Here is a 72,089-nt window from a genome sequence, read left to right as displayed (position 1 = left end):
GCTAGAAGCCCAATATTTTTTCAGAGGTAGATGCAGAAAAAAATATATTCAGTTTGCAACCTGATGGAGGTCAGTATAGGTGGACTAATAGAACAAGTCCCACACACTGCTAGAAGGCCAAATATTTTTTCAGAGCTAGATGCAGAAAAAAATTATATTCAGTTTGCAACCTGATGGAGGTCAGTATAGATGGATTAATAGAACAAGACCCACACACAGCTAGAAGCCCAATATTTTTTCAGAGCTAGATGCAGAAAAAAATTAGATTCAGTTTGCAACCTGATGGAGGTCAGTATAGATGGATTAATAGAACAAGACCCACACACAGCTAGAAGCCCAATATTTTTTCAGAGCTAGATGCAGAAAAAAATTAGATTCAGTTTGCAACCTGATGGAGGTCAGTATAGATGGATTAATAGAACAAGACCCACACACTGCTAGAAGCCCAATATTTTTTCAGAGCTAGATGCAGAAAAAAATTAGATTCAGTTTGCAACCTGATGGAGGTCAGTATAGATGGACTAATAGAATGATGCTATGCCCAAAAGATTTTACTTCACTAGGTGCAGTAAAAAAATTGGTATTCTATACACAGGTGGTATATCTTGCAACACAGATAGGCTACTCCACTGACTAACACACTCTGCAATAGGCCAAAAAGGATTAGCTTTGCTAGATTCAGCCAAATGCTGTGAAAAAAACTTGCACAGCACTGGCACAGACCTGCCTGGCAAAAACTGATAGGAACTGATATAACCTAGTCCTGAAAAGGACTCCAATTACAATTAGTCTTTACTCCCACAACCTATCTATTTAAGAGCACAGACCTGCCTGATAAAAGTCGTAGGAAATGCTGTAACCTAGTCCTTAAAAGGACTGCAATCACAACTATTCCCTACTCCCAAGCTATCTGTAGATTTGTGCGAAAATTGGCTTGAAATTAACAAGGTATAGCGCACACAGCAACAGCGGTGCCGTCTAACACGCAGCTGCAGCAGTGAGAAAATGGTGGCGACGGGGAAAATGGCTTGGTCTTATAGGGCAAGGACATGTGACATACACTGCCAATGACACATGCCCTTGCTTGTGTGAAAAAAAGCACTTCGCTCCGTGTGTGCGCTGCTGATAGGCTGACAGATTGCACCTCCCCACTGTAAATGCGGGAAAGAGAAAAAAAAATGGAGATCTTCATTGTTCCTGCAGAGATCCATCCCCTGCCCCTCCCCCCACCCCGCTGTACACTCAAACTGCGTATTAACATTAATTTTCATCATTACTGAGAAAAAATCCAGTTATGATTTTGGTGCACGAACAGTTATCGAACATAACCTCGAACAGCCGAATTTTTCTCAAATTGTTCGTGTTCGCCGAACGGCTCGAACACCGCCCAAAACAGCTCGAATTTGAGATTGGCGAACAGTTCGAGTAGAACAACGCTCATCTCTATTCATAATGTCCCAGGCGTCAGCAAATAATGTAACAGTTATCCTCAGAAAAAATGACAAAATGTCCATTATGAATATCCCAGCATCCGTAGTTATGCAGCAAATCCTATCAAGGTGGTTGTAAAAATTAAATAAATGGACTTATTCTTAAGTGCATTTCTTCTGAGATGACAGATGATATATTTCAAGCAATACATGTATCCAATTGTAGTAGTCCCTCAGAAAAAATATATCAAAAAAAGAAATGAAGCGACCATTTATACTGTCCTAGCATCAGCAATTATGCATCAGGTATCCTCGGAAAAAATGACAAAATGTCCATAATTGACATCCCAGCATCCGCAGTTATTCAGCGTATCCTATCAAGGTGGTTGCAAAAAATTAAATAAATGGACTTATCTTAAACGCATTTCTTCTGAGATGACAGATGATATATTCCAGGCAATACATGTATCCAATTTTTATAGTCCCTCAGAAAAAATATATCAAGAAAAGGAATGAAGCGACCATTCATACTGTTCTAGCATCAGCAATTATGCAACAGTTATCCTCGCAAAAAATGACAAAATGTCCATTATTGACATCCCAGCATCTGCAGTTATGCAGTAAATCCTATCAAGGTGGTTGCGAAAATAAACAAATGGACTTATCTTAAGCGCATTTCTTCTGAGATGACAGATGATATATTCCAGGCAATGTTCCTAGAGGGACCATGGAGATCATCCAGCCAAAAAGAATAATGGATTCACGATAAGGGGTTGTCAGCAGGTACGCCCATTCAGGTTTATCCAAAGAAAGTCCATCAATGAATGTCCCAAGGTGATATGCCAAACATGAGGTCCCATTGACCTAGTCCCAGTCCCTACGCGTTTCACCCCCTCCTCAGTATGGGGCTCATCAGGGGACAGACAGTATCAGAGGAGAAAGCCCATAGTAGGTGCACAGCAAATGTGTGCTTCCATGATTCAAAAAGCACCTACATACGGTGCTTTTTGAATCATGGAAGCACACATTTGCTGTGCACCTACTATGGGCTTTCTCCTCTGATACTGTCTGTCCCCTGATGAGCCCCATACTGAGGAGGGGGTGAAACGCGTAGGGACTGGGACTAGGTCAATGGGACCTCATGTTTGGCATATCACCTTGGGACATTCATTGATGGACTTTCTTTGGATAAACCTGAATGGGCGTACCTGCTGACAACCCCTTATCGTGAATCCATTATTCTTTTTGGCTGGATGATCTCCATGGTCCCTCTAGGAGCATTGCCTGGAATATATCATCTGTCATCTCAGAAGAAATGCGCTTAAGATAAGTCCATTTGTTTATTTTCGCAACCACCTTGATAGGATTTACTGCATAACTGCAGATGCTGGGATGTCAATAATGGACATTTTGTCATTTTTTGCGAGGATAACTGTTGCATAATTGCTGATGCTAGAACAGTATGAATGGTCGCTTCATTCCTTTTCTTGATATATTTTTTCTGAGGGACTATAAAAATTGGATACATGTATTGCCTGGAATATATCATCTGTCATCTCAGAAGAAATGCGTTTAAGATAAGTCCATTTATTTAATTTTTTGCAACCACCTTGATAGGATACGCTGAATAACTGCGGATGCTGGGATGTCAATTATGGACATTTTGTCATTTTTTCCGAGGATACCTGATGCATAATTGCTGATGCTAGGACAGTATGAATGGTCGCTTCATTTCTTTTTTTGATATATTTTTTCTGAGGGACTACTACAATTGGATACATGTATTGCTTGAAATATATCATCTGTCATCTCAGAAGAAATGCACTTAAGAATAAGTCCATTTATTTCATTTTTACAACCACCTTGATAGGATTTGCTGCATAACTACGGATGCTGGGATATTCATAATGGACATTTTGTCATTTTTTCTGAGGATAACTGTTACATTATTTGCTGACGCCTGGGACATTATGAATGATATTTCGTCTCCTTTTTTGATTTTTTTCTGAGGGATTATTACAATTTGAGACATTCATTGATAACCTTCCATTAGTGATCTTTGTTTGGGGCATTTTATTGTGGCCCTATGGTTTATAATATTGATGAGTATTGATGGACATCTCAGAAGAATCATCCTATATTAAGTTTATTCTTGTATTATGTTTATTTATCTATATTTATCCTCTGACATCTTAATTAGTACTTTAAGTTTTGAATTTTCTAGTATTTGATTATAATTGATCATCTCTTTCATGATCCCAGAATGAGTATTGTTAATAAGCATTAGCTTATACCCCGTGAACGGGCCATTTATGATTGAGTCTATTTTTGATATTGTATGTGATTGGCATCATGCAACTTGAGGTCCCATAAGCTATATTTTTAATAAGTACTAGCTGATATCTCAAAAAACGGACGATAGTTTACTGAGCCCATTTTTGTATATGTGATTGCCACGTGTAACGGGCTATTTTCAATTGAGTCCATTTCTGATACTGTATGTGATTGGTATCTTGCGGGCGATAGTTGATTAAGTCTATTTTGTATAGTTGATTGCCATGTGTAACGGGCTATTTTTCATTTAGTCCATTTTTGATACTGTATGTGACTGCCATCTTGTTACTTGATCTGACGCTTTGCAATTTATTTATATTTTTCTATTTTGATATATTTTTCACTTGTGTGTGCATGGGGATATAGGGAGAGTTTAGCTATACCCACTGATGAGTGGGGACATCATTCGAACCCTTAGGGTGAACTAAATACTCGGCCTTTAGGTGGGCTATTATCTACTACTAGGGTGACCTAGGGCAATTTTGGATCGTTGTCTTACATCCCTCCCTTTGTAGGATAATTGAAGTATATCAAAATATATATTTGCTTTTGTGTGTATACTCTGTTCCATAGGTACCATTGAGTATCTTTTTTATAAAAGAAACTATTAAAGGTATTTTTTAAGGGTCTTCTTTTGGTTTTTGTTGCTCAAGGCCAAAACCAGCAAGGGCCGAGACAACCAGTAGAGCCCGAGACAGGCCAAGACCAAAACTGACCGGGCGCGAGAGCCCAAAACCAGCAGGGCACGAGACAGGCCAAGGCCAAAACTAGTAGGGCCCAAAACAACTAGTAGGAACCGAGACAGGCCAAGTCCAAAACAAGCAGGGCCCGAGACAACCCAAAACCAGCAGGGACTGAGACAACTAGTAGGGTCCGAGACAGGCGAAGGCCAAAACCAGGAGGGCCCGAGACAACCAGTAGAGCCTGAAACAATCAGTAGGTCCCGAGACAGGCTAAGGCCAAAACCAGCAAGGCCTGAGTCCGGGCAGGCTAAAATCAGTAGGGCCCGAGACAACCAGTAGGTACCGAAACAGGCCAAGGTCAAAACCAGCAGGGCCCGAGACAGGCATATGCCAAAACCAGCAGGGGCCGAGACAGGCCAAAACAAAAACCAATAGGGCCAGAGACAGGCCAAGGCCAAAACCAGTAGGGCCCAAGACAACCAGTAGGGCCCAATGCAGGCCAAGGCCAAAACCAGCAGAGCCCAAGGCAGGCCTACGCCAAAACCATCAGGGCCCGAGTCAGGCCAAGACCAAAACCAGTAGGGCAGGAGACATCTAGTAGGGTCCAAGACAGGCTAAGACCAAAATCAGTAGGGCCCGAGACAACCAGTAGGGCCCAAGGCAGGCCAAGGCCAAAGCCAGCAGGGCCCGAGGCAGGCCTATATCAAACCATCAGGGCCTGAGTCAGGCCAAGGCCAAAACCAGTAGGGCCAGAGACATCCAGTAGAGCCAGAGAAAGGCCAAGCCCAAAATCAGTAGGGCCTGAGACAACCAATAGGCCACAAGATAGGCCAATGCCAAAACCAGTAAGGCCCTAGACAACCACTAGGGTCCGAGAGAAGCCAAGGCTTGAACCAGCAGGGCAAGAGACAACCAGTAGGGCCCGAGATAAGCCAAGGCCAAAACCAGTAAGGCTCAAGACAACCAGTAAGGCCGGAGACAGATCAAGGCCAAAATCAGTAGGGCACGAGACAGGCCAAGACCAAAACCGGCAGAGCGCGAGAGGCCAAAACTAGCAGTACCCGAGACAGGCCAAGGCCAAAACCAGAAGGGTCAGAGACAGGCCAAGGCCCAAATTGGCAGGGTTCGAGACATGCCAAGGCCAACACCAGCAGGGCCCGAGACATACAAAGGCCAAAACCAGTAGAGCCCAAGACAGGCCAGGGCCAAAACCAGGAGGGCCCGTGAAAGGCCAAGGCCATAACCGGCAGGACCCGAGAGTCCAAAACCGGCAGGGCCCTAGACAGGCCAAAGCCAAAACTTGCAGGGTCTGAGACAGGCAGGCCCAATTCAGCAGGGCCCGAGACAGGCCAAGGCCAAAACCAGCAGGGCCTGAGACAACCAGCAGGGCCAGAGACAGCCAAGGCTTTACCAGTAGGCCCCAAGACCACTAGTAGGGCCCGACACAGGTCAAAGCAAAGACAAACATGGCGCGCGACAAATATAAGGGCCTGAGACAAGCCAAGGCAAAAGCCAGCAGTCCCGAGACAACCAGTAGGACCTGAAACAACCAGTAGGACCTGAAACAACCAGTAGGTCCCGACACAGGCCAATTCCAAAACCATTAAGGCCCGAGATAACCAGTAGGGCCCAAGACAGGCCAAGGCCAAAACCAGGAGAGCTCGAAACAACCAGTAGGGCCTTAAACAACCAGTAGGGCCTTACACAGGTCAAAGCAAAGACAAGCAGGGCGCGTGACATATAGAAGGACCCGAGACAGACCAAGGCAAAAAACAGCAGTCCCGAGACAACCAGTAGGACCTGAAACAACCAGTAGGGCCAGAGATGAGCCAAGACATAGACCAGTAAGCCCGAGACAAACAGTAGGGCCCGAGATGGGCCAATGCCCAAATCAGTAGAGCCTGAGACTACCGGTAGAGCCTGAGACTGGCCAAGCCCAAACTCAGTAGGGCCTGAGACAACCAGTAGGGCCCGTGACAGGCCAAGGAAAAAACCAGTAGGGCCCGAGCCAACCAGTAGGGCCTGAGATAGGGCAAGGCCAATACCAGCGAGGGCCTGTGATAACCACTAGGGTCCGAGACAGGCTAAGGCCAAATCCAGCAAGGGCTGAGACAACCAGTAGAGCCCGAGACAGGCCAAGACCAATACCAGCAGGGTGCGAGAGCCCAAAACCAGCAGGGCCTGAGACAAGCCAAGGCCAAAACCAGAGGGGTCAGAGACAGGCCAAGGCCCAAATAGGCAGGGCTCGAGGCAGGACAAGGCCAACACCAGCAGGGCCCGAGAAATGCCAAGGCCAACACCAGCAGGGCCCGAGATAGGCCAGGGCCAAAACCAGCAGGGCCTGTGACTTGCCAAGGCCATAACTGGCAGGAACCGACAGTCCAAAACCGGAAGGGACCTGAGATAGGCCGATGCCAAAAACAGCCGGGATCGAGACAATAAGTAGAACCCAACAAAGGTCAAGACAAAAACCAATAGGGTCCGAGACAATAAGTAGGGCTCGGCACAAGCCAAGGTCAATACCAGTAGAGCCTGAGAAATTTCAAGGCCAAAACCAGCCGGACCCGGGAGAGGCCAAGGTCAAATCCAGCCGGGCCCGAGACAGACCAAACCAAAACCAATGGGGCCCGATACAACCAGTATGGCCCGAGACAGGCCAAGGCCAAAACCAGTAGGGCCCAAGACCACCAGAAGGGCCCGATACAGGCTGGGGAAAAACCAGTAGGGCCCGAGAAAACCAGTAAGGCCGAAGACAGGCCAAGGCCAAAACCAGAGGGCACAAAACAAGCCAAGGCCAAATCCAGTTAAGCCAGAGAAACAGAGCCCAAGACAGCCAACAGGGCCGGAGACAGGCCAAGAGCAAAACCAGTAGGGCCAGAGACAGGCCAAGGCCAAAGACAGTAGGACCCGAAACAATCAGTATAGCCTAGACAAACCTAGGCCAAAACCAGTAGAGACTGAGACAAACAGTAGGGCCAGAGATGAGCCAAGCCATAGACCAGTAGGGCCCGAGACAAAGAGTAGGACCCGAGATGGGCCAATGCTCAAATCAGTAGTGCCTAAGACTACCAGTAGGGTCTGAGACAGGCCAAGCCCAAACTCAGTAGGGCCTGAGACAACCAGTAGGGTCCAAGACAGGCCAAGGCCAAAACCAGCAAGGGCCGAGACAACCAGTAGAGCCCGAGACAGGCCAAGACCAAAACTGGCAGGGCGCGAGAGCCCAAAACCAGCAGGGCCTGAGACAGGCCAAGGCCAAAACCAGAGGAATCAGAGACAGGTCAAGGCCCAAATTGGCAGGGCTTGAGACAAGACAAGGCCAACACCAGCAGGGCCCGAGAAATGCCAAGGCCAACACCAGCAGGGCCAGAGACATGCAAAGGCAAAAACCAGTAGAGCCCAAGTGATAGGCCAAGGCCAAAACCGGCAGGGCCCGTGACAGGCCAAGGCCATAACCGGCAGGACACGACAGTCCAAAACTAGCAGGGCCTTAGACAGGCCCAGGCCAAAATCAGTAGGGTCTGAGACAGACCAAGGCCCAATTCGGCAGGGCCCGAGACAAGCCAATGCCTAAACCAGCAGGGCCTGAGACAACCAGCATTGACAAAGACAGCCAAGGCCAAAACTAGTAGGGCCCAAGACAACTAGTAGGAACCGAGACAGGCCAAGTCCAAAACAAGCAGGGCCCGAGACAACCCAAAACTAGCAGGGACTGAGACAACCAGTAGGGTCCGAGATAGGCGAAGGCCAAAACCAGGAGGGCCCTAGACAACCAGCAGAGCCTGAAACAATCAGTAGGTCCCGAGACAGGCTAAGGCCAAAACCAGCAAGGCCTGAGTCAGGGCAGGACGAAATCAGTAGGGCCTGAGACAACCAGGAGGTACCGAAACAGGCCAATGTCAAAACCAGCAGGGCCCGAGACAGGCATATGCCAAAACCAGCATGGCCTGAGACAGGCCAAAGCCAAAACCAATAGGGCCAGAGACACGCCAAGGCCAAAACCAGTAGTGCCCGAGACAACCAGTAGGGCCCAAGACAGGCCAAGGCCAAAAACAGCAGGGCCCAAGGCAGGCCTATGCCAAAACCAATAGGGCCAGAGACAGGCCAAGTCCATAACCAGTAGGGCCCGAGACAACCAGTAGGGCCCAAGACAGGCCAAGGCCAAAGCCAGCAGGGGCCAAGGCAGGCCTACACCAAAACCATCAGGGCCCGAGTCAGGCCAAGGCCAAAATCAGTAGGGCCAGAGACAACCAGTAGAGCCCGAGACAGGCCAAGCCCAAAATCAATAGGGCCCGAGACAACCAATAGGCCACAAGACAGGCCAATGCCAAAACCAGTAATGCCCTAGACAACCACTAGGGTCCGAGAGAAGCCAAGGCTTGAACCAGTAGGGCCCGAGACAACCAGTAGGGCCCGAGAAAGGCCAAGGCCAAAACGAGTAGGGCTCAAGACAACCAGTAGGGCACGAGAAAGATCAAGGCCAAAATCAGTATTTCATGGGACAACCAGTAGAGCCCGAGAAAGGCCAAGACCAAAACCGGCAGGGCGCGAGAGCCCAAAATCGGCAGGGCCCGAGACAGGCCACGGCCAAGGCCAAAGCCAGAGGGGTCAGAGACAGGCCAAGGCCCAAATTGGCAGGGCTCGAAACAGGACAAGGCCAACACCAGCAGGGCCCGAGAAATGCCAAGTCCAACACCAGCAGGGCCCGAGACATGTAAAGGCCAAAACCAGTAGAGCCCAAGATAGGCCAGGGCGAAAACCAGCAGAGCCCGTGACAGCCCAGGGCCATAACCGGCAGGACCCGACAGTCCAAAACCGGTAGGGCCCGAGAGAGAAATGCCAAGTCCAACACCAGCAGGGCCCGAGATATGTAAAGGCCAAAGCCAGTAGAGCCCGAGATAGGCCAGGGCCAAAACCGGCAGGGCCCGTGACAGGCCAAGGCCATAACCGGCAGGACTCGACAGTCCAAAACCGGCAGGGCCCTAGACAGGCCAATGCCAAAACCAGTAGGGTCTGAGATAGGCCAAGGCCCAATTCGGCAGGGCCCGAGACAAGCCAAGGCCAAAACCAGCAGGGCCTGAGACAACCAGCAGGGCCAGAGACAGCCAAGGCCAAAACTAGTAGGACCTAAGACATCCCAAAACCAGCAGGGACTGAGACAACCAGTAGAGCCCGAGACAGGCAAAGGCCAAAACCAGGAGGGCCTCAGACAACCAGTAGGGCCTGAAACAATTAGTAGGTCCAGAGACAGGCTAAGGCCAAAACCAGCAAGGCCTGAGGTACATTATATGGGCAGGAGCGGTGATGTCACAGGTACATTATATGGGCAGGAGCGGTGATGTCACACAGGTACATTATATGGGCAGGAGCGGTGATGTCACACAGGTACATTATATGGGTTCAGAGCGGTGATGTCACACAGGTACATTATATGGGTTCAGAGCGGTGAGTAGGCTAAAATCAGTAGGGCCCGAGACAACCAGTAGGTACCGAAACAGGCCAAGGTCAAAACCAGCAGGGCCCGAGACAGGCATATGCCAAAACCAGCAGGGCCTGAGACAGGCCAAAGCCAAAACCAATAGGGCCAGAGACAGGCTAAGGCCAAAACCAGTAGGGCCTGAGACAACCAGAAGGGCCCAAGACAGGCCAAGGCCAAAACCAGCAGGGCCAAGGCAGGCCTACGCCAAAACCATCAGGGCCCGAGTCAGGCCATGGCCAAAACAAGTAGGTCGGTGACATTCAGTAGGGTTCAAGACAGGCTAAGGCCAAAACCAGTAGGGCCCTAGACAACCAGCAGGGCCCGAGACAGGCCAAGGCCAAAACCAGTTAGGCTCAAGACAACCAGTAAGGCCCGAGACTGATCAAGGCCAAAATCAGTAGGGCACGAGACAACCAGTAGAGCCCGAGACAGGCCAAGACCAAAACCGGCAGAGCGCGAGAGGCCTAAACTAGCAGTACCCGAGACAGGCCAAGGCCAAAACCAGAAGGGTCAGAGACAGGTCAAGGCCCAAATTGGCAGGGCATGAGACAGGACAAGACCAACACCAGCAGGGCCCGAGACATGCCAAGGCCAACACCAGCAGGGCCCGAGACATGCCAAGGCCAACACCAGCAGGGCCCGAGACATGCAAAGGCCAAAACCAGTAGAGCCCAAGATAGGCCAGGGCCCGACAGTCCAAAACCGGCAGGGCCCTAGACAGGCCAAAGCCAAAACTTGCAGGGTCTGAGACAGGCAGGCCCAATTGGGCAGGGCCCGAGACAGGCCAAGGCCAAAACCAGCAGGGCCTGAGACAACCAGCAGGGCCAGAGACAGCCAAGGCCAAAACCAGTAGGCCCCAAGACAACTAGTAGGGCCCGACACAGGTCAAAGCAAAGACAAGCAGGGCGCGTGACAAATAGAAGGGCCTGAGACAAGCCAAGGCGAAAGCCAGCAGTCCCGAGACAACCAGTAGGACCTGAAATAACCAGTAGGACCTGAAACAACCAGTAGGTCCCGACACAGGCCAAGGCTAAAACCAGTAAGGCCCGAGATAACCAGTAGGGCCCGAGACAGGCCAAGGCCAAAACCAGGAGAGCTCGAGATAACCAGAAGGGCCTTAAACAACCAGTAAGGCCCGAGACAGATCAAGGCCAAAATCAGTAGGGACCTGAAACAAACAGTAGGGCCCGAGATGGGCCAATGCCCAAATCAGGCCGCAAGTGTCACCAGGGCAACCACGAGCTCGCGCTGCTCCCAGGACCCGGACTGCGGGCGCTGATCACAAGGCAGCGCTGGTGGGAGAAGCCCTGAGAGGAGGCTTTGTGACGTCACGCACCGAGTCTATATAAGGGAGCTGTCCGCTGAATGACTTGTTATACTAGAGCTAGTAGTGAGGACCGCGGTTTTGCTCCCGAGTAGAGCCTGAGAGTACCGGTAGAGCCTGAGACAGGCCAAGCCCAAACTCAGTAGGGCCTGAGACAACCAGTAGGGCCCGTTACAGGCCAAGGCAAAAACCAGTAGGGCCCGAGACAACCAGTAGGGCCTGAGACAGGGCAAGGCCAAAACCAGTAGGGCCTGTGATAACCAGTAGGGTCCGAGACAGGCCAAAGCCAAAACCAGCAAGGGCCGAGACAACCAGAAGAGCCCAAGTCAGGCCAAGACCAAAACCGGCAGGGCACAAGAGCCCAAAACCAGCAGGGCCCGAGACAGGCCAAGGCCAAAACAAGAGGGGTCAGAGACAGGCCAAGGCCCAAATAGGCAGGGCTCGAGGCAGGACAAGGCCAACACCAGCAGGGCCCGAGAAATGCCAAGGCCAACACATGCAAAGGCTAAAACCAGTAGAGCCCAAGAAAGGTCAGGGCCAAAACTGGCAGTCCCCGTGACAGGCCAAGGCCATAACTGGCAGGACCCCACAGTCCTAAACCAGCAGGGCCCTAGACAGGCCAAGGCCAAAACCAGTAGGGTCTGAGACAACCAGCAGGGCCAGAGACAGCCAAGGCCAAAACTAGTAGGGCCCAAGACAACTAGTAGGAACCGAGACAGGCCAAGTCCAAAATAAGCAGGCACGAGACAACCCAAAACCAGCAGGGACTGAGACAACCAGTATGGGCCGAGACAGGCGAAGGCCAAAACCAGGAGGGCCCAAGACAACCAATAGAGCCTGAAACAATCAGTAGGTCCCGAGACAGGCTAAGGCCAAAACCAGCAAGGCCTGAGTCAGGGTAGGCCAAAATCAGTAGGGCCCGAGACAACCAGTAGGTACCGAAACAGGCCAAGGTCAAAACCAGCAGGGCCCGAGACAGGCATATGCCAAAACCAGCAGGGGCCGAGACAGGCCAAAGCCAAAACCAATAGGGCCAGAGACAGGCCAAGGCCAAAACCAGTTGTGCCCGATACATCCAGTAGGGTCCAAGACAGGCTAAGGCCAAAACCAGTGGGGCCTGAGACAACCAGCAGGGCCAGAGACAGCCAAGGTCAAAACTATTAGGGCCCAAGACAACCCAAAACCAGCAGGGACTGAGACAACCAGTAGGGCCTGAGACGGGTGAAGGCCAAAACTAGGAGGGCCCCAGACAACCAGTAGGGCCTGAAACAATTAGTAGGTCCAGAGACAGGCTAAGGCCAAAACCAGCAAGGCCTGAGTCAAGGCAGGATAAAATCAGTAGGGCCCGAGACAACCAGTAGGGCCCGATACAGGCTGAGGAAAAACCAGTAGGGCCCGAGAAAACCAGTAAGGCCGAAGACAGGCCAAGGCCAAAACCGACAGGACCTGACAGTCCAAAACCGGCAGGGCCCTAGACAGGCCAAGGCCAAAACCAGTAGGGTCTGAAACAGGCCAAGGCCCAATTTGGCAGGGCCCGAGACAAGCCAAGGCCAAAACCAGCAGGGCCTGAGACAACCAGCAGGGCCAGAGACAGCCAAGGCCAAAACTAGTAGGGCACAAGGCAACTAGTAGGGCCCGAGACATGCCAAGTCCAAAACAAGCAGGGCCCGAGACAACCCAAAACCAGCAGAGACTGAGACAACCAGTAGGGTCCGAGACAGGCGAAGGCCAAAACCAGGAGGGCCCGAGACAACCATTAGGACCTGAAATAATCAGTAGGTCCCAAGACAGGCTTAGGCCAAAACCAGCAAGGCCTGAGTCAGGGCAGGCCAAAATCAGTAGGGCCCGAGACAACAAGTAGGGCCCAAGACAGGCCAAGGCCAAAACCAGCAGAGCCCAAGGCACGCCTACGCCAAAACCATCAGGGCCCGAGTCAGGCCGAGACCAAAACCAGTAGGGCCGGAAACATCCAGTAGGGTCCAAAACAGGCTAAGGCCAAAACCAGTAGGGCCCGAGACAACCAGTAGGGCCCAAGACAGGCCAAGGCCAAAGCCAGCAGGGCACGAGGCAGGCCTACGCCAAAACCATCAGGGCCCGAGACAGGCCAAGGACAAAACCAGTAGGGCCAGAGACATCCAGTAGAGCCCGAGACAGGCCAAGCCCAAAATCAGTAGGGCCCGAGACAACCAATAGGCCACAAGACAGGCCAATGCCAAAACCAGTAAGGCCCTAGACAACCACTAGGGTCAGAGAGAATCCAAGGCTTTAACCAGTAGGGCCCGAGACAACCAGTAGAGTGCGAGAAAGGCCAAGGCCAAAACCAGTAGGGCTCAAGACTAACAGTGTGGCCCGAGACAGATCAAGGCCAAAATCAGTAGGGCACGAGACAACCAGTGGAGCCCGAGACAGGCCAAGACCAAAACCGGTAATGCGTGAGAGACCTAAACTAGCAGTACCTGAGACAGGCCAAGGCCAAAACCAGAAGGGTCAGAGACAGGGCAAGGCCCAAATTGGCAGGGCTCGAGACAGGACAAGGCCAACACCAGCAGGGCCCGAGACATGCCAAGGCCAATACCAGCAGGGCTCGAGATATGAAAAGGCCAAAACCAGTAGAGCCCAAGATAGGCCAGGGCCAAAACCGGCAGGGCCCATGAAAGGCCAAGGCCATAACCGGCAGGACCCGACAGTCCAAAACCGGCAGGGCCCTAGACAGGCCAAAGCCAAAAAGTTTAGGGTCTGAGACAGGCAGGCCCAATTTGGCAGGGCCCGAGACAGGCCAAGGCCAAAACCAGCAGGGCCTGAGACAACCAGCAGAGCCAGAGACAGCCAAGGCCAAAACCAGTAGGCCCCAAGACAACTAGTAGCTCCCGACACAGGTAAAAGCAAAGACCAGCAGGGCGCACGACAAATAGAAGGGCCAACCAGCAGTCCCGAGACAACCAGTAGTACCTGAAACAGCCAGTAGGACCTGAAACAACCAGTAGGTCCCGACACAGGCCAATGCCAAAACCAGTAAGGCCCGAGATAACCAGTAGGGCCCGAGACAGGCTGAAGCCAAAACCAGGAGAGCTCGAGACAACCAGTAGGGCCTTAAACAACCAGTAGGGCCTGAGACAGGCCAAGGCCAAAACCAGCAGGGCCAAAGCTAGCAGGGCCCGAGACAACCAGTAATGCCTGAGAATGGCCAAGGCCAAAACCAGTCGGGCCCAAGACAGATCAAGACCAAAACCAGTGGGGCCCAATACAACCAGTAGGGCCCGAGACAGGCCCAAAACCAGTAGGGTCTGAGACAACCAGTAGGGCCCGAGACAGGTCAAGGCCAAAACCAGTAGGGCCTGAGTCAACCAGTAGGGCACGAGACTGGCTAGGGCAAAAACCAATAGGGCCCCAGGTAACCAGTAAGGCCGGAGACAGGCCAAGGCTAAAAACCAGCCAGGCCCGAGACAAGCCAAGGCCAAATCCAGCCGAGCCAGAGTCAGGCCAATGCCAAAACTAGCCGGACTCGAGATAGGCCAACGCAAAAACCAGTGGGCCCGAGATAACCAATAGGGCCCAAAAGAGACCAAATCCAAAACTAACAAGACCCGAGATAGGCCCCGGTCTTATGCTCACACTATGGATCTAGTCTCTCTGCCCTTGTCCATATGTATGTCACTTGACAAATGGTAAGGTTTTTAATATTAGAGTTAGGACTGTCCCACAAGGGTTGCCGTGAAGTGGCGGGATGGCTTTCACATTATTTTGATCAAAATTATGTTAACTAAATACCCTTTATTATTTATCATTATTTTTGCACTGTGCGATTTATACATTTACTTTCAGTTATTTGGGTATTTTTCTTGTCTTTGGTTTCTCTCTGTTTAATGGCCTTGTGTGAACATTCATTTACATTTTGCATGCACATCTACTTACGTTTCAGTTCAGATCTTCAGGTTTTTTTCTTTGCAGTTAGTATGCTTAGTGCATATAAAAGAGTGTGGCCGCCCTTTGTCTGGGCTGAGACGCTCATTCTGCCCCGGTCTTATGCTCACACTAGGGATCTAGTCTCTCTGCCCTTGTCCATATGTATGTCACTTGACAAATGGTGAGGTTTTTATTATTAGAGTTAGGACTGTCCCACAAGGGTTGCCGTGAAGTTGCGGGATGGCTTTCACATTATTTTGATCAAAATTATGTTAACTAAATACCCTTTATTATTTATCATTATTTTTGCACTGTGCGATTTATACATGTACTTTCAGTTATTTGTTTTTTTTTCTTGTCTTTGGTTTCTCTCTGTTTAATGGCCTTGTGTGAACATGCATTTACATTTTGCATGCACATCTACTTACGTTTCAGTTCAGATCTTCAGGTTTTTTCAAGGCCAAAACCAGTAGGGGCCGATACAACCAGTAGGACCCAAGACAAGACTATGCCAAAACCAGTAGAGTCTGAGGCAACCAGTAGGGCCCGAGACATGCCAAGCCCTAAACCAGTAGGGCCCGAGACAACCAGTAAGGCCCGAGACAGGCCAAAGCCAAACCCAGTAGGGCCCGAGATAACCAGTGGAGCTCGAGACAGGCCAAGTCCAAAACCAGTAGAGCCCGAGACAGACCAAGGCCAAAAGCAGTAGGAACCGGGACAACCAGTAGGGCCCGAGACAACCACTAGGGTTTGAGACAGGCCAGGGCCAAAACCGGTAGGGCACTAGGCAGGCCAAGGCCAAAACAAGTAGGACCCGAGACAATCAGTAGGGCCCAAGATAGGCTAAGGCCAAAACCAGTAGGGCCCGATACAACCAGTAGGGCCCAAAACAGGCTAAGGCCAAAACCAGCAGGGCCGAGGCAGGCCAAGGCCAAAACCATCAGGGCCAGAGGCAGGCCAAGGCCAAAACCAGTAGGGCCCGAGACAACCAGCCCGGCCAAAGACAGACTAAGGCCATAACCAGTTGGGCCTGAGACAGGCCAATGCCAAAAACAGACGGGACCGAGACAATAAGTAGAACCTGACAAAGGTCAAGGCCAAAACCAGTAGGGCTCAACACAATAAGTAGGGCCTGGCACAGGCCAAGGCCAAAACCAGTAGAGCCTGAGACAACCAGCCAGGCCATAGACAGGCTAAGGCCAAAACCAGTAGGGCCCGAGACAACCAGTAGGGCCCAAAACAGGCCAAGACCAAAACCAGCAGGGCCCGAGGCAGGCCTAGGCCAAAACCATCAGGGCCCGAGACAGGCCAAGGCCAAATTCAGTAGGGCCCAAGACAACCAGTAGGGCCCGAGAATTGCCAAGTCCAAAACCAGTAGGACTCAAGACAACCAGTATGGCCCGATACAGGCAAAGGCAAAAAACAGTAGGGCCCGAGATAACCAGTAAGGCTGGAGACAGGCCAAGGCCGGGCCCAAGACAAGCCATAGCCAAATCCAGCCAAGCCAGAGACAGGCCAAGGCCAAAACTAGCTGGGTTCGAGACAGGCCAAGGCAAAACCAGTGGGGCCGAAACAGACCAAATCCAAAACTAGCAGGATTCGAGAAAGGCCAAGGCCAATACAAGTAGGGCCCAGGACAACCCGTAGGGCCTGAGACAGGCCAAGGCCAAAACAAGTAGGCCCGAGACAACCAGTAGGGCCCTAGACAGGTCAAGGCCAAAACCAGTATGGTCAGAGACAGGCCAAGGCCAAAACAAGTAGGGCCCAAGACAACCAGTAAGGCCCTAGACAGGTCAAGGCCAAAACTTGTAGAGTCTGAGACAGGCCAAAGCCAAAAACAGTAAGTCCTGAGACAACCAGTAGGATCCAAGTCAGGCTAAGGCCTAAACTAATAGGGTCCAAGACAACCAGTAGGGTCCAAAAAAGGTCAAGGCCAAAACCAGCAGGGCCCGAGGAGGCCTAGGTGAAAACCAGTAGGGCCCGAGACAGGCCAAGGCCAAAGCCAGACAACCAGTAGGACCCGAGACAGGCCAAGGCCCAAATCCGTAAGGCCCGAGACAACCAGTAGGGCCTGAGACAGGCCAAGGCCAAAACCAATAGGGCATGAGACAACCTGTAGGGCCTGAGAGAGGCCAAGGACTAATCCAGTAGGACCCGAGATAACCAGTAGGGCCCAAGACAGGCCAAGGCCCAAACAAGTAAGGCCCTAGACAACAACTAGTGTCCGAGAGAAGCCAAGGTGCGAACCAATAGGGCCCGAGACAACCAGTAGGCCCGATACAGGCTGAGGCCAAAGCCAAAAGGGCCCAAGACAACCAGTAGGGCCCGAGACAGACCAAGGCCAAAATCAGCCGGGCCCAAGACAGATCAAGGCCAAAACCAGTGTGGCCCAAGACAACCAGTAGGGCCCGAGACAGGCCAAGGCCAAAACACGTAGGGCCTGAGACAACCAGTAGGGCCTGAGACAGTCCAAGCCCAAAACCAGTAGGGCCCAAGACAACCAGTAGGGCCCGAGACTGGCTAAGGCAATAAACAGTAGGGCCCGAGATACTCAGTAAGGCCGTAGACAAGCCAAAGCCAAATCCAGCCAAGCCAGAGACAGGACAAGGCCAAAACTAGCCGGGCTCGAGACAGGCCAAGGCAAAACCAATGGGGCCCGAGATAACCAGTAGGGCCCGAGACAGGCCGAAGCCAAAACCAGGAGAGCTCGAGACAACCAGTAGGGCCTTAAACAACCAGTAGGGCCTGAGACAGGCCAAGGCCAAAACCAGCAGGGCCAAAGCTAGCAGGGCCCGAGACAACCAGTAATGCCTGAGAAAGGCAAAGGCCAAAACCAGCAGGGACCGAGACAACCAGTAGGGCCCTTGACAGACCTAGGTCAAAACCAGTATGGTCCAAGACAGGCCAAGGCGAACACTATTAAGGCCCGAGACAACCAGTAGTTACCGAAACCGAAATATTTTTTGTCAGGAGACACTACTGGCTTTTTTAAGGCAAAAAAAGCGAAAAACAGGATAATAGAGATTTTTTACAGTGGAAAAGCAAAACCACAGTTTTAATTTACTGGTGTATATACCAGACTTTTTTAAACATATAGATTTGCGGCTGAACAGTGAGCGACACACTCAAACTGTTTGTTTTTTTTAGATACCAAAGGCCCAAAACTGGATACTACAGAGATTTTACCTGTGGAACTGCAAAACCACACTTCTGTTTCTGTGGACTATACCAGACTCTTTTCAACAGATATATTTGTGTCTGAAAAATGAGAGACACACTTTTTTTTTTGGGGGGGGGGGACACCAATAGGTTAATAAGACGGGTATTTGTACAGTGTGAAGGAGGAAAAAAACAAAGAGGATTTAGATGAAAAAAAAGGATTTTTACTGGCCCCTGAGACCTGGAGCTAAGTCCAGCAATTTCAGAAACAGGAGCACACAGGACTGTAATGCAGCGTTTGCTGGTATAACCACTGCGTCTCCTATACAGCCTGCCTGCCTGATATCTGGGATGGATATTAGTCCTGAGAAGGACTGTTTGTTTGTTCTGGCAGCCTTTACAGACCCTACACTAACTATTTTGCAGGAAAAAAATCTCTCCATAGCTCAGCAGCGCTGTCCCTACACTGTCTAATCCGGAGCGACTGTGTCCAAGATGGCGGCGCCCGGTTTTAAATACTCGAGGTGACGCTGTGCGGCCAGCCAATCACTGTAATGCCCACAAACAACATGGCTGCGGCATTACAGTGACTGGCTGGCAATCCCTGCATGTTCATTGGCTCTGTAAAGAGCGCCAAACATGCAGGGCGGAGACCCGAGCTCCCGCCCGAGTAACCCGGAAATGCTCGGTGCTCGCCGAACATCCCGAGTAGCGTGATGCTCGGGCGAGCGCCGAGCAGTGTCGAGCATGCTCACTCAACACTAGTAATGACTGATCACTTCACCAAGTTCGCAGTAGTGACGCCTACCCGAGACCAGACTGCAGAAGCCGCAGCTAAAGCCATCTGTCAGGATTTCATCCGGATTTATGGGTGCCCAAAGCGAATACATTCTGACCAGGGGGCCTGCTTCCAAGGACAAGTGATGGATGAACTATACCGTATCTATGGGATCGACCAATCCTGAACAACACCCTACCACCCTCAAGGGAACGGCGCATGCGTGTGCTTCAACCGAACCCTGTTGCAAATGTTGCGAATGCTGGAAGCGGACAAAAAGATGAAGTGGCCCAAATTTGTGTCCAAGCAGGTGTGGGTGTATAATAATTGAGTTCATGCGACTACTGGCTACACCCCTTACATGCTGCTGTTTGGAAGGAGTGGACGAGAAATTACTGAACTAGAGCTAGACTCAGAAGACTCCGGCCCGGGCAGTAGCCCGAGTACCAGGATTCGAGAACACAAGCGCCGTCTTTATACAGTGAGAAGATTGGTTGCGCAGAAGTTTCAGGAAGTAGAGCATGCTGATCGGCCCCCGACCTCAGGTGGATCACTCCAGCCAGGAGACTGTGTGCTGGTAAGGGTCAAATGATTTGGGAGTAAACTGGACCATCTTTGGGAGGCGATACCATATCGGGTGATGAAGAAGATTCACCCAGACAACCCAGTCTATGAGGTTAGGCCTGAAGGGGATGGTGCCGCGACACCCAGGGTGTTGCATCGCAATATGCTGCGACCTTTCTCCTCTGAAGCAGAGGCCTGTAACGAAGTTGGGCCTTCAAACCAATTGGCTGAAGTGCCACATACAGGAACCTTGGGGGATGAAGAAGGATGGGCCACAATGCAGTTGAGCCCGTCAGAACCATCGATGCCAACCCCGAGTGGGACCCAGAATGAATCGAGAAGTGACTTGCAGTCCCCAGTGGTTGATTCATCGGATATCCCTGAGTCACCTCCGCAGGAGGAGCCCCGCAGAACTGAGCGAGCTAATGCTGGAATTCCTCCTAACTGGTATGCTCAAGAAGAGTTTATCTGGTCTCAGATCCAACAGAAAACGGAGGAGTGTGCCCAACTCCTGTCTGAACTTGCACTGCCTGGAAAGAGAAATCAATCCCGCAAGAAATCCACTCGCCCGAGGACTGGCGAACAAAAAGGAGGGAGGAATGTAATGGAGGCAAGAGAGCCTTTAAGAGAATTCTTACAGGATGCTTCAAAGATGGAGAGAGATTGCCATCTGCTTGTCAGGCACAGTCAAGCGGAACCAAGATGTACAAGGGAAGTTGAAGAGGGAGCAGATTTAGATGCTGGACCCAGTCAGGTGACTTCCAGGAAGGAGTTCCTGGGTATAAGAGGCCAGCGCGCCAAGCCTGAGGAGTTTTTGGCGCCAAGCAGCAGAGAGGAGCAGACGTGCTGCCTACGTACTGAGAAGCCCCGCGTGGCAGGCCTAAGCCAGAGGACTGCGAGGTGCCACAGCCAGACACCGGTGGATGAGCTCCGGATCCCTCACAGATGTGCCCCGAGTGATGTGACTGCTGAGGAGAGTCGGAGCCTGCTTGCGGTGCTGAGTGAGTTTGCGGAACCCGACGTCGCCCGCCGACAGACGAGGTCTGGACCCTCCTATCCACGGCTTGAGAGACTGCCTCCAACGGGCCAGGAAGAGAGGAGTTGGGAGACGGCTGAGCCAGGAAAGTCACGCCAGTGAAAGCTGAGGAGCTGCATACGTGAACAGGGCCTTCATTTTTACTGTTCACTCACAGTACCGGGGTCAGTTGGGTTTAGGTACTCAGGTTGGGAGGGGAACTGTTGGGGCAGAAGAAGCTAAACGTGATTTAATTGACTTTGTCCGGAAAAGACTTTCGGTCTAGCGGGAATAACCGGTGAACCCCACTAGGGCCATAAACAGAGTTAAAGAACTGACGTCATGACTCCCATGATTGGGTGCACCATACTACCTTGAGAGACTTCGTATTTTGTTAATATTTCAAATTACCGTTCATTACCCTTGTTGCCATTCCCTTGTTTACAACACCTGTTACATATATATATATATAAACTGTTTATATTCATCTCTGACTGTCCTCGCCTTGTGTCTCTGTGTGTTGCATTCGGGCACCTGTATTACACTGGGAAAGAAGTAAGCCAAGTTGTTCCTATTTATTTGCACAGCCACTAAATATTTGATAACGAGAGCTCGGAAACAGCCCCTATCTCCTTTAGATCTATATGGGCGATTGAAGGAAGTCCGCTCACTATAGCGCCTTACAGCCTCAACAACACCCTAGACTTAATCCTTTTTGTCCTAGCCCTCCCCTCGCTATCGTTTCTTACCCCATTTCTTGTGCTATGTACCCTCCCTTCTTCCCCCTTTTCTTCTTTTCTTTTTCTATTCTTATTAAACATTGAATTGTACATATTATTGAGAGTTCAGAACACTGGACATTTACCTGAATTTTTGTATTTGAGTTTGTATTATTCTTGTAAAATTTCAATAAAAAAAAGAAAAGAGCTATGTTGTGAAAACGCCAGCTCTTTGAGAGAAATGCAAGCATAGAAAAAAATATACTGCTCATTCATGCATCCTAGAGAAACGTTTGTGCAGTTAAAAAAATTATATTTTTATGAATCGCACCTTTGTTAACAGCATTACAAAATATGTTCATTTTTTTTTTTTTTTTTATTGGAAAGAAGGGGGAAGATTTTAACTTATTTATTTTTTTACTTATTAAAACTTTCAAAAATATATATTTTTTAACTTACCCTTATAGTACTTGTAAATTCCATTGTATACTGCAGTCCTGAATTACGATAATCTGAGCTTCACCAGGCAGGTGCCGTATGTGTACGGTAGATATCAAGAACAGATTAAAAGAGTTGTCCTGCAAAGCAAACAGTATCACATATCGTTCCTGGATCTTCTAGCCAGTGTAGATAACTTTATGATCCACAAGCAATTTACAAGTGTCTTGTATGACACTCAGGCCAAATTTGTCAAGATCTGCTACTCATGGATAACATATGCTTATCCACATTTACCAAATGTCACTGCACTGTGTGGCGAGGGGAAGCATGGGAAGGGGTAAACAGTGCAGAAATAGTGACAGCGTCAGGAAGGACAGTGTGGAAAGGGGCACTGTGTGAAGAGGGGGCAGTGTGGTGGTTAAAGCTCATCAGAGAAGACATTGTGGCAGTTACAGCTCATCAGAGAAGACATTTTGGCGGTTATAGTTCATTAAAGCAGAAAGGGTGGAGGCAATATTTTATAGGAGAGGTCAGTGTGGAGGCCATGTACCATAAGAGGGACAGGGTGAGGGTCATATTGTATGCAGAAAGCACAGTGATGGGCAATTATTTATTAAGCACACAGTATAGGCAGATATTTTTTTATACAAGGGGCATTATAGTGACACTATTTAAGGGTACCATGTTAGGATGAGCTGCAGAAAACTGAAAAAGAGAGAAGTCTGCAGAGAAGAGCTGTGAATGTGAGAAGTCATCATGGGATTGGACAAGATAGAGAAGAAAAGAAAATGAATGATTCCAGAGAAAACATCACTGACATGTTTATTTGTGATACTGACTACGTCTAAATCAGTACTGTGGCTCTTGAATGGTCGACAGTCTAATGATGGCTGGCAACAACTCCCAGAATCTCCTTGCCATTTAAGGACATACTAGAAGTTCTAAGTTCATGCAATACAAATGTATGGTGAGGGCTGACCTCACATAGTAATTAATCTCTGTATTAACATTGATTCATGTACCGATGGTGGTTTTGGTGCTCTATTCATGTAGTGTTGGTGATTCTGGTGCTGTATTCATGTACTGATCATAATTCTAGTAATGTATTCATGTACTGAAGGTGGTTCTGGTAATGTATTTATGTACTGATGGTGGTTCTGGTGATGTATTCATGTACTGATGGAGGTTCTAGTGATGTATTCTCGTAATAATGTGGTTATAGTTCATAATGGACAACAGTGTAGCAGTTATAGTTCATAAAGGAGTGTGAATGATAGCCCCTTATGAACTATAACCAAGACAGTGATTATATACTATATATATACTGCAGTATTGTTGAACTTAGTATAAGCAATCAGATAATCACAGATTCAAGTTTTCTTAGGCTATGTGCCCACGTAGCAGATTTGATGCAGAGTGTTTTTGCCTCTCTCTGGCAGAAAAAATGCATGCAGATTTACATGCGTTTTTTCTGCCAGAGAGAAGTGTTTTTACATGCGTTTTCGCATGCGTTTTTTCAAGCACTTTTCCAAGCGATTTTGAGCATCACTTGGAAAAGTGCTTGACAAGTTGATCACACAATATAAATCCATGCAACCGGCATGGATTTATAATGTGTGAACAACTTAGATGCTTTAAATGCAGCATCTATAGTAAAAAAAAATAATTAAAATGTTAAAAATAAAAAAAAAACTGTATTCACCTCTCCGGCGGCCCCCGGTCTCCTCCGGTCTGCTCCCGCGACCATCACCTGACCGCCGATGTCAGCGCTCGCGTGACCATCAGCTGACTAAATGACGTCACCGCAGGTCCTGACAGTACACTGCGGGACGCTGAAGAGAGAAGACGCGGCCGGGAGCAGACCGGAGGAGACTGGAGAGCAGACCGGGGGCCGCTGGAGAGGTGAATATACAGGTTTTGTTTATTTTTAACTTTTTTCTTTTTTTCACCGCGTGGTAACCGGGATGAAGAGGAGTTGTAGTAGCGTAATCGCAGTAGAAATGGTCATGCTGCGTTTTGCAAAGCAATGCGAATTCGGCGCGCAAATTAGCGCATCATGTGCACAGCACATCCGAATTCACATTGCTTTGCATAGCAGACTGTTTCACAAGCGTTTTCGCGGCCGTGAAAACGCTGCAAAAACGCTACAAAAACGCTACGTGGGCACATAGCCTTAGGGATTAAACAAAAGTATATCAATACCGTAAATGCAAAACCCAAAAGAGAATAACACTCTGTTTATTCACTACAGGCTTTGGGTATCTGCCTACAGTGTCTTCAAGATGATGGTGTATCTGCCAAGTTTTCCAAAGCAAAGATACTTCAGAAAAATGCCAGAGGTGTTTTTCCTGTAGAGGCTTTGTGGTGGTCTTGCCAACATCTTTTACCTGTACTTTCAACTATAAAGAGCAGGGGGCTTTCAAACGAAGCCACCTGAAGAATGAACATGTTAACTGTTTCACGGTTTCTGAACCTATTAAAAGATGTAAAAAAAACAGACTGAACATATGCAGAGCAACGTCATTTTTAAGGGCGGAATATGCCTGAAAAAGATGTGTGCACATACCCTTATATTGCACTTCGGGGAGGTGCATCATTTCAATTCTCGCCTCAGGCAGCAGGAAAGCAGAATCATTTCTTAACCATAATACATTATATCTGTAACTCCTGGTTCCTTCTTTCTCATTTTCAGTCTGCAACTTCCTTCCCTTATCACCCCTCTTACATACATCCTCCACTTCTTTTATTTATTTGTTCACTTTGTAGTCTTCTTTTTTTTTTACTGCTGTGCTCACAGGAAATGCCATTGCTTTCTTTTATGTTTGCTGTAACATGATTGATTACTACTAAAGTAAAGTACTGAAGTTGTATAACACATTTTACACTTTGTTATATTGATAAAACAAAATACCATTTTTGACAGAGGAAAAAAGTTGTCCCAAATTGGCAAGTTAATAGCTTGACAGCTGGGACTCCCACTGATCCTGAGGAGGAAGAGCATGCACCCTCAGCACTCCATTCATTGTCTATGAGAAGCCAAGTGTGTGTATGACCAGAGTTGTCGGGAACAATAGCTGTCAGCTGAATGAGCTTTTATGCAGTTATCTACAATGTATGGGCTTTTATTACATGTTATACATCTGCATTCACACAACTGTGTGGAATCTCTGAGTGCTGTATGATATCTTAATGGACAATACTTGGACCCATAGAGTCTCACAGATCCATTCACACATCCTTGAAAATGACTGATGTGAGAATGAGATTGGTGAAATGCAGAGCCTGTCCTATACTGATCCTATGTGGAGATTCAGAATAGGACATACTCCGTGAGTTTCTGTGTTGTCTGATAAAAAAAAGAAATGAAGCCCAAGTAAAAGGGATGTACTGAGTGTTGCGTAAACAGGATGTCCCTCCGCACTGGCTGTAGCCAATGATACATTACATTGCGGAATGGGGGCGGAGCTTTTAGAACTCTGACTTGCACAGAGTTTGTACGGTTCGGCTCAGCTCGCCTCAGCTCGGCGAAACCAGGAACATTTGTCGAAGGTAAGAAATGACACTGACACTTCTCTTTATCAAACCTGCACTCTCTGAGAGATACATGTATGCCTTAGTCCACTAAAAATCACCTATTGCCTAAATGCCACCTCGCACCCCTCATCTTATCAACATCATTTTTAGTTTCTCTTCAACCAACCCTGTCCACACTACGTATCAATGGTGATCATTTTTTTTTCATGTTTTTTTCTAATTTTTAATATAAAATTATGAATGTAACTATGTGCCTCTATGGACCATAATGTAGTTAGGCCCTATGGAGCATAATGTAATTAGACCTCCATTGCCACTTCCTGTCCTGCATTTGGTGTGGGGTATAGGCGTCTCTGTTCCTCTCTGTAGGGGGCTTCCCTGATACACAACATTACAGACTGGCCGGAGACTTAGAGATTGGAGATCATCTTCCACGTAGTATTGTCACCCACTTTGGATACCCTCTTGGATAAGAAGAGCTATTTAAAGGACCAGTGTTGCATTTTTCCTTGGCGTCGGATTACCGGGTGGCGCCCCCGGATTTGTTCCTTTTGCTCCGACCGCATTGCAGACTTTAACCCCTTTATGACCTATGACGTATCTTTCAGTAGTGTCCCTGCTTTTGATGCGGTCTCACATGCTGAACCCGTATCTTTCCCCGCACTTCACAGCACTGCTGTGTATAGCACAGGCAATTGGACGATCGCAGCTTCAAGTCACCTAAGGGGACCATTGAAGCCAGTAAAACGCAAAAGAAAAGAAGTTTTAAAAACTATTTAAAAAATAAACACAAAAGTTCAAATCACCTCTCCTCTGCCCCATAAAAAAATAAATAAATAAATACACATATTTAGTATCACAATATATAAGCAGGCACTAAGGAAATCCCAACAACCAGAGTATATTCCACCATAAATGTTTATTAACATATAATAAAATAAACAAAAAAATGTAAAATTGAAACACAATGCTGCCAGGAAATGTGGGGAACTACGCTCAGTATTTAGTTATTGACAGTAATTACCACTTTATAAAATATATGGTAGTGGTATAAACAATTGATGTGGAATTGTAGTAGTAAAATAATTCCATACATCAAAATCACATATATTCATACACTGTACATCAAGAAGGTCATAGTGTATTTCATGTTCTTATATATAAATATATATATATATTTATACATATATATGGACATTGATTGGTCATATATTATATATTAATATATGATTACTATCATATTGATAGCTATGTTTGTTGCACTAGCCACTTTATAATTGACTGTGACCTTCTTCGTGTATAATGTATGAATATATGTGATTTAGATGTATGGAATTATTTTACTACTACAATTCCACATCAATTCTTTAAACCACTACCATATATTTTACAAAGTGGTAAATACTGAGTGTAGTTCCCCACATTTCCTGGCAGCGTTGTGTTTCAATTTTACATTTTGTTTATTTTATTATATGTTAATAAAGATTTATGGTTGAATATACTCGGGTTGTTGGGCTTTCTTTGGTGTCTCCTTATATGTTGTAATACTTATACTGAGTTTTGACCTTTGAATGAAATGATACGTTATAAATGAGTAAATCTTGTGTTTAATACATATTTGGTATCGCTGCTTCAGAAATGTCCGATCTATAAAAATATAAAATAAATTAATGTGATTGGTAAGCGGTGTAACGATAAAAAAATCGAAGCGCCAAAATTACATTTTTTTGGTCGCCATAACATTGTAATAAAATGCAATAAAAGGAAATAAAAACATCGTATCTACCTCAAAATAATATCAATAAAAACATCAGATCAGGGCACAAAAAATAAGCCCTCACCCAGCCCCAGATCCCGAAAAAAAATAAACGTTACGAGTCTTGGAAAATGGCGACAAACACACAGATTTTTCATACAAATTTCTGCATTTTTTTCACCACTTTAATAAAAAATAAACTATAAATGTTTAGTATTTGCGTAATCGCACTGACCTGGGGAATCATATTATCAGGTCAGTTTTATCATATGGTGAACATGGTAAATAATCCAAAACACAATTGTAGAATTGCACTTTTTTTTTCCAACATCACCGCACTTTTTCTTTCTATTTTCCAGTAGACTATATGGTGAAATCAATGGTTTCATTCAAAAGTACAACTCGTCCAGCAAACAAACAAGCCCTCATATGGCTATATTGAAGGAAAAATAAAAAAGTTAAGGTTCTCGGAAGACGGGCAGGGAAAATGAAAAACCGAAAATCGCCCAGTGGTGAAGGGGTTAAGGATCCATATCTATGGTCAGTGGAATATTCCCCCAGTCCCAATAAAGGTTTTTTGGATTGTTTCCCGGTCGGCTGTCCCTGCGTGCTCGGTCAAACAACCCATCACAATGAAATGTTAAGCAACTTTATTTTTAACATTTATGATCGATGGTTCACATGTCGTCAAAAATGTCAATGGGGAACTTAGAAATTAAAGAGTAAACTTAAAACTAAGAACAAAGGGCAGATGCATCATTGTAGTTACACATAGATACATTGAAATTAAGATGTTTGGGAAAATATGCTGGAGACTTATAGATGTCACATTTATCTTGACGTAAATGAATCTATCACATTGGGGAATTTTTGGAGAAACAAAGAGGTTTGTGTTTAGTTTGCTCAAATGTTGTGCTCCTCCTTCAGTAATTCATTTGTAAAGTTGTCTGATGAAGACGCCTCTGTGTTCTGAAAACTCGCAAATATAAATATTTTCTGGTTACCCAATAAAGGTATCACTTTTAGAATACTTTTGACTTTTTGGGCATAAAAGTATTTACATATGATTTGCTCCAAAAGCAGAATTTGATTTTCACTGTGGCAGCAACTTCATAGTCAAGACTGAGACAATTTCCGGATGCGCTTTTGTTACTGAGAGGAACAATACTGCCCACTGCTGGCTTGTAGGAGGATGACCAGAAGTGCAGACATTTGTATATGACTGTAATAACCAGAAGTGTGAGAAAAGGGCCGAGCTGCAGTACCAGACACAGACCATGGACATAGATGGCGCTGTTTGATTTACATAAAGCAGACATTTTTCTAACCTCTTTTAAGTACAGTGATCAGCCAAACCATTGAAAAGTGAAATGAGTATCAAAGAAAATATAAAATAAACAATAGTGATATCCAAACAGCTGGGAGAGTATCAAAAAAGGCATAAAAAGAGCATAGTTATAATGTCATAGGTATGAAACCCACACGTATCGCTTCTAGTAACTAGTATGTTGGTAAAGAATTAAAAGGCCATATATAAATCAGAATAATATCGATAAAGACCCGTCACCCACTCCACAATTTATATAACCAAACAGAAAAAGAACAAAGGAGTTAAATGGCTAAAAACAGTAAATATTTTATTAGCGTACCTACCAAATGAATACACATAAATCTGAAGTATATAGGCATAAAGGAAACACTGGCTACCAGATAACAAGGTTATAAGGTGAGATGGTTATATGGAGGTACATTTCACATATAATATACTCAATAGTTATGAGCAACGAGACCAGACTCTCACTATAAAAATGACCACATCTAGATTAGAGGGAAAGCAGCCCTAGCTAGCAGCAGCGTCATCAAGGGAAGATAGAGAGACCATAGGAGGGTCCACATATATAATAGGTAATCAGCTGTAGATTAGTAACTGATGAGTGTTTCACCTTTTGGATGTGCTTCATCCCGATTCCAGCAACATATATGTGCGTGGCATAACCACACCATGCATGCTGCATTATTGAGCATGCGCAAGATACAGTCGCACATGTCTGATAGACAAAAAGTAGAAATTTCTGTATATCCCCAGCACGCATGCGCAAGAGAGTTTATAATACCGGTCTGCATAGGAGCTGTAGACGCAGAACAATAGGAGGCATAGAATTAGGACTGTATGGCAAGTTGTCACATTGTAGATGCATAGGAGAATCGCTGACGCATTGAACCTTTCCATGGGTTGTGCGGTGAAAACAAGTTATCACCTATCCACAGGATAACTTACAGATCATGTCAGAGACCTCTCACCTAGCGAGATCAGACCTATTTTTTTGCACTAATGAAAACATGTGTCTGCAAATAGTGTCTGGTTTAGATTCTTATTGTAAGTCATGTAGGAAGGATTGTAAAAGAGTTGAAGAAGAAGTAGAAGACTTGCTACTTCCAAGAGGTGGAACTAGAGTACAAATTCTCTTCCTCTCTGAATAGACAAATTTATACCAGTTGTTTTGAAACATTGTCTTTGGATAAGTTACTACTTCCTTCATGCAATGACATCACCAGTGGGAGGGCATTTTTTGTGAATAAAACCAGCTGCAGGCATGCATTGAGGGCAGTAATATCCAAATTTACATAGAGGAGAGGAGTGGAGCAGACTACAAGATGCAGCTCGTATTTACAGGTATGTAGCAATCTTGAGTTGAGTCAATCTGGAGTTCGGTCATTCGGCACTTCGGTCAATCGGGACTTCAGTAAATCTGAATTTGGTCCTTCGGCACTTCGGTCAATCGGCACTTCGGTCAATCTGGAGTTCGGTCATTTCGCACTTCGGTCAATGTGGAGTTCGGTCATTCGGCACTTCGGTCATTCAGCACTTCGGTCATTAGGCACTTCGGTCAATCGGCACTTCGGTCAATCGAGACTTCGGTCATTCGGCACTTCGATCAATCTGGAGTTCGGTCATTCGGCACTTCGGTCAATCTGGAGTTCGGTCATTTCGCACTTCGGTCAATCTGGAGTTCGGTCATTCGGCACTTCGGTCATTCGGCACTTTGGTCATTAGGCACTTCGGTCAATCGAGACTTCGTTTATTCGGCACTTCGATCAATCTGGAGTTCGGTCATTCGGCACTTCGGTCATTCGGCACTTCGGTCAATCGGGACTTCGGTCAATCGGGACTTCGGTCACTTTTGAGTTCGGTCACTTTTAAGTTCGGTCAATCTTGACTTCGGTCACTTTTGAGTTTGGTCAATCTTGACTTCCGTCAATGTTGAATTCCGTCAATCTTGTCATCTTGCGTTTGTTCATTCTTTTGTTCCATCATTCTGCTGTTTGTATGCGTCAGCCATTCTTGTGTTCAGTCATTCTTGCGTTCGGTCATTCTTGTGTGTGTTCATTCTAGTTCCCTTCAATTAAAGCATATAAAACCCATAGCGCTACAGAAAGAGTATACATGATTCAAAAAATAAAATATCAAAGTTTATTATACAAGTGAAATACATAAGTAAGTATAAAATGTATAGGGAGAACCCAGCGTATAACGACGGGAAAAGGGGAGAGAGCCCTACAACTAGGGGAAGGGAGAGTGGAGACCCCTAAACTGATCTAATGAGAAACCCTGACTCCCCTATAGACCCTAAATAGGTTCTGCACCTATCGCTGAGCAGGAAACCTGGCCCTAGCTTAACCTAAAGCTTGGCCCTAGGTAGAGATTGGGGGGGGTGAGCATTAAGTCAGCCCCATTACAAACTAAAGTAACAAAGGGGAAACAAACAGGGGAATATACTTAGCTCCAAGATGGCACCGGAGAAAGCATGGCAACTATTCATGAAGGAACTCCAAATTAATTAAAGCCGACTACTAGAATACCCGGCCAGAATAGGTATAACACGCTATCACCAGCAACTTTCTGAGGATGAGTGTATTTAAGGACACAGACAGGAAGTGCTGATTAACAGCAGAAAGGTGAGGATACCTCAGTGTTTTAACCCCTTTCTGACGTATGACCTAATAGTACGTCTTGGTGACCTGGGCCGATTGGACCAATGACGTACTATTAGGTCATATGGCGATCGCCGCCGTGTGTCAGCTGATAGTCACAGCTGACACCCGGTACTATGTGCAGGGAGAGGTCCCGCACCGCTCCCAGCACATTAACCCCCTCAATGCTGCGATCGAAGTCGATCGCAGCATTGCGGTGGCAAGAGGAGGTGATCGCAATACTCACCTCCTCTTCCGGCCTCCAGCGCTGTCTGTCGCGGCTTCCTGGATGTTGCCATGACGACCCGATGTCGTCATGACAACATCCGGGTCACCAGACAGCAGGAAGATTCTTTGGTCATGCGCAGTGCATGACCAAAGAATCTTCTCCCTGTGCAGCACTGACAGCTTGCATAGCACAGGGATGGTGCTGCATCCCTGTGCTATACAGGCGATCAGAGTAAAAAAAGTGAAAGTCCCAGAGTCCACATATTTGATATCGCCGCGTCCGGAACGACCTGACCTATAAAACTGTCCCACTAGTTACCCCCTTCAGTAAACACGGTAAAAAAATAAAATAAAAAACGAGGCAAAAAAAATGCTTTATCATCATACTGTCAAACAAAAAATGAAATAACACACGATCAAAAAAATAAATATAAATAAAAATGGTACCGCTGAAATCGTCATCTTATTCCGCAAAAAACAAGCCGCCATACAGCTCCATCAGCCGAAAAATAAAAAAGTTCTAGCTCTCAGAATAAAGTGATGCAAAAAAATATTTTTTTCTATAAAATAGTTTTTATTGTGTAAAAGCGCCAAAACATAGAAAAATTATATAAATGTGGTACCGCTGTAAACGTACTGACCCGAAGAATAAAGCTGCCTTATCAATTTTACCACACGCGGAACAGCATAAAAAAAAGCCCATAAAAAAAATTCTGGAATTGCTGGTTTTTGTTTATTCTTCCTCCCAAAAATCGGAATAGAAAGATATCAAAAAATGTCACGTACCTGGAAATGGCACCAATAAAAACGTCAACTCTTCCCGCAAAAAACAAGCCATCACATGACTCTGTTGGCCAAAATATGGAAAAATTATAGCTCTCATAATATGACGACGCAAAAACTAGATTTTGCAAAAAAATGCGTCTTTTAGTGTGTGACAGCTGTCAATCATAAAAACCCGATATGATTCTGGTATCGCTGTAATTGCACCGACCCGAAGAATAAAGTCGTCTAATCACTTATACCGCACGAGGAACGGCGTAAAAAATAAACTCTAGGGTTAGGATTGGGCTAGGGTTAGGGTTGTGATGGGGATGGGATTTTTTTCAAAAGTAAAAAACAAAAAAAGATGACAATATGGCGACTAGTGTTGAGCGCAAGTGCTCGCTACTTGAGTTTGCATCGGGTGCTCTGGTAGGCACTTAGTATCGCGGGTGCTCGAGTCTCTGCCCCATATGCTTCATGGCCAAAAAAAACATGCGGGGATTGCCTGCCATGCATGAGCATTTTTGTTTTTTTTGGGTGTCTAATAACCATGAAACATGCGAGCGGGGACTTGAGCATGTCACTCGAGCACCCGTGATACATGGTGCATACCCGAGTACCTGATGCAAACTCAAGTAGCGAGCACTTGCGCTCAAGACTAATGACAACTTATTCAATATGATGACCTAATGTTATCAAATTCTGTGTCGTACCTCTGGATTCAAAATGTTCACTATACCCCTTGATAAAATCCTTGAGGGGTGTAGTTTCCAAAATGGGGTCACTTGTGGGGGGGTTTCCACTGTTTAGGCACATCAGAGGCTCTCTAAACGCAACATGGCGTCCGCTCTCAATTCCAGCCAATTTTGCGTTCAAAAAGTCACACAATGCTCCTTTCCTTCTGAACTCTGCCGTTCGCCCAAACAATGTATTTTCCCCACATATGGGGTATTGGCGTACTCAGGAGAAATTGCACAACAGTTTTTGGGGTCCATTTTCTCCTCTTACCCTTGTGAAAATAAAAAAATTGGGGCTAAAACATTATTTTTGTGGAAAAAGTTAGATTTTTTTATTTTCACGGCTCCATGCTATAAACTTCTGCAAAGCACTTGGGGGTTCAAGGTGCTCACCACACATCTAGATAAGTTCCCTGAGTGGTCTAGTTTCTAAATGGTGTGACTTGTGGGGTTTTTCCACTGTTTAGGCACATCAGGGGCACATCTGTTAAGTATTCAAGTAAATTTTACATTCAAAAAGTCAAAGTGAGCTCCTTCCCTTCCAAACCCTGCCGTGTGCCCAAACAGTGGTTTTCCCCCACATATGGGGTATCTTCTTACTCAGGAGAAATTGAACAACAAACTCCATGGTGCAATTTCTTCTGTTACCCTTATGAAAATGCACAATAGGGGGCTGAAAAACATTTTTGTGGGAAAAATGTGAAAATTTTATTTTTACGGCTCAATGTTCTAAACTTCTGTGAAGCACCTGGGGGTTCAAGGTGCTCACCACACATCTAGATAAGTTCCCTGAGGGGTCTAGTTTCCAAAATGGTGTCACTTGTGGGAGTTTCCACTGTTTAGGCACATCAGGGGCTCTCCAAACGCAACATGGCGTCCACTAAATATTCAAGCAAATTTTACAATCAAAAAGTCAAATGGCGCTCCTTCCCTTCCGAGCCCTGCCGTGCGCCCAAACAGTGTTTTTTCCCCACGTATGGGGTATCTGCGTGCTCAGGGGAAATTGCACAACAAATTTTGCGGTCCATTTTTTCCTGTTACCCCTGTGAAAATAAAAAAAATTGGGTCTAAAGTAACATTTTTGTGAAAAAAGTTAAATGTTAATTTTTTTCTTCCACATTCTAAAAATTCCTGTGAAGCACCTGAAGGGTTAATAAAGTTCTTGAATGTGGTTTTGAGCACCTTGAGGGGTACAGTTTTTAGAATGGTGTCACTTTTGGGTATTTTCTGTCATATAGATACCTCAAAGTCACTTCAAATGTGACGTGGTCCCTAAAAAAATGGTTTTGTAAAATTTGTTGTAAAAATGAGAAATCGCTGGTCATCTTTTAACCCTTATAGCTCCCTAATAAAAAAAATGTTGGTTCCAAAATTGTGCTGATATAAAGTAGACATGTGGGAAATGTTATTTATTAACTATTTTGTGTGACATATCTCTCTGATTTAAGGGCATAAAAATTCAAATTTTGAAAATTGCAACATTTTCCAAATTTTCGCCAAATTTCCGTTTCTTTTCACAAATAAACGCAAGCGATATTGAAGAAATTTTACCACAATCATGAAGTACAATATGTCATGAAAAAACAGTCTCAGAATCAGCGGTATCCGTTGAAGCGTTCCAGAGTAATTATCTCATAAAGTGACAGTGGGCAGAATTGTAAAAATTGGCCAGGTCATTAACGTGCAAACCACCCTCGGGGGTAAAGGGGTTAAAGGGAAAGATATAATCCTCAAACCCCTCCACCACTAAAAGTACCAAACTGCGGATGAAAACCTTATGCACCAAAGAAAGGTGACCTGCCATTAGACTCTTGGTGATGATTGTTTATAGCAAACTCGGCCAATGGTATGTAAAATGCCCAATCCTCCTGGTTCTCGGAGACAAAACACCTGTGGTAAGTCTCCAAATTTTGATTTATGCGCTCAGTCTGTCCATTCGACTGAGGATGGAAGGCAGAAGAAAAATATAACTGCACTCCCAGTCAAGCACAAAAAGCATTCCAGAATTTAGAAACGAAATGGGTACCCCGATCTGACACCACATTGGAAGGAACCCCATGAAGCTTCACGATCTAATTATTGAATACCTGAACCAGAGTCTTGGCATTTGGAAGTGCCGTTAATGCAATGAAATGTACCATCTTACTGAACCTATCCACAACCACAAAAACTACAGTCTTGCCTGCAGATACCGGTAGGTCAGTAATAAAATCCATGGACACACTTGTCCATGGTCTACTAGGAATAGGTAGCGGCAGAAGAGAACCAGATGGACAAGAATGTGATACTTTAGAATGCTCGCAAATACTGCAAGCAGACACATGGTCAACCACATCCTGACGCAACCCCGGCCACCAAAAATGACGGGAAAGGAGGTCCACAGTTGCCTTACTACCTGGATGACCAGCAAGCACAGAGTTGTGATGTTCCCTAATTACGTTACAGTGCAGATTAGATGGCACAAACAACCTCCCCGAAGGACAGGAGAGAGGGGCGTCCCCCTGAGACTCCAACACCTCCCCCTCCAAGTCAGGGTACAAGGCTAAAATAACCACCCCCTTTTGCAAAATAGCGACAGGGTTCTCATGTTCACTACCACCAGGGAAGCTCCGGGACAACGTATCAACCTTGATGTTTTTAACCCCTGGACGGAAAGTGACAACAAAATTGATCTGCCCCTTGCAACTAATGTCACCATTCCTCGAAAGCCAATTTAATCACCAAAAGCTCCCTATTACACACGTCATAATTTCTCTCGGCCGAAGATAGCTTCTTGGGATTGAAAGCACATGGGCGTCATTTACCAGGGGACAGACCCTGAGATAACACAGCCCCAACCCTCACCTCCAATGGATCAGCTTCAACCACGAAAAGTTAAGAAACATCGGGTTGACTGAGTATAGGTGAAGTGGCAAAACAGCTTTTTAAAGAGGAAAAAGCCTGCAGGGTGGCATTCGACCAATTAGAAAAATCCTACCACTTTTTAGTCATGTCAGTGAGGGGTTTCACTATTACTAAATAATTTTGGATACATTTCCGGTAAAAATTAGTAAACTCCAGAAAGCGCTGCAATGCCTTCAAGTTCTCAGGACGATTCCAATCAAGTATAGCGCGGATCTTCTCCGGATCCATCCGAATTCCCAACAGTGACAACAGATACCCCAAAAATTGCACCTCATGGACAGCGAAAACACATTTCTCCACTTTGGCATCAAGTTTGTTATCTCTTAAAATCTGATCTGTAGTACCTGTTTAACATGACCCTGATGTGTCATTAGGTGAGTAAATCAAAATATCATCCAAATAGATCCATACTGATTATATGATTTGCTTTAGATCATGATCCGCTTCAAGCCTTCTCCATACTTTCTTCTTCTTATCATTCTGGTACATGTTGAACTTAGTTTTCTCTGTCCAAAGAATGCTTTTCCAGAACTTGGCGGCTTCTTAAGATGTTTTTTGGAAACGTCTAATCTGGGCTTTCTGTTTTTAAGGCTGATTAATGGTTTGCACCTTGTGGTGAACAGTCTAACCCTCTGTTTTTGTTCTTATGAAGTCTTCTCTTTATGGTAGACTTAGATACTGAAACACCTACTTCCTGGAGAGTGATCTTCGCTTGGGTGGATGTTGTGAAGGGGTTTTTCGTCAACATGGAAAGGATTCTGCGATCATCCACCACTGTTGTCTTTCGTGGACATCCAGGTTTTTTTGAGGTCCCAAGCTCCCTAGTGCTCTTCTTTTTTTTTTTTGCAGAATGGAGCAAACTCCTGATTTGGCAACTCCTAACATTTATGCTATCTCTTTGATGGATTTCTTCTCTTTTTCAGCCTAATGATTGTCTGTTTCTCTTCCATTGAGAGATTCTTTGACCGAATGTTGTGGGTTAACAGCAACAGCTTCCTGCTTACTTGATGATGCATTAACGAGGGAATAGCACATGAAACCCATTAAAGAGCTTTTGCGATAATTGTCCAATTACCTTTGGTCCCTTAATCCCTTCCCCACATTTGACGTAAGTTTACGTCATGGTCGAGAAAGGGTTCCTGCAAAATGATGTAAATTTATGTCATGGCGATCAAGTTGGCAAGTGAAAGCCGAGCCTCGACTGTCAGTGCCAGGAGTAGAGCCCGTACTGCCCCAGACAATTTAAATGCTGCAATCGATAGCAATCACAGAATTTAGAAGAGAGGGAGGGGGCTCCCTCTCCCTTCAGATCGGCGCCCAAGCAACGTCATCGCAAAGGCCTGATCGTTGCTATGGCAACCCGATATCGTCATGACAACATCCGGGTCACCCAGCTACGGCAAGCCTGTTAGACCATGCCCAGAGCAAAAAAAGGGGTAAGAAAAAGTCAGCTCACAAATCTGGATAACCTCTATCGGGAGCTTAAGACTCCTCTCACTTCTATTGCTTCTTAAAAGCCGCATTATGGAGGCTTAGTAGTACAAAAAGAGGAACAATCCAGCATAATAGTGAAGTCCCAGGAAGGTATTAAAACTTAAAGTTTATTCCAACATTTAAAGTCTACATAAATGTTAGGAATAATTGGACACGAAGGGAAACACAGAAAAAAGAACCTACATGTTTCAGCAATTAGCCATAGTTCTTTTTTCTGTGTTTCCCTCTGTGTCCAAATTTTACTAATAAAAGTTAGGGTGCGTTCCCACGATCAGTGTTACTAGCGTTCTGGACAAAGCGTATTTTTGCTAAGTCCAAAACGCTGCATTATGTAAAAAAAAGTGGATGGGGCCTGACGGAATCCAGAGAAACTCTGCTGCCTCATTATAGTGAATGGATCGCTTGGGGTTTCATCTGAATCACGTCATTTGAAGATTTAGATGGAAACCCAGATGTAAGTGCTCAGCCTAGAGCGCCGGATAACCGTGATCCAAAATGTTATGTAAAATGTTCTCAATAAAAGCTTAAACTCAAACCACAAAAAATACAAGTCCCACTTCAGGTCGGTCATTTGTCAATGGAAATATAGGGGGCTTCCACGTTACTGGTAGTACAACGGCTCTGAAAAAGTGCTATGACTCCTCACCCCCTAAAGAAATCCAGTGAATTCTGCGCTCCCAAATCCAAATGCCCCTCTCCCTACTGAGCCACAGTGTGCCTGAATGCTTGGCATTTCTATAGCGATGAGAGCCCGCTTAATTTATGGGTGAATGTCTCCAGAAGCACGACCTAGGCATAATGTACCGGCCCTATAAAGTACAAGGCACTACAATGTACTGGCACTACACTGGCAGATCTACAAATTTCACTTGACAACATCCACTGCTGTTTGTTTCTGGAAAACACGAATGGAGTCAAAATCATCACTACACCCATAGATAAATTCCTATTTCATAGAGGGGTGTAATCTCCAAAATGTGGTCACTTAAGGGGGGATTCTGATTTTCTGGCACTTAGGGGCTTGGTATATGGAGTCCGCAAACTATTCAATTTGTTTTCCAAGAGGTAAATAGCGCTCCTTCCCTCCCAAGTCTCGCCATGTGGCTAAGCAGCGCTGTACAGCCACATATGGGGTATTGCCACATTCAGCAGAAATTGTGTGACATATTTTGGTGGCATTTTTACCCATGTCCCCTTATGAAAATATAAATTTGGGGCTAAAACAAAATTTTTGTGGCAAAAATTAAATTATTTTTTCTTCACTGTACAATGGTATAAAATTCTGTGACGTACCCGTGGTGTCAGTATGACCACTGCACCCTTAGATGAATTCATTGAGAGGTGTAGTTAGTAAAATTGGGTCACTTATGGGGGATTCTGCTGTTCTTGTGCACTCAGAAGAAATTTTACAACAAATTGTGAGGTCCATTTTTTCTTATTAGCCCTAATAAAAATTATAAACTTGGGGCTAAAACATCAGTTATAAAAATCGAATTATTCTTTCTTCACCGCTCAATGGTATAAAATTCTGTGAGGCATATGTGGTGTCAATATGATCACTGCACCCCTAGATTATTTCATTGTGAGGTGTAGTTTGTAAAATGAGGTCACTTATGGTGGGTTTTCTTCGCCTCTGTCACCTCAGGGGCTCTGCCAATGTGACATGGCACCCTCAAACAATTCCAACAAAATCTGAACCCCAATATGGTGCTTCTTCCCTTCTGAGCTTTGAAATGTGCCTCAAAAGTACGGTGACTCAGTGGTTAGCACTGCAGCCTTGCAGCGCTGGAATCCTGGGTTCAAATCCCACCAAGGACAACATCTGCAAGGAGTTTGTATGTTCTCCCCGTGTTTGCGTGGATTTCCTCCGGGTTCTCCGGTTTCCTCCCACACTCCAAAGACATACTGATAGGGAATCTAGATTGTGAGCCCCGATGGGGACAGCAACGATAATGTATGTAAAGCGCTGCGGAATATGTTAGCACTATATAAAAATAAAGATTATTATTATTAAAAGTAGTTTTTGACCACAATGGAGTATTGGCGTACTCAGGAAAAATTGCGTAACAAATTGTACCATTCAATTTCTCCTATTACACCTTCTGAAAATTAAAAACTTTGGGCCAAAGCAACATTATAGTGGAAAAAATGGTAATATTCCATTTACCCAGTCTAATGTTATACAATTCTGTGAATCGCTTGAAGGTTAAAAATGCTCACTACACACCTAGATGAATTCCTCAAGAGGTGTAGTTTCCAAAATGGGGTCACCTGTGGAGGTTTCTGCTGTTTTGACATGTCAGGGGCTCTTCAAATGTGATATGGCATCCGTGATCTATTCCAGCCAAAATTCAGCATCAGAATTCAGCTGGCCCTCCTTCCCTTCCGATCTCTGCCGTGCGCTCAAACAGTAGTTGTTATGATCTGCTACAAGCACTAAGGAAAGAAAGGAGATCTGTCCCTACAATAGAACTAAGCTAGATCCCTACGATGTAACGGGGAACCTGATCCTGCGATCAGACCCGCTAAAGTCCTCGGCTAGTCTGTACGAAGACCTATAGATGCAAGGGAGGGATCCCTACAAGAACTAGGGACTGGGATAAAGTTGGACACCTCCTAGCAGAAATTGTAGCAGTAAAAGACAAACACACAACATAGAACATAAAGGTCCGAAGACCTAGCTAAACTGACTGAGAAAGGTAACTAAGCACCAGGCTAACTTAAGAGTAGAAATTACAATGAAGTCCAGCAAGGCCAGGAGGGCGGAGCAGGATTAAATAGGCAAAAAAGGTCATGTGACCAGCAAGATAGAAAAAAACTAACAGGAGAGTTCTAACAGTACCCCCTCTTCTATGAGGATCCTCCGGATCCCCTAGGCCCAGGCTTATAAGGAAACCTCTTGTGAAACGCTCTGACAAGTCTGGAAGCAGAAACATCATCCGCCCTCACCCATGAGTTATCCTCGGGTCCGAAACCCTTCCAAGCGACGAGATACTGCAAACTCCCTCTATACTGTCTAGAATTTAGGATGTGGGAAATTTCGTATTCCCCGTCCTCCACCACCGGAGGAACAGTGGCAGAGGCGTCTCCATCCGACACATAAGCTCTTTTCAACAGAGAAACATGAAACACCGGATTAATCTTCCAGGAGGTAGGAACCTCCAACCTAACAGCAGATTGGTTAACTACCTGAAGCACCTTAAAGGGCCCTACAAACTTGGGACCCAGTTTTTTAGAAGGAATCCTCAACCGCAGATTCTTAGAGGACAACCAAACCATGTCACCAATAGCAAACAAAACCTCTTGCCGTTTCCTATCAAAGTACCTCTTAGATTTTTTGTTAGCCTCCTGAAGATTACCACGCACATCCGTCCAAACTCTCTCCAAATCACCGGAAAAACTCTCCTCCTCAGGCACAGCCGATACCAATTTGGAGAATGACCCAAAAGACGGATGTCTCCCAGAACAACAAAAAAAAGGCAAACAACCAGCAGAAGAGGATGTATGGTTGTTAAGAGCAAACTCAGCAAGTGGCAGAAACTCAGACCACCCCTCCTGATTGTCTGCCACAAAACAACGCAAGAACTGCTCATCATCCTGATTCTTCCTTTCTGTCTGGCCATTAGACTCAGGATGATATCCGGATGAAAACGACAAATGAACTCCCAACTTGTCACAAAAAGCACGCCAAAAACGAGCCACGAACTGAGGTCCCCTATCCGAAACAATGTCAGTAGGAACGCCATGTAGTCTGACAATTTCCTTGACAAAGGCCTTAGCGAGTGTCTTAGCGCAGGGCAGTTTGATGAAAGGAACCAAGTGACACATCTTGCTAAAACGGTCCACGACCACCCAGATGACTGTGAAACCCTCAGAGGGGGGAAGGTCAGTAATAAAGTCCATAGCCAGATGTGTCCAAGGTGCACTAGGAACCTCCAGAGGGCAAAGCAACCCCGCTGCAGGAGTATGTGAAGACTTAGATCTAGCACACACCGTACATTGACGCACCCACTTAATGACTTCCTTCTGCCATCCAGGCCACCAAAAACTGCGAACTGCGACCCACAAGTCTCTTGGTCTCAGAAATTCCTGGATGACCTGCCAACCGAGACTCATGACACTCAAGAAACAAATCTCTCCTAAAGGTCCTAGGCACAAATAACCTCCCATGGGGAGTGTTAGATGGGGCATTCTCCTGTGCTTTAAGAATCTCATCTTCCAAAACGGAGTCCAATGCAGCAATCACAACACCTTCTTGTAAAATGCTCCCCTCCTCCTCAGCACCGAACATGGGAGAAAAGCTGCGAGACAAAGCATCAACTTTAACATTCTTGGTACCCAGGATGTAAGTAACGGAAAAATTAAACCGCGAGAAAAAAAGTGCCCACCTAGCCTGACGGGCATTCAAGCGCTTGGCAGCATCAAGATAGATTAGATTTTTATGATCAGTGAAAACCTGAATGGGAAATTCAGCACCTTCCAAGAAATGACGCCAGTGTTCAAATGCGAGTTTAATAGCCAGCAATTCCCGATTACCAATATCGTAATTAAGTTCAGTCTCAGAAAATTTTTTTGAAAAAAAAGCACAGGGATGTACTCCATCCTTGTTTTTCTGAGACAACACCGCACCGACCCCCACCGAAGAAGCATCAACCTCAACCAAAAACGGCTTAGTCACATCAGGCTGCATAAGGATGGGAGCAGAGGTGAACCTCTCCTTTAGAAACACAAAAGCTTCAATGGCCTCAGTAGTTCACTGAACCGCATTAGCACCTTTCCTGGTGAGATCGGTCAGTGGTTTGACAATAATAGAACATTTTTTAATGAATTTTCTGTAATAATTGGCGAAACCCAAAAACCTCTGTATTGATTTCAAACCAATAGGCCTAGGCCATTCCTGAACTGCCTGAACCATCACATGGTCCATCTCAAAGCCCTCGCTGGAGATAATGTAGCCAAAAAAACTAATTCTCTGTACAGCGAACTCACATTTCTCCAGCTTAGCAAAAAGCGAATTGTCAATTAATAACTGTAATACCTCACGTACGCTCCGCCAATGAGACTCCAGATCCGGTGAATAAATCAAAATGTCATCCAAATACACAACCACATTTTTGCCGATCAAAGGTCTAATGATGTCATTAATAAGATTCTGAAAAAATGCTGGAGCATTGGTAAGACCAAAAGGCATCACCAGATTCTCAAAATGACCCACAGGAGTGTTAAAAGCAGTCTTCCATTCATCACCCTCCTTCATGCGCAACAAATTGTATGCCCCCCGGAGATCAATTTTAGAGAACCACTTGGCCCCCACGAACTGGTTAAACAAATCAGGAATCAATGGCAGTGGGTAAGGATTGCGTACAGTAATTTTATTAATCTCACGAAAATCCAGACAAGGACGTAAACCGCCGTCCTTTTTTTTAACAAAAAAAAATCCAACAGCCACAGGAGACTTGGAAGGCCTAATGTGACCGGCGGCCAAGCTTGTCTGTATGTATTCCTCCAAAGCCTTTCTCTCAGGAATAGTAAGATTAAACAAACGACTTTTAGGAAGAGTCGCTCAATGGTACAATCATAGTCTCTATGGGGAGGCAAAATTTGTGACTCCTCCTCAGAAAAAACTCTCCAAAAATCCTGAATAGGTACAGGTAATTCCCCTTTTTCCACCGCAGCAATACGTCTGTTACAACACTTGTCATAACACTTAGGGCTCCAGGACTTAATTTCATTGGTAGACCAATCCAGTACAGGATTGTGCAATTTTAACCAGGGTAACCCCAAAATTACTGGAGAAGGCAAATTATTTAATACCACCAAATCCAAATTTTCTTGGTGAATACCATTAATAGTGAGGGGAAATTCACAGACCTTGTGAGTAACACTCTTCAAGGGGGAGCCATCGACAGAAACCACAGCAATAGGGGATGACAAAGGTTTGGGTTTTAATTTAAGTTTTTCCAAGAATCCCCCATCAATCACATTCAGAGTAGAACCACAATCCACAAATATCCAAAATTCAATTAATTCTTCCTGAGCAGCAGTAGTAGCAGAAAGAAATACCCCCTTAGTATTTAAACAGGCAATATGGGCATAACTGACCTTTTTTTTTTCTTTGTTCATACGAAGCACACAGTTCTTAATAAAATGGTCAGATTTCCCGCAATAAAAGCACAAACCTTCAGAAGATCTGCGGTCTTTTTCCTGAGAGCGGGGTGCCATCGCCCCAATCTCCATCGGCTCTCCAAAGTCAGTTCAGACCCTCTCAAGACTCGGAGCTGACATGGCAGAGGATTTACTCTCATTAACCCTTGCACGCAGTCTCCTGTCCACCCGTATAGCTAATTGCATTGCCTCCTGCAAGTTTCCAGGTGTGGGATAAGCAATCAGCAAATCCTTAACCCTTTCACCTAGCCCCGCAAGAATCAAACTTTTCAAAGCTGAATCGTTCCACCCCACCTGGGCAGACCACCGACGGAAGTGAGAACAATATTTTTCCACATTACCTGATCCCTGCCTCAAACGTCTCAATTCAGTCTCAGCTGATGAGACACGATCAGGATCATCATGCAACAAACCCAAAGCAGAAAAAAAACTATCCACTGATCTAAAGCATGGATCACTAGGTTGGAGAGAAAAGGCCCATCCCTGAGGTTCTTTGCGCAAAAGTAACATTATGAACCCTATGCGCTGTGATTCATCACCAGAGGATCTGGGTCTCAAACGAAAATACAACACACAAGCATTTTTAAAGGAAAAAAATTCTTCTTGATCATCAAAAAATAAATCAGGCAAACGTACCTTTGGCACCACAAAATGTGCTCCAAAACAGCTACTCACGTGTTGTTGGAGCTCGGCCACCTCCAGAGAGAGTCCCTGCAGGAGTTGAGCCAAATCCTGAACCGACACCATGATGGAAACTGGAAGTCTTTCCTTAGAGATATTTTTGGGCTGGACTTACTGTTATGATCTGCTACAAGCACTAAGGAAAGAAAGGAGATCTGTCCCTACAATATAACTAAGCTAGATCCTTACGATGTAACGGGGAACCTGATCCTGCGATCAGACCCGCTAAAGTCCTCGGCTAGTCTGTACGAAGACCTATAGATGCAAGGGAGGGATCCCTACAAGAACTAGGGACTGGAATAAAGTTGGACACCTCCTAGCAGAAATTGTAGCAGTAAAAGACAAACACACAACATAGAACATAAAGGTCCGAATACCTAGCTAAACTGACTGAGAAAGGTAACTAAGCACCAGGCTAACTTAAGAGTAGAAATTACAATGAAGTCCAGCAAGGCCAGGAGGGCGGAGCAGGATTAAATAGGCAAAAAAGGTCATGTGACCAGCAAGATAGAAAAAACCTAACAGGAGAGTTCTAACAGTAGTTTTCCACCACATATGGGGTATCGGTGTACTCAGGAGAAATTGCACAACAAATTGTATGGTCCATTTCCTCCAGTTATCCTTGTGACAATTAAACATTTAGGGCAAAACCAACATTTTTCCAGGAAACCTGTGCTCACCAGGAAAAGTGCTCACCACACCTCTAGATAAGTTCCTTGAGGGTGTAGTTTTAAAAATCAAGTCATTTGTGGGGGGTTTCTACTGTTTAGGCACATCAGGGGCTCTGCAAACGCGACATAGCGTCCGCTATCTATTCCAGCCAATTTTGAACTTCAAAAGTCAAATGATGCTTTTTCCTTTCTGAGCTCTGCCGTGCACCCAAATTGTAGTTTTCCATCGCATATGGGGTTTTGGCGTACTCGGGAGAAATTGCACAACAAATTTTGGGGTCCATTTTCTCCAGTTATCATTGTAAAAATGCAAAATTTGAGGCTGAATCAACATTTTTGAGGGAAAGTAAAATTTTAATTTTTTCCTTCCACATTGCTTTACTTCCTGTGAAAAAATTTGGGTCTAAAGTAAAATTTTTGTGAAAAAAGGTTAAATGTTCATTGTTTTCTTCCACATTCCAAAAATTCCTGTGAAGCACCTGAAGGGTTAATAAACTTATTCAATGTGGTTTTAAGCACTTTGAGGGGTACAGTTTTTAAAATGGTGTCACTTTTGGGTATGTTCTGTCATTTAGGCTCCTCAAAGTCACTTCAGATGTGATGTGGTCCCTAAAAAAAATTAGTTTTGTAAATTTTGTTGGAAAATTGAGAAATTGCTGATCAACTTTTAACCCTTCTGACGTCCTAACAAAAAAAATATGTTTCAAAAATGATGCTGATGTGAAGTAGACATGTGGGAAATGTTATTTATTAACTATTTTGTGCGATATACGGGTAGCTCTCTGGTTTACGGGCATAAAAATTTGAAAATTGCGAAATTTTCAACATTTTCTCCAAAATTCCGATATTTTCATAAATAAACACAAAAAATATAGCCGTAAAATTATCACCATCATGAAGTACAATGTGTCGTGAGAAATCAGTCTCAGAATCAGTGAGATCCATTGAGAGAGAGTTATTACCATATAAAGTGACACTGGTCAGAATTGTAAAATTTGGCCTGGTCAGGAGGGTGAAAATAGGCTTGGGCTGGAAGGGGTTAAAGAGGCAGCTACATATTAGCCCTAATTCACACGCCTGGGTTTAAACTCGTACCTGAAAAATGGGTTATCATCAGTGTTTTCCATCAGCACGTTATCAATGTGTCCGTTTTTACCATCAGTGTCATCAGTGTTTTTCCGGCATGGATAAAGAAAGAAAGAAATTATTACAAAGATTATTCTATACTTTGCAATGTTAAACATGTAGAGCACACGGATGGCACTCAGATGTCTTTCATGGACCCATACACTTGTATTCGTCCTTGTCATCCGCGCTGCCGAAAGAAAACGGACACACGATCCATATAAAAACATGTGCATAGCACCATAGGTTATAATGGGTACGTGCAGTATCCATGGAAAAAACGGATACCGCACATACTGGAATCATGAACATGTGAAGGAGGACTTAACCCCTTAACAACCGCCGAGACGCATAAAAACAGTGGCTGCTAAGGGGCCTTATTAGGTAATAACGCCCCCCAGAGTTGGAAAACCTCTGGGGTTTCAGCTACAAGGTGTAGCCAAGACCCTGGAGAACACGATCAGGGACATTTTTTCCCGATCACGTGATCCCATAAAAAAAAAAGTGAGATCCGGTGTAAAAATCATTTCTCTCTCCTCTGATATAAAATGTCAGAGGAGAAAAAAATAGTGTCCCCAAACCCCCCATTGGAACCTTAGTACCGGTTCTGCCATCCCCCGGCCCTCCTCCTCTTCATGGAGCAAAATTGTGGGTGCATGCGCAGGGCACCTGCCGAGATCTGCCTGCCTGCGCCCTGCAACTGCAGGGATTTTTCCTATTGGTTCCTGATTTTTGATCACTGTGATAGACCCCATCACAGTGATCAAAAGTCCAATAATTAGTAAATAGGACTGCACTAAACAATAAGTCCAACCTGGTCTGATTTTTTTACGACTGGCCTGTCGCGGTTGCAGTGCGACCCCATTCACCTGTAATGCACTGTGAAGTAGCAGCGGCACCTATCGGTCTTTGGCTGCAGCCAAAATTGACGCGTAGCCGCAACCTAAATGGTGCAAGTCCAGTGTTAGATTGTCTTATAGACAGGGATAGGCTCAATGCTAGTAATAGTTCAGTAATTTTGTCATATACCCTGAGTTTGATGATTTTTCTTCATTTGGTAATATATCTATTTGTTTTGTATTTTGCAGTGCTTCTCCTTTTTATCTGCTTCATTTTGTCCAGAAGCCAAGGAATCGAGTATAAAGCGCTGTCCTCAAATGTGACATTTCATTTTGGTCCCTGCGAACTGAACAAAGTATATAAGATCCACATAGATGATGTTACAATCCTCAGCCCCTGTAATTCTAGCCCCCAGATACCAGACAGGTTTGAGGGCAGGATAATCATCGATAAAACCACCGGAACCATCACCCTGTGCAATGTGATCAGGAGCGATGCCGGATATTATAGACTGGAACGTACTAACGGAAATGGGAAAAAAGAGAACTTGCCGGTGGTGGAAATTCGGGTTCTGGGTAAGTGAGAATTAACAGATCACTGTGACAAGTCTCATCTCTCTGGTTAGTATAGGGAAACTGCTTTTACTCTCCGAAGCGGAACATATGGCTCAGAATATGCCCAAAATGTCTAATAGATGTAGGTTCCACCTCTAGGACTCACACTTATCTCCAGAACAGGGGGGCCCACTGATCCCCCATTTTGAATAATGAGAGGAGAGGTGGCCCTTGCTCATCAATGTCTAGCAATGGACAGAGTTACACCGGCGCGGCCACCTCTCCTCTCATTGCATCTGCAGTACTAGTCAAAACATGGGATCAAGGGTACTCCTGTTCTGGAGAAAGGTGCGTGTTCTAGAGGTGGAATCCACATCTTAGACATTTATGGTAAATCTTAATTTGATCATTAGGGGCCAGGCTGAAGTCTGAGTTGACTATGGTACTTGGCCTGCAGTCCGAATACATTTTCTGGGCCCAGTCTTGGGTCCAAACTATTTTTTTTCTTTTCCTTTTTTTTTGGAGGGTCTGGGATGAGCTGAGGCCTTAATTGATTTTTAGGGGCCTGGTCTGGGGTCTAAATTGATTTTAAGGCCCAGTCTGTGGTCTAAATGAATTTTGAGGGACGGTCTTGGTCCGATTTGATTTTTGGGGGACCATTCTGGGGTATAAATTGATTTCGTTTTGGGGCTAGGTCTGAGCCTCAGTTGATTTTTAAAGGCCCACTCTATGGATTTCAAGGCCTGGTCTTGATACAAATGTGGGGGTATATCACAAGCAATGTGCAATCTTACCGCATGTAGAAAACTGAATTTTCCGGTAGATTAATTTTAATACAGAGGGAGGAAGGTGCTTTGTAAAGGTCCTAATGGCTTTTTCAGTGGTAATGCCTATTATGACATTTTCTAGATGGGCATAGCATTGTGGGGTATAGAGATATGCCAGTACAATATGTTCATTATGTGAACATAACGAAAATCTAATGAGAAACTTTCCCCCCCTATAGATCCTGTCTTGATCCTGGAACTATACCGTAATGACACAGAAAGGACCATATCCTTCACTGTGCGCAGTGTTGAAGTCCCGGGGACATTCAACAGGACGGTGGATGGAAGAGATATGCCAAACAAACGCTGGCTGAGCCCTGATAACCGGACACTGACTATTCCATACAATTATACTGGCGTCATCACGGTCTCTAATCTAGTCAATGGAGAGAGTATATCGATTACTCTAATAAGGGGTAAGGGAATAATCTCCATTCGATAAAAGCATGAATATAATATTACTTTAGCCTTTGAATACCAACTTTTTTTTACATTTTTTACTTCATTACCAAGAGTATTTCTTTAATTTTCCTATCACGCATGACAGCACCACCTGAGAAAGAGGTGACCCGCCCATCAAGGACAGGAAACCTACAGAAAAAAAGGACGGAACCTCTCCCCCGCATCAGTTGGTTTCTTGTCCTTGATAGGGAACTTAAACACAGAGTGTCCGATGCAGAACAAAGAAAAGAAGATTCCTACCCACTTGCTGCCCGGTTGCCTAGGAGGGCATGAGGTCTGCTGAGCCAGTGTGCAGGGTGTGAAAGCGCCGCAGCGGGTCCATTGGGGGCTTGGCTGGAGTGCAGGCGGAGGAAGCATCTCTGCGTGTCAGTCGGCCGCTGCGTCGTCCCGGGTCTGCGCATGCGCGGGGCGTACTGTTAGGGTGAGCCCTGATGAAGTGCGCACAAGGGGGCATTTGACAACGAAGTGTTGAAGCACTTCCAGAAGAGGTCCGGAGGGGGTGGCCATTGGGGGAGAGTTGCTTTCCAGGCTGGTCCCGCACTTAGCTGCGGTTTAAGACCACGGTAAGAGTGGTGATTCCAGCACTCCTCCCCAGTTCTGGCATGGTGCTGTTGGAGCAGCAAGCACAGCTGTAGGTCCACCAGCAGACCAAAGGTCAACCACAGACCAAAAAGAGGTGAAAGCACAAAGATCAGTGCAAGATATTATGTTCGGACGGTTGGAGCAGAAAAAAATAAAAATCTTTCTGGTGAATGAAAAAAAACTGACCCTTATTAGGAGGAAATGTAAGAAACCTTAATGGAAGAGTTCGCTGCCCTCATCATTAAAGGGGAAATATCCCTTTGAGGAGCAGGAGGCAGCGCTCTGGGATAATGTGCCCAAAAAAAATGTAGCTGTAGCTAAATCATCAAAAAAATCCTCCTTTCCATTTAAAGATATGGCGGTACTTAAATATCCTTTAGATAAAAAAGCAGATAACTACCTAAAAAATACATGGGAATCCTTGGCAGCAGAGCTAAAATCGGCTATTGATGTGAACCGATAGTAAAAACAACTTCCTAATTGGTCTATCCCTTCACACAGCAAGTCCTTTCGAAGGAGGAGATATGGTCATAGAATACCTTTGAGAGATTGAGGGAAAGGGAAAGACCATCAAAGGAAAGACGGAGGTTTCATGTTTTGGGATCACTCCTCGGAGAATAAGAAGTCTTTCCAGTGACGCCATTCCCCAGGTGGGGGGAAGGCTTTCCCTCTTCCTCCCTGCCTTGGACGAGAATCTCGTCGAGCTGGTGAATTCTCAAATTGATGGAGTTGGGCCTGAGATTTGAGTTCTTGGCTGTTCCGCCATAGATTTTTGTGGTAACGGCCCCTCGGAGGTCTGGGGGGGAACAGTTAACCCTAGAAACGGAATTCCAGGATCTGGTAAAAAAAAAATCAGTCCTTATAGAAGTTCCAATATAAGAGGAAGGAGAGAGGTTCTATTATCTTCTTTTCCTGATAAGAAAACCAGACGTCTCCTTCAGAATTCTCATAGACCTGAAAAGGCTAAACAATTTCCTTAAAACTCATCCTTTCAAGATGGAATCTGTAAAATCGACCATAAAGCTACTGTTTCCGGGCTGTTATATGATCATTCTAGACCTAAAGGATGCATATTATCATATTAACACATTCCAATACACATAGAAGATCAGAAGTTATGAGTGGCTCTAGCCATAAATGGGAGGATCAAGCATTTCCAGTTCAGGACCCTTCAATTCGATTTATCAATGGCTCCGCAGATTTTTACAAAAGTGGTAGTTGAATTTGACAGCTTATCTACGGGAAAAGAACATCCTTCTAATACCATATATTGACGATTTCTTGATCTGGCAAGACAGTTGATCACTGCAATTCTCAATTAGAAGGTGTCAGAACAACCATAATGAATCTGGGTTGGCTTCTGAACTTGAAAAAGTCAAGATTGGTTCTCTTGAGAGTCCAAATCTTCTTAAGGGCCCGTCACACTTAGCGACGCTGCAACAATCCCGACAACGATATGACCTGTCAGGGATCGTTGCTATGTGGTCGCTGGTGAGCTGTCAAACAGGCAGGCTCACCAACGATCAGGGGAGCAGCGACATCGTGGAAAGAATCTTTCCACGATGTCCTGCTCCTGGTTACTAGCCTGCTGCTGAAGCAGGAGCAGGCTGGTAACCATGGTAAACATCGGGTTACTAGGGGCACACGCGCACCTAGTAACCCGATGTTTACCATGGTTACCACTCTGCTACGGTGAGCGGGAGGTTACCGCTCACTTTAGCAGGCTCGTAACCATGATAAACAATGGGTTACTAGGTGTGCGTGTGCCCCTAGTAACCCGATGTTTATCATGGTTACCACTCTGCTACGGTGAGCGGGAGGTTACTGCTCACTTTAGCAGGCTCGTAACCATGATAAACAATGGGTTACTAGGTGCGCGTGTGCCCCTAGTAACCCGATGTTTATCATGGTTACCAGCCTGATCACTGCTCCAGCTGGTCACACACAGCGATGTGTGCTGACCAGCGGGAGGGCAACGACCAAAAAATGGTCCAGGACACTTTGCAGCGATCAGCGACCTCACAGCAGGGGCCTGATCGCTGCAAAGTGTCACACATAGCGACATCGCTGGTGAGGTCGCTGTTGCGTCACCAAAACCATGACACAGCAGTGATCTCGCTAGCGATCTCGCTATGTGAGACGGGGGCTTTAGGGCTTTTGTTAGACTCAATAAACAAAATTTGTCACCTTCCAAGGGAAAAGATAGAAAAGGTGTCAGATCAGGTGCTAAAGGCAATAAATATTTCTACCATAACTCTCAGGAAGGCCATGTCATTGCTGGGGTCTCTGACCTCTTGTATTCCAGCATCTTGTGGATTCAGTTGCACATCAGAAAACTACAACAGGACATTATAATAAGCAAAAAGGCGCTAAAAGGACATCTAGAGGTAGGAGTAATTCTTACCTCGGTCACTGTCAACTCTCTCCATTGGTGGTTGAATACAGAAAATATATCAAAGGTGTGACGCTAGTCACTACTCATGGACAAGCCGTAAGGATGGGTAGTCAAGCGGTCTGAGATCAAAACCCAAAAAGTATGTCATAGACAGAGGGGTGAGACAAAGGTAAAGTCTGAGGTCAGAATTCCAAGAAGGTAGCGGATCACGACAAAAGAGCTAGGCAAATGGATGTTCAAGGCAAATCACTGCAAAATTAACACCATTTGCACCCCAAAAGTCACGTCATCGGGGAGCCAAAAGGTGACAGAACTAGCTTCGATCTCAGTAGTTACTCTCGTATTCTGGTTACATAACACATCTGCCATCTGCACTACATGAAATGGGCTGTGGCAGATGTTGCTAAGGGGTTAAATTACTTAAGATAACTCCCTTTTCAAGTGTGTTGCTGTCCCCCCTGTTACTCCTTTTGGAAATTTATTTATAATTTGACAACTGGGCATTACCATTCTCTTCCTCAAACATACTGTAGTGTGTTCCTACACATTCAGACACGATCCCATCCATCAGTGACGACAAGGTCAGTTTGTAGGGGCAGACCCATATATGTAGGGCAGTGCCCTGGCACCGGTCTTCCCATTATACCATTTGCTGTACAGGCTTTGACTACTTATTATTACATGACTTTCTGTTTCTGCTTCTTCTCTAGACCTTAATGGAAAACACGATCATTGTGATCACATAATGCACCTGAATATAACCAAAGAGATATGGGGTGAATGTGAAGGCCATACTGGTGATGAGACGCTGATTCTCCCAAGAAACATCACTAACAAATGTGTCCTAATCCCGTCAGGTAGGAATGTGATGCTTGTGATATCTCTGGTCATTGGTGTCCACTTTCCTGGGTTATACAAAATCTAGTCTGCACTTTTATTCAGGCAAAAGTCAATAATTGACAACAAGGGTTCTTATGAAGGCTTGTTTGCAGATTATTAGTCTGTGACTGCACCTTAAAGGGAGTCCGTCACCATCAAAATGCATTTTAAATGGACTATATAGTGTTGTAGGGGACTTAGCCCCTATAACAAGCATACTAGCACTGTACCTATTACTGGTACAGTGCCTGAAAGAATAACTTTTCATTTGTATGCATATGACGGGGTTTCGGTGCACCCTTGGCGTGGCAAGACTTTGGTTACTCCTCCTGATTTGCATATGGGGGCCATCCCCCGCTTCTGATTTACTGAAATGAATGGAGCGATGGTCACTCATGGGCACTACTATAGACCCATAGAAGTGAATGGAGAAGTAGTCACACATTTTCACTACAGCTACTATAGAAGTGAATGGAGTGGTAGTTGAGCATGCGGACTAAAAAAAAAAAGGGAAATTAGTGTAACTTGTGCATGAGCATTACTGCTGTTACAGAGCCATATATGTGAATGGAGTGGTGGTCATGCATACACACAACCAACCCCAATGAATAGGACTTTGTGACTTCTGTTTTTGTGGCTATAGCGCTTACTACATATTATACCAACTATCGGAAGTGTCATGTACGGCCTCCATATGTGACCGGGTGACTGGGCGGTGCACCTCGTATGTAGTTATTGCCCTGTGATGTGATTTCCTGTCCTGCACATACTTCCATACATTGGAAAATGATGACTTCTCTTTATTTTATAGACAAGACGGATGAGCCCCACTCCAGAGGTTACAGAAGTCATGACCACTTTGGTTTGATTAGCATACCGGTGGTCATACTGTTTTCCATCATTCTTCTGGCAGTGCTGGTGAGTTATTATATTACTGTTACTATAAGATTTATATCATAAAGAAGTTGTCCACTACTTTATCACTGATGACCTATCCTTGGTCAGCCATATCTGATCGGTCAGGATCCGACACCCGGCACCCCTGCCGATCAGCTGTTGTCAGTGCCGGCGGTGGAGGACGCTGGCCAGAAATGCTCAATAGTGGAAGATGGAGAAGCCAACACCGACACCAATAACAGCTGGTAGGCGGAGGTGCCGCATGTCGGACCCCGACCAATCAGATATTGATGGCCTATTCCAAGGATAGGTCATCAGTGATAAAGTAGTGGACAACCTCTTTAAAATCAGCTCATTGATCATGTAAGCTCCCCGCAAATCCCATGAAACGGACGCCCTCCATATAAGAGCTGAGTGACCACATAAGAGTGCAGTGAAAAAGAGACCGTCCCTCTGTTACCAGTTATTCGTGCATTACGTGAAGTGGATACAGCTGCCAGAAAACATCCCACACCCGGTGACCAGGAGGACACAAATCATTCTCTGCCTTCTTGTGAACTGAGCCCAGCAGATTTATAAATGTACTTTTCCGACTCAACAGTCAATGTATTCATGGTTTTTAACATCTTCCTGCTGCCGATCATTTTTGCTTTTTACACTCAAGGCCTACAGGTTCAATAGTTTTATACTTTGAAGGTTGGTCCTTTATGGACGTAGTGAGGCAAAATATGTTTATTTTTTTTAATTTCGCTATTTTTTGTCTCGGCAAAAGTTGAGGTGTGAATCAAATCAGTTTTTTATTTTTTAATCATGTAATATTTTTACAAACGTTTATTATTTCTGTTACTTTTTATTTTTTTTAATTTAGTTTCAGTCTGTAATTGTTTGACTACTTGTACTATAGACAGTACATAAATGACGGCAATGGGGATCTTCAGTAGGCGCCCAGCTGCCACGATAACCCATCAGTAACCCCCGGTCATGTCACAAATAGGCAGTGGGTGCCTAAACTGATTCCTATTGGGATCACAACACTTAAATGCCGCTGTTGGAGAATGACAGCAGCTTTTAAGTGGTTGAATGCCTGCGATCAGAGATGGATCCGATTGCTGCTGCGAGAGGCAGGCGCCGGCTGTATAACACATCTGGCACCTGCTGATATATGTATGGCGGATGTCAGGAAGGGGTAAACTGCTGAGGGGAAATAAATTTGCTAGTTCTGGTTAATGCCCATACAGCTTTGCCCACAAGCAGTAGCCATTGTGGCCAGAAAGCATCCAAAAAAGTGCAGCGGCTCTGGGGCTTTGTTGTCTTGTGACTTGCTTCCTGCGTTGTTCCTTAATTTTGCAGTGAAAAAGCTTTTTCTCCTGCACAGCTATTACGATCGCCCACATGCGCTTGAATCCCTGCACATACAGTGGGGAAAATAAGTATTTGATACGCTGTCGATTTCGCAAGTTTTCCCACGTACAAAGAATGGAGAGGTCTGTAATTTTTATCGTAGGTACACTTCACCTGTGAGAGAATCTTAAAAAAAAATTCCGAAAATCACATTGTATGATTTTTACATAATTAAATTGCATTTTATTGCATGAAATAAGTATCCGATCACCTACAAACCAGCAAGAATTCTGGCTCTCACAGACCTGTGTTAATTGCACCTGTTTGAACTCGTTACCTGTATAAAAAACACTAGTCCACACACTCAATCAATCACACTCCAACCTCTCCACCATGGCCATGACCAAAGAGCTGTCTAAGGACACCAGGGACAAAATTGTAGACCTGCACAAGGCTGGGATGGGCTACAAGACAATAGGCAAGCAGTTTGGTGAGAAGGCAACAACTGTTGGCACAATTATTAGAAAATGAGAAAAGCAGAAAAGAAGCTGCTGCTCTGTCAACATTACATCAATAGAAGCCGCAGAGTTGCTGTCAGGAGCAGTCTGTGACCCCTAAGAAACAGCATATTGTTATTACGGTACTTAATTAATTGTTGCTCGACTGCCGATCAAAGAGTGATGGTATATCCAAGCAATCACTTTATAAAACCCTTGAACATTCTTGTGATTGACAATTATTTGACAAATGTATTCTCTTTGCAGTGGAAGAAAACAAATCCAAAAATGGAAGTTAGACTGGAAAGCGATGACGGTGTGATCGCTGGTGATGCAGCCACTGAGAGCTGTGAAGATCAATCACAGGGCACTCTGGTGTACGTAGGGAGAGACCTGTCAATCAACTAACGCGGTGTGGGAAGAACCAAGCTGGGACCGAGCGGGACTAGTCTCATCTCTCCTTAAAGTCCCGAATACTTTTTCAAGCTGTCGTCGTGCAACAAGGTTCTGATTCAAGTTATGAAATTATGGAAATCACAGGATCATTAGACATGTTAATGGTATAGAAATAATGAAAAAACTAAAGTTTCTAAACACCTTGATTGATTCAGTATTGAGTGTGAGCACTAGAGATGAGCGTTGTTCTACTCGAACTGTTCGCCAATCTCAAATTCGAGCTGTTTTGGGCGGTGTTCGAGCCGGTCGGCGAACACGAACAATTTGAGAAAAATTCGGCTGTTCGAGGTTATGTTCGATAACTGTTCGTGCACCAAAATCATAACTGGATTTTTTCTCAGTAATGATGAAAATTAATGTTAATACGCAGTTTGAGTGTACAGCGGGGCGGGGGGAGGGGCAGGGGATGGATCTCTGCAGGAACAATGAAGATCTCCATTTTTTTTTCTCTTTCCCGCATTTGCAGTGGGGAGGTGCAATCTGTCAGCCTATCAGCAGCGCACACACGGAGCGAAGTGCTTTTTTTCACACAAGCAAGGGCATGTGTGATTGGCAGTGTATGTCACATGTCCTTGCCCTATAAGACCAAGCCATTTTCCCCATCGCCACCATTTTCTCACTGCTGCAGCTGCGTGTTAGACGGCACCGCTGTTGCTGTGTGCGCTATACCTTGTTAATTTCAAGCCAATTTTCGCACAAATATACAGATAGCTTGGGAATAGGGAATAGTTGTGATTGCAGTCCTTTTAAGGACTAGGTTACAGCATTTCCTACGACTTTTATCAGGCAGGTCTGTGCTCTTAAATAGATAGATTGTGGGAGTAAAGACTAATTGTAATTGGAGTCCTTTTCAGGACTAGGTTACATCAGTTCCTATCAGTTTTTGCCAGGCAGGTCTGTGCCAGTGCTGTGCAAGTTTTTTTCACAGCATTTGGCTGAATCTAGCAAAGCTAATCCTTTTTGGCCTATTGCAGAGTGTGTTAGTCAGTGGAGTAGCCTATCTGTGTTGCAAGATATACCACCTGTGTATAGAATACCAATTTTTTTACTGCACCTAGTGAAGTAAAATCTTTTGGGCATAGCATCATTCTATTAGTCCATCTATACTGACCTCCATCAGGTTGCAAACTGAATATAATTTTTTTCTGCATCTAGCTCTGAAAAAATATTTGGGCTTCTAGCAGTGTGTGGGACTTGGTCTATTAGTCCATCTATACTGACCTCCATCAGGTTGCAAATTAAAAATAATTTTTTTCTTCATTTAGCTCTGAAAAAATATTTGGGCTTCTAGCAGTGTGTGGGACTTGTTCTATTAGTCCTTCTATACTGACCTCCAGCAGGTTGCAAATTGAATATAATTTTTTTCTGCATCTAGCTCTGAAAAAATATTTGGGCTTCTAGCGGTGTGTGGGACTTGGTCTATTAGTCCATCTATACTGACCTCCATCAGGTTGCAAATTAAAAATAATTTTTTTCTGCATCTAGCTCTGAAAAAATATTTGGGCTTCTAGCGGTGTGTGGGACTTGGTCTATTAGTCCATCTATACTGACCTCCATCAGGTTGCAAATTAAAAATAATTTTTTTCTGCATCTAGCTCTGAAAAAATATTTGGGCTTCTAGCAGTGTGTGGGACTTGGTCTATTAGTCCATCTATACTGACCTCCATCAGGTTGCAAATTAAAAATAATTTTTTTCTTCATTTAGCTCTGAAAAAATATTTGGGCTTCTAGCAGTGTGTGGGACTTGTTCTATTAGTCCTTCTATACTGACCTCCAGCAGGTTGCAAATTGAATATAATTTTTTTCTGCATCTAGCTCTGAAAAAATATTTGGGCTTCTAGCGGTGTGTGGGACTTGGTCTATTAGTCCATCTATACTGACCTCCATCAGGTTGCAAATTAAAAATAATTTTTTTCTGCATCTAGCTCTGAAAAAATATTTGGGCTTCTAGCGGTGTGTGGGACTTGGTCTATTAGTCCATCTATACTGACCTCCATCAGGTTGCAAATTAAAAATAATTTTTTTCTGCATCTAGCTCTGAAAAAATATTTGGGCTTCTAGCAGTGTGTGGGACTTGGTCTATTAGTCCATCTATACTGACCTCCATCAGGTTGCAAATTGAATAAAAAAATTTTCTGCATCTAGCTCTGAAAAAATATTTGGGCTTCTAGCGGTGTGTGGGACTTGGTCTATTAGTCCATCTATACTGACCTCCATCAGGTTGCAAATTAAAAATATTTTTTTTCTGCATCTAACCCAGCCAATAGTTTTGGCCTAATACCACAGTTTGGCCACTCAGCTCTGCTCGGTTACCATCCATTGTTTTTTTGTGCAAACAACTCCAGAGTTGTGAATTAGTTAACCACCAAAATGAGTGGAAAAAGGCCTGCTGCTGGTGGAAAGGGGAATAGGCGTGTTGGGAAGGGGAAAAAAGGTTGTGTCCGTGGGGTAGGTGCAGAAGAAAGACCATCTTCCAGCCAAACTAAAATGTCTACTTCTTTTAGCGGACAATGTGATAAGATCCCTTTCTTTCGGCCACGCCAATCGCTACAAATTCCAGATGAGGCACAAAAACAGCAGGTGCTTCAACGGATATCAAGTGCTCCTTTAAGTGGGCTCTCCTCCACATCAACTTCAACATCACAAATACTCCAGTCCTCAAAGGTGTCACCCAAATCGCACTTGCTTCCTCACAGCTCCCAAATCTCCAGCTGCCCGTCTGAGTATGAGGTAGAACAGATGGTTGAGTCTGCAGAGCTGTTTACTCATACTATAGCCTGGGAATCAGAGGTCGACTCCAGCGCTTCTGTGAATCCAGACGAGGAAATGATCTGCACTGATGCCCAGAATCTTTATGAGTCGGATCCAGGACCAGACGCAGAAGGTTCTGACCATAATGTAGACCCTCATTCCCAAACTGTAACTCCTGTTGGTGGAGACAATGAGGAAGACGATGATAAGACTCAAATACCTGATTGGAGCGACAACTTTAGTTTTTTGTCAGGGCAGGAACAGGTTGGCTCTGAGGACGACGGGTGTGATAACGCACAGGGTGATGATGATGAGGTCGGAGATCCCACTTACTGTCAACCCACAGTCAGCCAAGAGATGAGGTCAGCAGAGGAGGTGGAGGAAGATGCTAGTGACGACGAGGTCAGGTTGCGCCTTCCTGGACAGAGACGTAGTACTGGAAGCACGTCAACAACTGCATCCTCAAACACAACTCTGCCTCTCACCACAAGTCGTGGTGGCTCTTCAGGTCGCATGGGTGCTAAGCCTTGCATAGCCTGGGCATTTTTTCAGATCGATAAAGATGACCCAACTCGTGTTATCTGTAACATTTGTCAGCAAAAGCTAAGTAGAGGCCAAAAAATACATAGTTTGAGTACTTCATGCATGAACCGGCACATGGACATGAAGCATAAGTTGCAGTGGGAAGCTCAGTGTGCTACAATGCGGTCTAGCCGGCCGGGCCAACCACCGTCTGCCATATCTTGTGCATCCGCGGCCTCTTCATCCTCTGTGACTGGGGGGACAGCAGTCACACCTGTTTTGGGGCGCAGACCTGCCACCTCTTTACCCGCAACAGCCAGCGTGATTGGCAGGTCATCATTTTCTTTGGAGGTGGTAACACCAGCTGGTCTTGAGCGCTGTCCGACATCGATAGCACCACCTTTGGATCAAGGCAACCTAACATGTCCGCCTGCATCTTCCTCACAGACCGGCAGTTTGCCGGGGACACCCTTATCAACCCCGTCTAAGCACAATAGCCAGCCCTCGGTCCCTCAGATGTGGACAAGTAAAAGACCATTTCCTCCTAGCCATGAGAAAGCTAAGAGGTTGAATTTCACCATCTGCAAGCTCTTGGCTACAGAAATGCTGCCTTTCCGCCTGGTGGACACAGAGGATTTTCGAGACCTTATGTCTGTCGCAGTGCCCCAGTACCAGATGCCCAGTCGGCACTACTTCTCAAAGAAAGGTGTGCCTGCGCTCCACCAGCATGTCGCACACAACATCACCGCTTCTTTGAGAAACTCTGTGTGTGACAGGGTGCATTTCACCACAGACACTTGGACGAGTAGGCATGGACAGGGGCGTTACATGTCGCTGACTGGGCACTGGGTAACTATGGTGACAGCAGGACAAGGGGCTGCTGTCCAAGTCTTGCCGTCCCCACGAGTTGTGCGTCAATCCTCTTTATGTCATTTTTCCTCCACTGCTTCTGCCTCCTCAACCTCCTCTCGGTCTTCCACCTGCACCCAAAGCCTGTCTGGTCATGCCACAAGCTTTCTAACTGCGCAGAAGGGATCCTGCACACCTCCTTACTATGCTGGCAGTAGGGCTCAACGTCATCAGGCAGTTTTTACATTGAAATGTCTGGGAAATGTGAGTCACACAGCTGAGGAGTTGTGGTCAGCTCTGGAGAACCAATTTCATGAATGGTTGTCTCCACTGGACCTGAAACCAGGGAAGGCCGTGTGCGACAATGCTGCAAACCTGGGTGCGGCCCTTCGCCGGGGCAATGTCACACACGTGCCTTGTATGGCTCACGTGTTGAACCTGGTTGTCCAGCAATTTTTAGCCCACTATCCCAGACTAGATGGCCTTCTGCAGAGGGCACGGTCGCTGTGTGCTCACTTCCGCCGTTCGCATCCCGCAGCTCAGCGACTTACATCTCTACAGAAGTCGTTGGGCCTGCCACTTCACCGGCTAAAATGCGATGTGCCTACCCGGTGGAATTCAACTCTGCACATGTTGCAGCGACTGTGGCAGCACCGACAAGCCCTGGTGCAATACGTTCTGACGTATAGCCTGGGCCAACGAGATTCAGAGGTGGGGCAAATCACGCTGGAGGAGTGGTCTCAGATCAGGGACCTATGCACCCTTCTGCACAGTTTTGAAATGGCGACGAAGATGTTTAGTGCTGACGATGCCATTATCAGCATGACTATTCCGGTGATTTACATGCTGGAGCACATGTTAAACAGAATTCGGAGTCAGGTGGTGGCACAAGAGGAGGTGGAGGAAGTAGAGGAGGAGGAGTTGTATGCGGAAGGGCTAACATCTGCAAGGTCCAGACGGTCGGCAGCACCAGGGCGGCAAGCATGTGAGGGTGGGGGAGATGATTTTACCAGGGCGCATGGTAGCAGCCAAACTAGTGAGGAAGGTGCAGGAGCCCAGGAAGAAGTGGAGGACGAACTGATGGAAGACTCATCAGATGAGGGAGACCTTGATCACATTTCTGTTGTGCGAGGTTGGGGGGAGAGGACAGAGGAAGGAAGCATGATTGTTACCTCGCCACCAACACAACAGGGACTTGGTGCTCCTGGATGCGCAACACACATGAGTGCCTTCTTGCTGCACTACCTGCAACATGACCCTCGAATTGTGAGAATTAGAAATAATCCTGACTACTGGGTTGCCACACTGTTAGATCCCCGGTACAAAAGTAAATTTGCAGAAATTATTCCTGCCATAGAAAGGGATGCACGCATGCAGGAGTATCAGCAGAGACTGTTGCAGAATCTTACATGTGCTTTTCCACAAAATACCAGTGGTGCACGTAGTGAATCTCACAGTTCCAACTTGTCAACCGTGGTCTGTATGGAATTGTTCAATAAAGGGCCCAAAATTAAGATAACATAGATGGGAGAGGTCTCTATGAATAGGAATTCCTAAGTATTTGATACCCTGTGAGGGCCAGGCAAAGGGAAAGTTGGACTGGATGGAATCCTATATGGATTTAGGGAGGGAGACATCGAGGGCCTCAGACTTCGCTGCATTGATTTTAAAATTTTACCATGTAACAAAGTGATCTATTTCAGCCATAACAGCAGGGATGGATATATGTGATTGAGTGATATATACTAGGACATCATCAGCAAATAGAGAGCACTTGTACTCGGTGCCTCCCACCTCAATCCACCTAATATTGGGGTTATGGCGAATTGATGAGAGCAGGTGCTCCGTCACTAGGATGTATAAGAGAGGGGACAGAGGACATCCCTGCCTTGTCCCATTGGTGATTGTGAAAGGTGATGAAAATGTTCTGACGCACCCCCTGGGCCTTGGGACACCCGGAGCCGGACCCTTTTTGGTGGATGCTGGTGGTTGTAGTCTTCGTGGCGGCGATCCGGTTCCGTGGCTCAGGGCGGTCAAACCAGTGGCGGAACTATTTATGTGGTTTTGATGTTTAAATGTCCGACTACGCCACCCGTGGATTGCGGTCAGAGTGAACCGCCGCTACAGGGCAGACCGCTAAGGCTGGTGTTGTGGGTGCAGCAGAGCGTAGCATAACTCCCCACGGGAGGAGTATAGCCTCAGGGCAGTGTATGCGGAGGATGGGGGTGATGGTGCAGGGCAGCAGCAGTAACGACACGGAGTCAGTGATGCAGTTCAGGGCCTTTACTCACAGTTCTTATTATCCAGACCACGTCTGCAGGTAACGGCTGCCCACGTCGTACTGTGCTCACCAGGTGAGGGGCTCAGACAACTCCCAGATAACTTTGGAGCGCTTCACAGGACCCCCTTTGTGTGTCCTTTGTCTGGCCTTTCTTACCAACACTTCTGTCCGGCTGCCTCGGGCCTCCTCTTGGTAAACTTGGCACCAGTTTCCCTGACCCTATGTGGTGCCTTCCTAGCGGGTGGAGCAAGGGGCTGCGCCACATAAAATGTCAGAGCCTCCGGTTTCTAGCTGAGGGTCGTTTCCTGCCTCCACTAGTTCGGGGACCGGTCTCCCCCTTTGGCCTGACCCCTCCACGCAGGTGGATTCGGGCGTGCGGTGGCGACTCGCCCGTCCGCACCCCTGGGATCCCTTCATTCCTCGTTCCTGGAGCCTTCTCCGCTCCTCTTCCTTCCTTCTCCCTCTTGCAGGCCTGGGCCTCTGTTACTAGGCCCGCCTCCGGAGCAGAGCTCATGCAGAGCCCCTGCTCCCTGCCACTTCTGCTCAGACTTCTCTGCACTGAACTAAGATGGTGCCCACCTTTTATACTCCCTTCTCAATGCACCCAGGAACTGCTTCCTCCCTGCTCCTGCACTGCAGGGTTCCCCTTCCTCAGTGTTCCCTCCCCCCACTCCAGCCAGGGACAGGGACTGTCGTGCCCATTTCAGGGGCATATTGGTCGCCCTGCCCCACGGCAATGTGGTGTAATGCATGCAGGTGTCGGGTCCTGATCCACACTCCATCCTTATCTGAGAGTGAGATATCACACCTCTGGGTGAGGTGCAATACGTCTGTAGCAACCAAGCCCTCGGTGCTACAGTTCCATTTATCTTCAGCCTAGGTGACGTATTGTGATACAGGGCCGTGATTTTGGCTATAAAAGGGTCCCCTAGACCCCTACCCCAAGCTTTTTAAGAGAATCATATATGGCGTGCCAGGAGACTCTATGGAATGCTTTCTCAGCATCCAACGAGAGTATCTACTTACAAATTTTTAACTGCATCTAGCCCAGGAAATACTTTGTGCCTAGTAGCAGTGTCTGCTAGTCAGCGGATTATCCCGGCTGTTAAGCAAGCTACACCACCTGTAGTTTGGACACTTAATTTTTTCAAAGGAAATGCTTCGGGACCACGGGATACTTAGTGAAGAGCATCAGGAGGCACCCCAAGGCATAGGGGCTGGGACTGGCACTAGGATGCCTTGCGGTGGACAGCCGAGCTCGATCCTTATAAAAGCTTTTTAACTGCAGCAGCTTTAGTGGACGCTACTGGAGCTGGAATTACGCGGCTGCTGGCATGAGACTTGCCCTCCAATAGATCCTTGTAAATGGATTTAAAGTGTATTCATTCAAATTAGAGGGACAATTTAAATTAAAAAGCTTAGAGCTGCCTCCACCACAGGGGGGCTCTCTCGACCCACCAGCGGACAGGCACCAGTATTGGGAGAGGGGGGCTGGCCGTCAGGGTTCACCGCGGCTCTGGCACAAACCCGGCGACACGGAGGTGGCACGGGCAGGAGCGGACTGGCCGTCTCGGCTTCTCACTTTTTGGATTTTAGAAGGGCATGACATGCCTATATCTGTGTCTCCCCCTCCTTTTACTCCTCCACCTCTTTTCTTTTCGCATGACTATATGTACTTGTCACTTTTCCATGTGTTAGTTGTGTCTTCTGAGCAGTTTGTCAGCTTTTGGACACCTTTGAAGGTGTTTTCTATGTGTTTCTATGTGTTTTTGTTTGCCTGCCATTGGTTTTAACGGTGTTCGAAGGTGTTCGACGAACAGTTCGGCGAACACACGGGTGTTCGACGAACCGAACCGAACTCGAACACTACGGGGGTGGCTCAACACTAGTGAGCACCATGTGCAGAATTCCCCACACTTATAGCCTCGGCTGCTATCAGTGAGGTTACTAATGGTTGTCTGAGGAATGTTCTGCCACACTGAATGCACATGGGCAAATCATCAAGATCCACTGCTGGCAGCTTCCTTTGCAATTGACAACCAATGACATCACGAATGAGTTCAATGGGGAAACATGTTCGGAAATGCACCAGGCCATGGTAGCACCTTTAGGTCAGCAGGCCGCTCACAGTAGCACAAGCAACATGTGGCATTAGGTTGTTGTGTGGAAAAGCGGCTACTGGTACACTTTGGAGAAATGGCCGTACCACCAGTTTGCATATCAGTAATATGTCTATCCATCCTGTGACTTCCATAATTCCACATCTTTTCCTTCTTGGTGTTACAATTTCAATATAAATTTTATTTGTAGTTTTTTTTTTTTTTACACCCACTTTAACCTTTTCATGGCCAGACTAGTTTCAGTTTAATTTTATTTATTTAGGTGTTTTTTCCTTCCCTTCGTCCAAGATAAATAGCCTTTTTATTTTTTCATCAGAGTGGCCGTATCAAGGGTTGTTGTTTTGCAGTTTTGAATGACACCATTTATTGTAACATATAATGTACTGCAAAACATGAAAATAATTTAAAGTGGGGTGAAATGCTGAAAAAAAAAAAAAAAAAATTCCATCATTGGGCGTTGTTTTTACGACACTCATCGTGAAGTAAAAATGACCCGATAATATGATTCTTCATTTAACTAAGGCAATACCAAAGTACTTTTTATTAAGTGATGACAAAAATTTCAGAATTTTGTAAAAAAAAAAAATTTAAAAAATTGAGGCCCGTGACATTTTTATTTTTACCACAAGCTGTGTGAGGCTTGTTCATTGTGTGCCAAGCTGACGTTTTATTGATACCATTTTGGGATACATACAATGACCGTTTTTAAAGATTTGTGGCAACCAAAAAAACGAAATTCTGGAATTTTTTTTTCCTTTGCAGCATTTACCATATAGGTTAATACATTTTATATTTTTATAAAACATACTTCTGGGCAACGCAATAATTCTTTTTCATGGGTGGAAAAAGAGGGCAATTCTAAATTATACACATATATATTTATATTTTTGAGAATTTTTTTAACGTTATTTTTAGTCCTCTTAGGGGACTTGAACCTGTGATTGTTTGATTGCTTTTTTTATATTATAGTATTGAGGAATATAGCTAAAATTATAGTCTGTATAAAGCCAAGCCTGTAGCTGAGCTTCACAGCAGAATCAATATGGCAGTCATGTGGGCACTTAGCAGGAATATGGCTTAAAGGCAACCCATGAGCACCCCTCGATGGTGTCATGGGGTAGGGGTAAGGTATGAGCGCATTGAACAACCTGCACCTACAGGCCTTGAAGAGTAACCGTCATTTTAATTTTTATTTCAGAAATCAACAGTGCACATGAAAATAGGAAACTTTGTAATATATCTTAGAGAAATCTGCTTCTTTCTCCTCCTGGACCGATCATTCATTCTCAATTCAAAGGTAAACTTTGTATACAGAAGCTCCGATTATTGAGAGAGAGGAGATGATAGTTAGTGCTCATAAAGTTCTATGGAGAGGGAAGGGAGGAGGAGCAAGAGTTAGACACAGACACAGACATTCTGCTACCGGTTCTCTTGAACTGAGAGTTACACAAAAGAACAAAAAAAGAATAAAAAATTTCAAGAATAACTGTCTTTTCAGGAGAACTTGTAGAAGAATGTCAGTGTCGGCCTTTAGCTCCTCCCCCTCCATAGAACATTATAAGCACCAATTGTCATCGCCTATCTCAGTAATAGGAAAATCTGTATTCACCAAAGAAAGTTTACCTGTTGATTAAGAATGAAAGATCAGTCCAGGTATTCCATTTCTTTTCTACTACAATATATAAAAAGGCTATATCACATTTTGCTTGCTTTCACTTATATCACCAATAAAGTGATTTCAATCTATTGCTATATATTAGTGTTGTATTTGTCTCACATGTCTTCCATTTATGTGCATTATTTTTGATAAAAGAATAATACATTTACATATTTGGTATCACCATATTTGTAACAATCCAAACTGTAAAACTACGACGCTATCTAACCTGCCCAGTGGGCCCCTTCTTGTTGCTGTCACCCGAAGCATCTCTGGCCTCGTCATCATAAGCCAGCAATTCTGGCTGCGTCCAAGACTCGGAGGTCACTTCGCATAATAAGGTCACGACGGACATCTTGACATCTCTACGTTGTGACCTTACAAAGGGCAGCAACCTCCGAGGCCTGAACGCAGCCGGAAGTACTGGATTATAGTGAAGATGTCAAAGATGCAGAGCTCTACTGCCGAAAGGAGAGGACCAGATGGCAGGCAGTGAGCGATAAGAAGAGTATTATTTGATTTTTTTGGCGGACCCTGTTCCAACTTACATATAAATTTGGAATAAGAACAAACCTACAGAACCTATCTGGTTTGCAACCCGGGACTGCCTGTAATCTAAAATGCTCGGGTACTCGTTGCTCGGGTCGAGCAAATTGGAATACTCGGCTGCTCAACCCGAGCAACGAGCCCAATGTAAGTCTATGGGAAACTCGAGCATTTTTCAGGCGGCTCCCCCCGGCGGTCTGCAGAGGGACTAGAAATTGCCCAAATCAATGGGAACAGTGCTCAAATGACATGGGAACAGCATGGGGAAGACCCCTGGAAGCATCTCTGACTCCCAGATCACTGCTGTGAACAATGTTTTCAGAGTATTACGCCACTTTTACGGACTCACAATAAAACATACAAAAACAAAATGCATTTTATGGGGAAAAATGTTAAGAAACATCCTTTGCAGGGTAATGACTTGTATATAAGGCAAAATAAATAACCAAAACCAAAAATGCTTCTCCACACCTATGTTCACACGTAGCGTTTTTGATGTGTTTTTGCACTTTTGCATTGCTTTCAACCAAGACAAGTGCATTCACCAGGAAATGTCATTTTAACATTTTACAACCTTATCTGGCCATGCGGTGTGTGACACATCATCAGTCACATGCATGCAGTGCTGGAAAGACATGGGAACAGCATGGGGAGGACCCCTGAAAGCATCTTTGACTCTCAGGTCACTGCCTAAAAGTGTGCTCATCATAAGTGATCCTTGGCGCATGCGAAGATGCCTCCCACCATGCACCTGTCGTTGCAGACTTGCAGCAATCACCATCCACGTCCTTGTCCCACCGCAGTGTTCAGTTATCCCTACTCCATTTCTTGGAGTGCAAGCGCAAGTATGCAGCCAGCCACCTACCCATTCACAGGCTGCAATACTATACTGCCAAATTTTTGACAGCTGCTTGCACTTGAAATGTGGACTTTTAGGCTCGTGGAGGCGGAAGCTTTTCACAACGTCATGCCGGCGGCGGCCAGGTGTCCATACTCGGTCCCCAGCCGCCACTATTTGTCCCGGTGTCGTCTCCACCTTCCACAAGCACGGGTCCTACAACATTACCCGTGCCCTCCCCAGTGCACTTACTCGGAAGTACCGCCTAACCACAAACACGTGGACAAGTGAATGTGGCCAGGGACGGTACGGAGCCAGTTCACAGCTCGTCGGTGAGAGTTGTATTTCATCACAGCCATATTCTTTAGCCCGGTGAAAGGACTTGGGAAACTGTATCTATTCCAGCTGTCATTTCTCCCAGAAAGTCCTCTAATGCATCTTCTTGCATAATCAATGGCAGCCCGTCCAACATCAGCTCACACTTCTTGGTGGTGCTTTGACACACAAACATCTTTCTCTTTGCGCCTTTAATTTCATGACTACAGAGTTGGGCAAAGGCCTGATCTGCAATGCGGTTTGAGAAATACCATGCATAAGCATGTCCAATCCACAGTAAAAAAGTAGCCATAGAGTGAACGGGAACCTTCCCACACACTTTTCTTAGCCAGGACTGCTTCTTGGCAGGGTTGGACGGTCCCAGCAGAGAATTCCCAGGTGGGCCCTGGCTTCTCCATCAGGAGAGTTCATGATGATAGCGCAAACTTTGCAGCTGCTATGGGGCTCTTGAGCAGGGGAGAAAGGTGGGCCCACAGAATCAAATCCTCTGGTGGGCCCAATGTTTTTCAGTCTGAAACTGCTTCTCAGTGGGAGTTGTATTTCACCACAGCCATATTCCTTAGCTCGGTGAAAGGACTGGCAAAGAGGGAAACTGTATCTACTCCGGCAGTCATTTCTCCGTCACCAGGTTCCGCCCATTGTCACACACGACCATGCCTGGCTGTATGTTCAGCGATGAGAGCCACAGATCAGGCTGCTGTGTTACAGCTGTCAACAACTCTGCAGCAGTGGGCGGTTTGTCACCTAAGCGCAGCATTAAACATGTTATCTTCAACACAGCCTGTTGCAGCTGCAGTGCTTTAAGCTTGTGACTGATGTGGTCATTTCGGAGATGGAGTCCAAACTGGAGGAGGAGGAGGAGGTGCAGGAGCTGAGCAATGTGATTACATTGAGGTTACATTGGCGACTCTGGTTTTTATACTAAAGAAAGATCCTACTGTGGTTTTTTTTTTCTTTTACGTTATTTTTTTTAAGACAAATGCATTCACCAGGAAATGTAATTTTAACATTTTACAACTTTATCTGGCCATGTGGTGTGTGACACATCATCAGACACATCCTGTTTCATTTATGATGGAGGGACTCTGAAAGTCACAAAGTCTATTTTTATAGGGCCGTCAGGTGGCCCTTACTATTCTTAAAGGGCCAGCAGTCGGCCCTCGCTATTGTCAGAGAGCCATCAGCCGGCTATGCTTTGTTGTTCCCATTATTAACGAGTGGGTCTCCTATACTGTTTCTGCATATGCAGTGACCGCAAGGGGTGCCAAAAATTTGGACGCACATAACCCAATACCCCTTTGAAGAGACATAGAGGAGGGTCTTAGTAAAAAAAATGTTCCCATTATAAAGGACCGGGTCTCCTATAGTGGTAATGCCGATGCTCTGACTGCAAGGCCTGACAAAATTTGGGAAAAAAAACACTACCAATTTAAAGACACATAGAGCAGGGCCACAGTAACGACATGTTCCCATTAGAAAGGAGTGGTTCTGCTATACAGTTATAGGGTATGCAGTGAGTACAACGGCTGCCAAAAATTTGGAGGCACTCCAATGCCCCTTGGAAGTGACGTAGAGGAGGGCCTCATGAAAAAATGTTTCTATTATTAGGAAGTGGGTCTCCCATACTGTTTGCCTATGCAGTGAATGAAAAAGCTGCCAAAAATTTGGAGGCACTCCAATGCCCCTTGGAAGAGACGTAGAGGCCCTCATTAAAAAATGTTCCCATTATTAGGAAGTGGGTCTCCCATAGTGTTTGCCTATGCAGTGAATGTAAAAGCTGCCAAAAATTTGGAGGAAATCCAATGCCCCTTGCAAGAGACATCAAGGTCAGAGAGCCTCCTAAAAACAATGTTTCCATTATTAGGAAGTGGTTCTCCCATAGTGTTTGCCTATGCAGTGAATGCAAAAGCTGCCAAAAATATGGAGGCACTCCAATGCCCCTTGTGTTATGATCTGCTACAGAGACTAAGGAAAGACAGGAGATCTGTCCCCACAATAGAACTAAACTAGATCCCTACGATGTAACGGGGAACCTGATCCTGCGATCAGACCCGTAAAGTCCTCGGCTAGTCTGTACGAAGACCTATAGATGTGAGGGAGGTATCCCTACAAGAACTAGGGACTGGGATAAGTTGGACACCTCCTAGCAGAAATAGTAGCAGTCAAAGACAAACACACAACAAAAAGCATAGAGGTCAGAAGACCTAGCAAAACTAACAGAGAACGGCAACAGAGCACCAAGCTAGCTCAAGAGTAGTAAATACAATGAAGTCCAGCAAGGCAAGGAGGGCGGAGCCAGATTAAATAGGCAAAAATGGTCATGTGACCAGCAAACTCAAAAAAACCTAACAGGAGAGTTCTAACAGTACCCCCTCTTCTAAGAGGATCCTCCGGATCTCCTAGGCCCAGGCTTACCAGGAAACCTCCTGTGAAACGCTCTGACAAGTCTGGAAGCAGAAACATCATCCGCCCTCACCCATGAGTTATCCTCAGGTCCGAAACCCTTCCAAGCGACGAGATACTGCAAACTCCCTCTATACCGTCTAGAATTTAGGATGCGGGAAATTTCATATTCCCCGTCCTCCACCACCGGAGGAACAGTGGCAGAGGCGTCACCATCCGACACATCAGCTTTTTTCAATAGAGAAACATGAAACACCGGGTTAATCTTCCAGGACGTTGGAACCTCCAACCTAACAGCAGATTGGTTAACTATCTGAAGCACCTTAAAGGGCCCTACGAACTTGGGACCCAATTTTTTAGAAGGAATCCTCAATCGCAGATTCTTAGAGGACAACCAAACCATGTCACCAACAGCAAACAAAACCTCTTGCCGTTTCCTATCAAAGTACCTCTTAGATTTTTTGTTAGCCTCCTGAAGATTACCACGCACATCCGTCCAAACTCTCTCCAAATCACCGGAAAAACTCTCCTCCTCAGGCACAGCCGAAACCAATTTGGAGAATGACCCAAAAGACGGATGTCTCCCAGAACAACAAAAAAAAGGCGAACACCCAGCAGAAGAGGATGTATGGTTGTTAAGAGCAAATTCAGCAAGTGGCAGAAACTCAGACCACCCCTCTTGATTGTCTGCCACAAAACAACGCAAGAACTGCTCAACATCCTGGTTCTTCCTTTCTGTCTGGCCATTAGACTCAGGATGATATCCGGATGAAAACGACAAATGAACTCCCAACCTGTCACAAAAGGCACGCCAAAAACGAGCCACGAACTGAGGTCCCCTATCAGAAACAATGTCAGTAGGAACACCATGTAGTCTGACAATTTCCTTGACAAAGGCCTTAGCGAGTGTCTTAGCGCAGGGCAGTTTGATGAAGGGAACCAAGTGACATTATGAACCCTATGCGCTGTGATTCATCACCAGAGGATCCGGGTCTCAAACGAAAATACAATAAACAAGCATTTTTAAAAGAAAAAAAATCTTGTTGTTCGCCAAAAAATAAATCAGGCAGACGTACCTTTGGTTCAACAAAATGTGCTCCAGGACAGCTACTCACATGTTGTTGGAGCTTGACCACCTCCAGAGAGAGTCCCTGCAAGCGTTGAGCCAAATCTTGAACCGAGACCATGATGGAAAACTGGAGGTCTTTCCTTAGAGAAAATTTTTTTTCTTTTTTTTTCTTTTAGGGCTGGACTTACTGTTATGATCTGCTACAGAGACTAAGGAAAGACAGGAGATCTGTCCCTACAATAGAACTAAACTAGATCCCTACGATGTAACGGGGAACCTGATCCTGCGATCAGACCCGCTAAAGTCCTCGGCTAGTCTGTACGAAGACCTATAGATGTGAGGGAGGTATCCCTACAAGAACTAGGGACAGGGATAAGTTGGACACCTCCTAGCAGAAATAGTAGCAGTCAAAGACAAACACACAACAAAAAGCATAGAGGTCAGAAGACCTAGCAAAACTAACAGGTGCAAACAACGGGCACAAACAACGGGCAAACAACGGGTGCAAACAACGGGTGCAAACAACGGGCACATGAAACTATAAGAGACTATGCTTTAAACCTACAAGAGGCCCTGAGAGCCATTAAGCAGGCAGACCCTGACAGCGTGGGGAATGAAGACAAGCTGTTGACCGAACAATTTATTGAGGGTCTACTGTGCAACGCCCACCGAACCCAGTTGCGGGCAATGGCCTTACAGGACCCTGACCTGGACTTTGCACAGTTCAAGGACAGAGCCATCCGGGTGCTCCGAGAACCGGCACCAGGTGGCGCTGTGACCCACAGGCGCCCTGCTATCACTTATCACCAGGACGCGGCGCCCTTGTCGGCAGGGCCTGTGGGAGCTGATGCGCAGGCTTTGAACAGTAACCCGGCTACAGGCCTGCACCATCCGGTCCAAGAGCTTACTAAGAGTGTTGCAGCACTAACCAGAACTGTGCAGTCTTTACAGGTCTCTTCTCCAGGAAAGATCCAGCTGGCATCCGGACCGGAGGACGTCCCGTGGCACCGACTGAGGAGGACCCCACCGGCCAGAGGAAGACCCAGCGACAGATACAACGAGGACGGACGACCCATCTGCCGCCGCTGCAATCAACCCGGACATATGGCAAGGTACTGTCATTTAAACG

At 45.7% G+C, this 72,089-nt stretch overlaps 1 protein-coding gene across 1 annotated transcript; it reads left to right on the top strand.

Moving 5' to 3' along the window:
• The first annotated feature begins 29,675 nt into the window (after positions 1 to 29,675).
• Positions 29,676 to 55,756, top strand: LOC141165311 (uncharacterized). Its single transcript, XM_073650910.1, has 6 exons — positions 29,676 to 29,790; positions 46,947 to 47,273; positions 48,259 to 48,495; positions 52,229 to 52,375; positions 53,209 to 53,315; positions 55,400 to 55,756. The coding sequence occupies exons 1-6, from the start codon at positions 29,772 to 29,774 to the stop codon at positions 55,538 to 55,540; spliced, it is 978 nt and encodes a 325-aa protein (XP_073507011.1). The 5' UTR covers positions 29,676 to 29,771; the 3' UTR covers positions 55,541 to 55,756.
• The last annotated feature ends 16,333 nt before the right edge of the window (positions 55,757 to 72,089 follow it).

This window comes from Phyllobates terribilis, unplaced genomic scaffold, assembly GCF_046119375.1.
Source record: "Phyllobates terribilis strain yellow unplaced genomic scaffold, ASM4611937v1 Scaffold_11__3_contigs__length_659146591, whole genome shotgun sequence".
NCBI lineage: Eukaryota > Metazoa > Chordata > Amphibia > Anura > Dendrobatidae > Phyllobates > Phyllobates terribilis.
The sequence above is the reverse complement of the archived record's forward strand: the minus strand, read 5'-3'. Positions and strand labels throughout refer to the sequence as shown.

What these genes read in the sequence shown, in the direction of transcription:
- LOC141165311 (XM_073650910.1), top strand. An exon ending in GGTGGAAATTCGGGTTCTGG is followed by an intron (nt 47,274 to 48,258) that starts GTAAGTGAGAAT and finishes CCCCCCCTATAG; the next exon opens with ATCCTGTCTTGATCCTGGAA. An exon ending in ATGTGTCCTAATCCCGTCAG is followed by an intron (nt 52,376 to 53,208) that starts GTAGGAATGTGA and finishes TTTATTTTATAG; the next exon opens with ACAAGACGGATGAGCCCCAC.